This window comes from Ovis canadensis, chromosome 1, assembly GCF_042477335.2.
Source record: "Ovis canadensis isolate MfBH-ARS-UI-01 breed Bighorn chromosome 1, ARS-UI_OviCan_v2, whole genome shotgun sequence".
Lineage (NCBI taxonomy): Eukaryota > Metazoa > Chordata > Mammalia > Artiodactyla > Bovidae > Ovis > Ovis canadensis.
In genome coordinates this window covers 806787-868981 of record NC_091245.1, presented here as the reverse complement: position 1 = coordinate 868981, position 62195 = coordinate 806787, and the positions used below count along the sequence as shown (strand labels likewise).

General features: G+C 61.5%; 5 protein-coding genes across 6 annotated transcripts; 4 read left to right on the top strand and 1 right to left on the bottom strand.

Moving 5' to 3' along the window:
- The first annotated feature begins 8561 nt into the window (after nucleotides 1-8561).
- On the top strand, nucleotides 8562-15082 carry GAL3ST2 (galactose-3-O-sulfotransferase 2). The gene is made up of 3 exons (XM_069599672.1): nucleotides 8562-9290; nucleotides 10351-10615; nucleotides 11136-15082. Exons 1-3 carry the CDS (start codon nucleotides 9085-9087, stop codon nucleotides 11952-11954), a joined length of 1290 nt encoding a protein of 429 aa, XP_069455773.1. The 5' UTR covers nucleotides 8562-9084; the 3' UTR covers nucleotides 11955-15082.
- A 995-nt stretch (nucleotides 15083-16077) lies between these two features.
- On the top strand, nucleotides 16078-20652 carry NEU4 (neuraminidase 4). Its single transcript, XM_069599527.1, has 4 exons — nucleotides 16078-16139; nucleotides 18008-18211; nucleotides 18292-18547; nucleotides 19344-20652. Exons 2-4 carry the CDS (start codon nucleotides 18011-18013, stop codon nucleotides 20309-20311), a joined length of 1425 nt encoding a protein of 474 aa, XP_069455628.1. The 5' UTR covers nucleotides 16078-16139; nucleotides 18008-18010; the 3' UTR covers nucleotides 20312-20652.
- Nucleotides 20653-22480: 1828 nt separating this feature from the next.
- On the top strand, nucleotides 22481-24379 carry LOC138432382 (uncharacterized). Its single transcript, XM_069573754.1, has 3 exons — nucleotides 22481-22624; nucleotides 22923-23884; nucleotides 24237-24379. Exons 1-2 carry the CDS (start codon nucleotides 22481-22483, stop codon nucleotides 23850-23852), a joined length of 1074 nt encoding a protein of 357 aa, XP_069429855.1. The 3' UTR covers nucleotides 23853-23884; nucleotides 24237-24379.
- Nucleotides 24380-28739: 4360 nt separating this feature from the next.
- Nucleotides 28740-38002, bottom strand: PDCD1 (programmed cell death 1). 2 transcript variants are annotated; one of them, XM_069599414.1, is made up of 5 exons: nucleotides 37670-38002; nucleotides 31045-31407; nucleotides 30566-30727; nucleotides 29952-29986; nucleotides 28740-29753 (listed from the first exon to the last, which is right to left on the bottom strand). In XM_069599414.1, the coding sequence occupies exons 1-5, from the start codon at nucleotides 37743-37745 to the stop codon at nucleotides 29538-29540; spliced, it is 852 nt and encodes a 283-aa protein (XP_069455515.1). In that variant the 5' UTR covers nucleotides 37746-38002; the 3' UTR covers nucleotides 28740-29537. The 2 variants fall into 2 exon arrangements, with proteins under 2 accessions (XP_069455515.1, XP_069455543.1); XM_069599442.1 differs by having other exon boundaries at nucleotides 28740-29750; nucleotides 37670-37830.
- An 8151-nt stretch (nucleotides 38003-46153) lies between these two features.
- RTP5 (receptor transporter protein 5 (putative)) lies at nucleotides 46154-49146 on the top strand. The gene has a single exon (XM_070292469.1). It carries the CDS (start codon nucleotides 47548-47550, stop codon nucleotides 47776-47778), a length of 231 nt encoding a protein of 76 aa, XP_070148570.1. The 5' UTR covers nucleotides 46154-47547; the 3' UTR covers nucleotides 47779-49146.
- The last annotated feature ends 13049 nt before the right edge of the window (nucleotides 49147-62195 follow it).

Here is a 62195-nt window from a genome sequence, read left to right as displayed (position 1 = left end):
GTGCCGCAATGGCTTGACCTTAACGGGGTGTGTGTGGAGAGCAGAAAGTGATGGCAGGGGCTCAAATTCTCCCAGCTTGTGTCTGAGACTAGGCTCTGGTGCAAGAGAGGAGATAGGAAGCAGTAGGAAGAGGGTCATTGAGAAGCTGTGATCACTCACCTAGAGCCAGACATCCTGGAATGCAAAGTCAAGAGGGCCTTAGAAAGCATCACTACGAACAAAGCTAGTGGAGGTGATGGAATTCCAGCTGAGCTGTTTCAAATCCTAAGAGATGATGCTGTGAAAGTGCTGCACTCAATATGCCAGCAAATTTGGACAACTCGGCAGTGGCCACAGGACTGGAAAAAGGTCAGTTTTCATTCCAATCCCAAAGAAGGGCAATACCAAAGAATGCTCAAACTACCACACAATTGCACTCATCTCACACGCTAGCAACTAATGCTCAAAATTCTCTCAAGCCAGGCTTCAACCATATGTGACCCGTGAACTTCCAGATGTTCAACTGTATTTGGAAAAGGCAGAGGCACCAGAGATCAAATTGCCAACATCCACTGGACAATAGAAAAAGCAAGAGAGTTCCAGAAAAACATCCACTTCTGCTTTATTAACTATGCCAAAGCCTTTGACTTGTGGATCACAACAAACTGTGGAAAATTCTTCAGGAGATGAGAATACCAGACCACCTTACCCGCCTCCAGAGAAACCTGTTCAAAATTGGAAAAGAAGTACGTCAAGGCTGTATATTGTCACCATGTTTATTTAATTTATATGTAGGGTACATCATGCAAAATGCTGAACTGGATGAAGCACAAGCTGGAATCAAGATTGTTAGGAGAAATATCAATAACCTCAGATATGCAGATGATACCATTCTAATGGCCGAAAGTGAAGAGGAAGTAAAGAGCCTCTTGGTGAAGGTGAAAGACGAGAGTGAAAAAGCTGGCTTAAAACTCGTATTAGAAAAACTAAGATCATGGCATCTGGTCCCATCACTTCATGGGAAATAGATGGGAAAACAATGGAAGCAGTGACTGACTTTATTTTCTTGGGCTCCAAAATCCTGTGGAGAGTGGCTGTGCCATAAAATTAAAAGACGCTTTGCCGGGGTCCAGCCCCGGTAGATCCAGGGTGATTCGAAGGTGGGGGGACGGAGTCGGCGTCTTTGGAAAAATACATATTTAATCACAGATATAGAGAGATTAGAAATGGATAGTGTAGTAGGAAGATTAGTGGAGAAAAAGAGGCTGAATAACTTGGATTACGTGGAATAGCATCCATGCTCCAGATGGGAATTCAGCCAGAAAAACGGGAGTAAGAAAGAAGCGACATGGGGGAATCAGTCTTTCCGGAAACTGATCTGATTTCTTTATTTTTGGGTTTGCTTATATACCTTTTGTTACACATAGGGATGAATACAGAGTCACGTGGGGGTCAGCAGTCCTGACCTTTGTCAAAATCAGGTGCTTCACATAAATGTATAAAAAAAAAGGTCTTAGGGATATTACATCATCTTCTGGCCATGAGTGAGACCTGCTTACATTTTATGATCCTTTCTTTCTGATAACCAAAAAAACTTATTTCTTCCAAGGGTGTTTTTTCTTAAACCAGGCACCACCCTCCAAATAAAGTTACATTCCTATAAGGTGAGGGTGTAGTGAGTTACAATCAAGAAAGGAATTTATTTAACCCAAGGTTAACATGATTAATCTTAAAGGTTAATACTTATTTCTCCTATATGTTAGTTATATTCATTATAAGGGTAGGGAACATGGAGATTTAGCAGCAAACATCAGCCCAACAAATGAAAATCCTTTCACCAATGCTCCCCTTAAGATCTATTTAGTCTTAAGATATGATAAAGTTACATTCTTACATAGCAAGGACACAGTGATATATAACAAAGTACAGTGATCTATTACAAAAGAGAAAATCCATTAACTCAAAAAGTCTAGTATTGCTAACATCAAAAACTACTATATTTCCTTTGCTATATTCCAAATACATTGATTAATATATTCCCAGGTGCCTAAGGATATAGAGGCCTGGCAGCAATCATTGACTCAACAAGAAGAAAAAGTCCTATGCTAATTAAGACTCTCAAAATACTCCAAAACTCTGTGCTGTTTATGGTTGAGAGGTAGTAAACAATCATGTGGCAGGAGTATGGATAATCCTGTCACACAAGCTAGTCTGTCAGCAGAGAGGTTTGACCTGAGACACCCTTGTCCCACCCAGAGCAGGGAATTAGCAGCAATTATTGACACAACAGATGAAGAACCCTTCACCAATATAATTCCTAACCAACACACTATACTAATAATTTTAACTCCCCAAAAGAATTTGCCTTTAGTAAGTCTAAAACATCTCGTGCCTCTCAGGTTGGGAGGCTGTAAACAATCACCTGTGGCCGGACGAACCTATACAGGCGGGCTAGATAACCTTCAGAGGAGTCCGTAAGCTGAAACACTCTTGTCACGCCCAGGAATTTTTATCGCCTTGGAGCTGCACGTTTACTCCTTCAAGAGAAACGGTTATGGGGGAGAGCCCCCCGTAAAGTCAGAGGTGTAGGTGAGAGCATAAAACAGACTCTGGTTTTGGGGTTAGATGCTCGGGAACAGGGGGTTTCCTGAGGCTTGATCACGCCTTTGCGTATGCCAAGCCTCGTTCCTCATGACCTTTGCCATGGGCGGAGTTCCTCACGCTGGCTCCCGGCAATGCTTGCTCCTTGGAAGAAACTCTATGACAAACCTAGGCACCATATAAAAAAGCAGAGACATCACTTTGTGAACAAAAGTGTGTATAGTCAAACTATGGTTTTCCCAGTAGTCGTGTATGGATGTGAAAGTTGGACCATAAAGGAGGCTGAGCACAGAATTCACGCTTTCAAATTGTGGTGCTGGAGAGTCCCTTGGACGGCAAGGAGATAAAACCAGTCCATCCTAAAAGGAAATCGGTCCTGAATATTCACTGGAAGGACTGATGCTGAAGCTGAAGCTCTAATACTTTGGTCACCTGATGAGAGGGTCTATTGATTAGAAAAGACCCTGATGCTGGGAAAGATTGAGGGCAGGAGGAGAAGGGGATGACAGAGGATGCGATGCTTGGATGGAGTCACCAACTCAACAGATATGCGTTTCCGCACCCTCCGGGAGACGGTGAAGGACAGGGAAGCCTGGCGTGCTGCGGTCCATTTCTTCGCAGAGCTTGGTATGACTGAGCGACTGAACACCCCCTAAGTGTGGCGCCAGAGTTGGCCACGTGGATGTGAACCTTGGGAGTTTCCAGCTGTGTCCACTGAGAGGACCCAGCAACTGACAGCTTCCCAGAGCAGTGAGCACCCCCAGCCCCCAGGCTGTGGTCCCTAAAGGCCATTTCTTTTCTTTTTTTTAAAGCCTGTTTCTTTCCAACGAGACCTGGGGCATCTTGGCGATGAGGCTGGGCACAGGCCAGCAGGCAGGTGTACAGGGCGATCCGGGCAGTGCCCCATCACAGCAGATGGCAGAACGCTAGCGTTTGGCTACAAGAGGCATGTACAGTGGCTGGAACTGGCTGGATACAAGGCACATTTTTTTTTAACAAGGCTTTTTCTACTCTAGTGATAAGGACCAAGAAATGAAATGTGAACTCATTTACAATGGCAATAAAAACTGGAGATTGAGGTAAACACAAGGGGCCCAGGACTGAAGTAATGAAAATGACGAAACACTTTTAAAAGCCTGGAGAGAAAACAGCCCCTGGGTGCAGGGACCCGGCACCGCCCCACGGAGGAGACCCTGGGCCCAGATCCACCCAGCGCCCCTCCCGGAGCAGCCCCGGACCCCCCGCCCCTCCCTGCGAGGGGCTGCCGGTGTTCACCGCTCTGAGCAGTTTCCTCCAATGGACGGAGCCGGCTGGGAGTCCCGCGTGGCGGCCTGTCCATGGGCGGCCGGCCGCCCGCTGCCGCCGACGGAGGGCATCAGGCGCCCTCCCTTCCTAGCACCCGGCAGGCCCCTGCTCCCTGGCACCGTGTAGAACTGTCCTGTTATTACCGTATGATGTGCTTCCATGGGAAGCTGAGAGCTGAATTCTGAGTTAGAAACTCTTTGGGGGAAGATGTGAAGCTTCAAGACTTTGGCGCGGGGTCCGGCCATCTCCTTGCCCCAGAGCAGAGTGGGGGGTGGGGGCCTGCAGCCTGCTTGGGGCCAGGGGGCCGGAGGCGTCTCACGGGGCAGCCCTGCAGCCAGTGTGAGTCCACTTCTGAGTTTCCATCTAGGGGGTGTCGAGAGGTTCCTGCGAGGCCGGGGTCTGGCCTTCCTGCTGTCCCGCGTGGAACAGCTCCATCCCGCCCCGATGGAGCAGCTGTGCTCTGCCCTTTCCTCCCGGGCTCCTCCCCTGCGTGCCTCCTTCTTGTCACACTCCCCTTCCCTGCAGAGCCCCGTGGAGAGGCCCCACAGGGCCATTCAGGAAGCTCCCTCCGGGCTCTGCCCCATGGGCCAGGCTCCAAGCACAGGCGCGCCATCCGGCTCCTCTCACCTGGGACCCGACCGCCCCACTGAGCGGGCCCCCTGTCCCCTCCAGCCCCATCGGGCCCTCCACTCCCCCCGGAGGCCTTCCGGGTCCCAGCCACTGCCGCCCCAAGTTGCTGGAGCCCAAGGAACTGGCTGCCCTGGGGGCATAGGCCACGTGGAGACATGGGGCCCAGAGGTCCCAGGAGGGACCTTCTCCTCCTTCAGACGCAGGGACACCTGGAACTCACCCTCCGACCTCGGATCCACCTGAGGGGAGGCCTCGGAGCCAGCCCTGACACCAGCAAGGGGCGGGTGATGAGGACGGTGTGTGTGGGGGGGGAAGGGCCGTGAGCCTCGGAACCAACCCGGGAAGGGCAGTCGTGAAGCCCCCCGGCGCCTGGGGGCAGGTGGTCGGAGCTGGTCTGTCCTGGAGAGGTGTCTGGCTGGGCTGCTCCTCCTGGGAGCTCAGAGCAAGGCCGAGGGGAGCACACGCAGGCCTGCCTGGGCGCCTTGCTCCCCCGAGAGGTCAGGATGCTGAGCTGTCAGCGTCTCTCCCGTGCTGGGCTGGTCGGGCTGTGTGCTGGGTCCTGGGGGCAGGGGTCTCAGCAGAGGCCACAGAGCCCCACCTCCCCGACGTGTAGGGGGTGGTATTCCAGCTGAGTAAGGGGTCCCGGTGGTCCCCTGCCTGGCAGTACCCAGGGGCCTGCCTGCTGGAAAATCAGGGCCAAAGCACCTGGATGCGAGCGGGTGCCCACACTGTACACAGGCTGCCATGAACACCTGGAAACAACCCGGGCCCCAGGATCAGGACAAAACGGGCCTGCAGGCTGGGCCCTCTGGATTCCGGGCCACGGCCGGGCCGCAGGCGAGAAGCTCACTTGTATTTCAGAGATGTGCCTGCCTCCATGGGCAAACCTAGCGAGGCCCAGGTTGCAGCCCACTGTTTCCACGGATTTGCACAAACACAGTTGAGGCTGACAGCCGCCACCTTCTCCTTGTGCCCCCCCAGGACAGAGGCTGTAAACACTAAATGAAGCTTTCCCAGCACTCCCTTGCAGCTGGGGGCAGGGGGACCATGTGACCGCATTGTGGCCAAGAAGATGGAGGAGGAGGTGTGTTAGAGGCTTCTAAAAGGCTTTTGGTTCCTTATTATGGCTGGTCCTGTCCCTTCTACTTTCTTGCTGATGCAAATGCTTATGTGATGTCTGGAGCTTGGCAGCCTCATTGTGACTATCAGGCCACGAGGATGGGGAGAGAGACGTCAGCTTTCTCAGTGTGGCGGGGCTGAGTCTGCAGAGCCAGCAGCTTCCCTCCCAAGCCTCTAGGTGGGTGAGGGGAGTCTGCCGCTGCTTTCTGGCCCCTGCAGCTGAGGTTCCACGTGACGTGGGCTTTTACTGTGTTGCTGTGCAGCTGCCCAATTGTGTCTGACTCTGTGACCCTGTGGACTGCAGCACGCCAGGCCTTTTGATGCTGATGTGTGGATGCGTGTCCTGGCCCTGGCAACTCCTTGAGCTCCGGACTCCTTCTTCAGCCACTGCCGGGCACCTCCTCTTGGTGTCTCAGGACGTTTCACATTCAACAGATTTGCTTCCGGTCTTGTTCCCACCCCATGGTTTCTCCTCCCTCTGCACCCCATGCCGACTCAAACCAGGTCTGCGGTGGCAGGTGGGATGTGTGCTTGGCCTCACTGACTCACTCAGCACACATGAGCCGAGCACCGTGCGCGTGCCAGCTGTCTTTCCAGAACCCGAGGCACTTACCCTATGGTGGGCAGAGCTGTGTGCTCAGTCCAACTCAGACCCCATTGACTATAGCCCGCCAGGCACCTCTGTCCATGAGTATCCTCCAGGCAAGAATACTGGAGTGGGTTGAGGAAATGGCAACTCACTCCAGTATTCTTGCCTGGAGAATTCATGGACAGAGGAGCGACTGTCACCTCCAGGGGACCTTCCCAACCCAGGGATCAAACCCAGGTCTCCCGCGATGTAGGAGGATTCTTGACTGGCCCAGCCACCAGGGAAGCCCACTGGGTAGTACAGACTGCAAAGGGACCAACGCGATCGGGACAGCCTCAGGGGGCAGGGGTGAGCTGCAGGGAGGCTGGGAGACCCCTTGCCCACAGCCCGGAGAAGCGGGAGGCAGCTCGTGCAGAAACTGGGTTAGACAGTCTGTGGCTGAAGCCTCGTGAGCGCAGAGGTCCTGGGGCTGGTGTTTGAGGAACAGGAGGAAGTGGAATGGCTGGAGGGCAGGGGTGGAGCGGGGGGCCTGGGGACTGGCTGGGAAGACTTGCACTTTCCTGAAGGGTTTAGCATAGGAGGCTCTTCAATTATGGGATTTAATCAAGGGTTTGAGCTTGTTGATTAGATTGACTAATCAACAGCAATGTTCAAGCTGGTTTTAGAAAAGGCAGAGGAACCAGAGATCAAATTGCCAACATCCGCTGGATCATGGAAAAAGCAAGAGAGTTCCGGAAAATCATCTATTTCTGCTTTATTGACTATGCCAAAGCCTTTGACTGTGTGGATCACAAGAAACTGTGGAAAATTCTGAAAGAGATGGGAATACCAGACCACCTGACCTGCCTCTTGAGAAATCTGTATGCAGGTCAGGAAGCAACAGTTAGAACTGGACATGGAACAACAGACTGGTTCCAAGTAGGAAAAGGAGTATGTCAAGGCTGTATATTGTCACCCTGCTTATTTAACTTATATGCAGAGTACATCATGAGAAACACTGGGCTGGAAGAAACACAAGCTGGAATCAAGATTGCCGGGAGAAATATCAATAACCTCAGATATGCAGATGACACCACCCTTATGGCAGAAAGTGAAGAGGAGCTAAAAAGCCTCTTGATGAAAGTGAAAGTGGAGAGTGAAAAAGTTGGCCTAAAGCTCAACATTCAGAAAACAAAGATCATGGTATCCGGTCCCATCACTTCATGGGAAATAGATGGGGAAACAGTGGAAACAGGGTCAGACTTTATTTTTGGGGGGCTCCAAAATCACTGCAGATGGTGACTGCAGCCATGAAATTAAAAGATGCTTACTCCTTGGAAGAAAAGTTATGACCAACCTAGATAGCATATTCAAAAGCAGAGACATTACTTTGCCGACCAAGGTCCGTCTAGTCAAGGCTATGGTTTTTCCTGTGGTCATGCATGGATGTGAGAGTTGGACTGTGAAGAAGGCTGAGCGCTGAAGAGTTGATGCTTTTGAACTGTGGTGTTGGAGAAGACTCTTGAGAGTCCCTTGGACTGCAAGGAGATCCAACCAGTCTCTTCTGAAGGAGATCAACCCTGGGGTTTCTTTGGAAGGAATGATGCTGAAGCCGGAACTCCAGTACTTTGGCCACCTCATGCGAAGAGTTGACTCATTGGAAAAGACTCTGATGCTGGGAGGGATTGGGGGCAGGAGGAGAAGGGGACGACAGAGGATGAGATGGCTGGATGGCATCACTGACTCGATGGATGTGAGTCTGAGTGAACTCCGGGAGATGGTGATGGACAGGGAGGCCTGGCGTGCTGCAATTCATGGGTTTGCAAAGAGTCGGACACAACTGAGCGACTGAACTGAACTGAACTTGAGCTTGTTGAAAGAAAGTGAAAGTGTCAGTCGCCCAGTTGTGTCCAACTTCTTGTGACCCCAGGGACTGTAGCCTGCCAGGCTCTTCCATCCATGGGCTTCTCCAGGAAACAATGGAGTGGGCTGCCACGCCCTCCTCCAGGGGATCTTCCTGACCCGGGGATCGAACCTTCATTGCACGTGGATTCTTTACCGTCTGAGCCACCAAGAAAGACTTTGAGCACATTGGGTTTTTAATAAAAGGGTCTTTTGGGCTGCTGGGGTGGAATGAACCACGGGGCAGGGACACAGGAGGGGGTAACCAGGCCACCAGGGTTTGGGAGCTGTGCGGATCAGGACAGAAGATGGGGGGAGGGAAACGGGACGAGAGCAGGTGAAGAAGCCAGTGTCCCTGGGGGCGGGCTGGGTTTGGAGGGCGGCATTGGAGCCAGTCTGGACCTTGGAGGCTGCGATGCCTGTGGACACCCCAGTGGGGGTTTGGGGCTAGCCCAGGCTGGGGTGTAAGTCTGGGGCAGCCTGCAGATGGTGACCAGAGCTGACACTGGCTGGGCCTCCTCCCCCTTCTCAGTACAAAGAGGCCCTCCAGGCGGAGCAGCGCAGGGAGCCCCTCATGGCTGAGCTGCTGCAGCCTCTGTCCAGGGATGGCGGGACAGCGAGCTCCTGCCTGTCTCTCCTGACCTGCTCGCTGCCCCTCCCTCGTGTGTTCTCGCCCAGAAGCCCTGCCTGCACCATCTCAGCTCCTGCACCGAGGCGGGGCCCCCTGCCCTCATGGGCCCTGGGCTGGGACTCAGAGGTCTCAATCAGGCCCGTCTCCAGGGGCCCCTGCTCAGGGTTGGGGGTCCGCAGACATGTTTTCACCTTTGACCGCCCCCCCAGGAGGGGGTCCCCCTCTTGGCTTCTCCCAGCTTCTGAGTAGTGGACAGTGCAGGGGGGCCAAGCGGGGGTGGTGTCTGATGACTCAGGCCCATCTTGGGCTCTGCCCCCACCCCAGGGCCCCATGGGCCAGTGCACAATAGATGCTGGACACAAACTGTCATGTGGATGCCGGGGAGGTGGAGCGGGTAGGGAAGGGGGTGAGCAGCAGAGGCTCCTCCCGGGCCCTGGACTCAGTGCTGAAGGGGTCCTCTGCCCACAGGTGCTTCTGGGCCGTGCTCCTCCTCCTGGCCCTGGCTGTGCTCCTGCTGGCCGGCGTCATGCACGTGGACGTCGGGCTGTTCATGCCGTGAGTCCTCCACTGGGTGGCCTGAGGTCTGGGCACTGCCCTCTCCCCGAGCAGTACTGGGACCCCAGCGTGCCCCACTCCGGGTGGCACCCAGCCCTGCCTGTGACTGTGGTAGGCCACGCCTCCCTTCCAGGCCTCAGCCTCTCCTCTGCAATGGAGGAGGGGCTCTTCCTGTGGTCACCCAGGGGCCTCCCAGTATCTGCCGTGGGCAGTAAGCTGCCCAGAACTCCAGGCAGGGATATGGGAGGGTTGAATCTGGGTCAGGTTGGGGGTGCCCTGGGCAGAGCTGCTGTGTGCAGAGGGTGACTGGGAGGCAGACCTCCTGGTGGTCTGTAGGTCAGGACCCCTGCTCCCCTGCTGGTTGGTGGTATGGCCTCTGTGAAGCCCAGGGTCCTCCTGATGGCTACCCAGCCCCAGTGGTTTAACCTGGCTGGTGGGAGGGCCCTCCAGCCCAAGGCCTGGCTGATCTCCACAGGAGGGGAGGAGTGTTAAAGCTCCTGGGTATCCTTGCCTACCCCTCCGGCCTGGCACTAACCTCTGGACCCTGTCCCCACCATCCTGGGTCACTCTCACCAGCCCTGTTTTGGGATCTTGTGTTGGGGCAGGGTGGCACCTGTAGCTCCAGGCTCATGTCCACAACTGGGTGGGTGCCACCCTGAGATCACAGGAGTGAGCACCAGCGTCCAGTCTTGCCCGGCAGAGTCAGCCGATCTCAGCATGAGGGGCCAGCCAAGCACTGCTGGCCATATGGCCTGGGTTACAGGGCAGAGCCAAGCAGGAGGTTGGGAAGCAGAGGGGTGCAGGGCCTGGGAGAGCAGCCTGCAGTGCGGAGGGCAGGTGGTGCCACCGCTGGAAGGACACAGCCAGGGCGGGGTCTCAGGTGAGGGGCACAGTGACGGGGCTGGGCTGGGGTGTTGCCAGCTCAGGGAGTGTGGGTCGGGGAAGCGTGGACGGGGCAGAGGCTTTGCGGGCCTCCAGGCTCAGGGGTAGCGGGGCTGGGATCTCTCCGGCTGGGCAAGCGCGAGGATCCCTGGCCCACGGCGCTGCGCTCTTCCCCCAGCCAACTCGGGGACCAGGCTGATGGGCCTCCCGTCACCAACGTCATGTTTCTTAAGACGCACAAGACGGCCAGCAGCACGGTGCTCAACATCCTCTTCCGCTTCGCCGAGACGCACAACCTGTCGGCGGCGCTGCCCGCCGGCGGCCGCTTCCACCTCGGCTACCCCTGGCTCTTCTTGGCGCGCTACGTGGAGGGCGTAGAGCAGGGCGGGCCCGGGAGGCGCTTCAACATCATGTGCAACCACCTGAGGTTCAACCCGCCAGAGGTGTGTGGGGCGGGGCCCCTGGGGGCGGGGCCCCGGGGCTCCGGGGGCGTAGCTCTCCCAGTCCGCAGCGGGCACCCGGCGTCTGCCGCCCTCTCCCTCTTCTTCGCCTCCTCCTGGGTCTAGACCCACCAGCTCGTCCCTCCGCAGGCCCTTTTCACGTGTTCACAGCTCCTTCTCTGGGTCATTCGGGTCTTAGCTTAGAGGGCATCTCCTCCCGGGGGCTTCTCTGACCTCTTCCCCAAAGGCTTAGCGTGGGTGACGGGGAAGAGTAATCGGGGCCGGGGCGTGGGCAGGCTCAGGGGCTTTCGGGTCGTTCTGGATACTGGTTGGTGCCGGGTGGCAGGCAGAGGAGCCGGGTGGCCTGCGCTGGATGCAGGAGACTGGGTTTCGGGGGCGGGGGCCGGGGGCAGGCTCAGGTGTGCTGCGGGGTGGGGGCAAGGGAGGAGGCACCACCTGCTCCGGGACCACTCCCGAAGGAGCCCAGAGGGTCACCAGCCCTTCCCGTTCTGTCTCCCAACAGGTGCAGAAAGTCATGCCCAACGACACCTTCTACTTTTCCATCCTCAGAAACCCCGTCTTCCAGCTGGAATCCTCCTTCGTCTACTACAAGAGCCACGTCCCCGCCTTCAGGAAGGTCTCCAGCCTGGAAGCCTTCTTGGCCTCGCCGTGGACCTACTACAACCAGAGCCTGGGCCTGAGGAACGCCTACGCCCGGAACAGCATGTGGTTCGACCTGGGTTTCGACAATGACGCGCCGCCGGAGGAGGGCTACGTGCGCGCGCGCCTGCTCGACGTGGAGCGGCGCTTCCAGCTGCTGCTCATCGCGGAGCATTTCGACGAGTCCATGGTGCTGCTCCGGCGCCTGCTGCGCTGGCGGCTCGACGACGTGGTGGCCTTCAGGCTCAACTCGCGCAGCCAGCACAGCGTCACCAGCTTGTCGCCCGCAGGCCGGGAGCGCGCCAAGCACTGGTGCGCCCTGGACTGGCACCTCTACCAGCACTTCAACCGCACCTTCTGGGCCCGGCTGCGCGCAGAGCTGAGCCCGCGGCGTCTGCGCTCCGAGGTGGCTCAGCTGCGCGAGCGGCGGCGCGAGCTGGCGGTCCTGTGTCTACAGGACAGCGAGCCCAAGAACCAGTCGCAGATCACCGATCTCCGACTGCGCCCCTACCAGTCGGGCAGGGCCGACATCCTGGGCTACAACCTCAGGCCGGGCCTGGACCACCAGACGCTGCAGATGTGTCGGAGGATGGTTATGCCTGAGCTCCAGTACATGGCCCACCTGTACACCCTGCAGTTCCCCGACAAACCCCCCAAGAACCTCACCTTCCTGGAGGCCTAGAGGGGTGGCACCGGGGACTCTGGCTGGGCCGTCTCCTGTTGTCCCTGGAAGGCCTGGGCGCCGTCTTAGTCTCCGAGGGGTCTTCTGGGGGCACCTGTGGTACCCAGGCCTTGCCAGACCACCAGCCCTCAGGGCAAAGACTCCAGTGAAGAGACCACCCATGATCCATCCTCTCGGAGGTGACCTCTCCGCTGAGGGCCCGAAGTATAGGACACCACTCACCTGGACTGAGGATGTGAGCCTGCTCATCAGAGTCATCCGATAGAAGCCTCTTATGAGGTGGGAAAGTGAGGAATCTTCATCAGAAGAAAGGGGTCTGGAGCTCAGAGCGGCTCCCCTGCTTTGCCAGCCGTGGGGACATGGCTCTGGTCACTGAGACGCTGTCAGCGCCCCACGCTCTGGAGGTGGGCTTGGGGACCTGGGTTTGGAAGGGTCTGGAATGCTCAGTTTCCCATCTTTGGCTGTATGAGCCTTATTTCCAAGTGAAGAACGGTTTTGGATGGAGAAATGTCACAACTGCTTCCAAGGCAAATGGTTTAGCCGGAGCACAGGTTGAAGGCCTGTACTGCAGCTCTGAGCTGCGACAAACCGCCCCCAAAAGATGAGCGGAGGAGACCTGCCGGAGAGCTGGGAGCGGACTGCTGTACTCTTGGTTGCCTTGGAGACAGCACTGGATGAAACCCCAGAGGAGGGTGGCTTCCAGGCCCCCTTCTTGTGGTTTGTGCGGAGGGAGTGAGGATGCCTGCCTGGCAGGACATGATCCCTGGCTGTTTGGGGGCCCAGTGGTTAGTGGGGTGCACACACCCAGAACCATGTGCCCTATGCCTGAGAAAAGTGGGCTACCTGGAGCACCCAAGAAACAGAGCCGCTCTTTCACATTCAGCTGAGACGCTCAGCCTGGCCTGTCCGTCTGGCTCTGGGGTCCCCTTCCTTTCACGTGGGACCTTCAGCCTGGAGGACCCCGGCACCTGCTCAGGTGCTCCTGGGTCCGGACATGTCCACACTTTCCAGGGGAATCAGCACTTCAAAGAGGAGGTGAACTCTCACCCTCAGAACAGGCAGCAGCTCACTTGGACACAATTTAATGGAGGGACTTTATGAAGAATGAATTTTCAGTAAGAATATGGGATATACTGCAGCAAATTTGAGAATCAGATCAGAGATCAGATCAGTCGCTCAGTCGTGTCCGACTCTTTTCGACCCCATGAATCGCAGCACGCCAGGCCTCCCTGTCCATCACCATCTCCCGGAGTTCACTCAGACTCACGTCCATCGGGTCCATGATGCCATCCAGCCATCTCATCCTTGGTCGTCCCCTTCTCCTCCTGCCCCCAATCTCTCCCATCATCAGAGTCTTCTCCAATGAATCAACTCTTCACATGAGGTGGCCAAAGTACTGGAGTTTCAGCTTCAGCATCATTCCTTCCAAAGAAATCCCAAGGTTGATCTCCTTCAGAATGGACTGGTTGGATCTCCTTGCAGTCCAAGGGACCCTCAAGAGTCTTCTCCAACACCACAGTTCAAAAGCATCCATTCTTCAGCACTCAGCCTTCTTCACAGTCCAACTCTCACATCCATACATGACCACAGGAAAAACCATAGCCTTGACTAGACGGACCTTAGTCGGCAAAGTAATGTCTCTACTTTTGAATATACTGTCTAAGTTGGTCATAACTTTTCTTCCAAGGAGTAAGCATCTTTTAATTTCATGACTGCAGTCACCATCTGCAGTGATTTTGGAGCCCCCAAAAATAAAGTCTGACCCTGTTTCCACTGTTTCCCCATCTATTTGCCATGAAGTGATGGGACCAGATGCCATGATCTTTGTTTTCTGAATGTTGAGTTTTAAGCCAACTTTTTCACTCTCCTCTTTCACTTTCATCAAGAGGCTTTTTAGCTCTTCTTCACTTTCTGCCATAAGGGTGGTGTCATCTGCATATCTGAGGTTATTGATGTTTCTCCCGGCAATCTTGATTCCAGCTTGTGTTAAATGACAATATTTAGAAACAGAAAAGAAATGAACAGAGTCCATGCAGGATGGACCAGAGATCCAGGTCCGCAGGAAACGCCCCCTCCCCCCACCCCTCCCCCGCCCCCTGGGAGGTTCCTCCATCCTCCACCCAGAGGAAAATGCAGAGAGGGAAATAGTGAGGGAGAGAGGAGACAGGGCATCAGATCCCGGATGAGCCGACCTGACAGGAGTCCGGGAGGGGTGTACGGGCCATGGATGAGAGCCGACAGCCAAACAAAGGATGGGAAAATGACCCTGATTTAAAGAAAGCCTCGAGCATCCCTGGTGGTCCAGTGGTAAAACCTGCCAATTCAGGGTTAGATCCCTGACCCGGGAGGACCCCATGTGCCACAGGACGGCTAAACCTGGGCGCTCCAGCTACTGAGCCTGGGCTCTAGAGCCGGGGGCTGCAACTGCAGAGCTTGCGGGCCGCGGCTGCCAGAGCCTGCGGCCCCCACACCGGTGCTCTGCGAGAAGCATGGCCGCTGTGACGGAACCCGTGCGCTGCATTGGAGAGTGGCTCGTGCAGCAGTGGAGACCCAGCACAGACAGACATAAACAAATAATAAATGAAGATAGACATCGAAAAGGTCCAGTGCACCCAAAAATAAATAAACTAAAATAAAAGTAAAGACTCAAATCCCATCACTGCCCTGAGCCTCAGGCAAATCTGCCAACTGCCGGAGAAAACACGATCCCTGCTCAGCTGATGTGAGCAAGCGAGTAAATCTAGGATAAGCAGAAAGCGTGGAGGCCTCTCAATACCGAGGGAGCCGGCTGTCTCTGGCGAGCCGGTGTCAGACCGTTACTGCTGCCCAGGTGGCTGGGACCGTGCGAGTGGGCTGTCCTCAGCTGCATGGTAACCGAGAGCACGAAGCTGCCGTGGGGAGCCAGTGGCGGTTACTCTCGTCTTTGAGGTTAGCAGGAGTGTCAGCTGGCACTGTCTTTTTGGAGGGAAAATTGGGGGCATTTATCACAAGGTAAAGTGCATGTAGTTTGTAACAGACAACTTTGAGAACAATCCGTCTGCTTGTCTGTCCAGAAGAGTCTTTAACGTGCAGAGTCTGATGCGGCCAATAAAGCTGGAGGCCCGGACTCTGTGGGTCTCCTTTCCGAAGGGGCTGTAGCCGCATGTTGTTGGAGGCGGGGTTGGTGGGTGGGGCTGCAGCTGACTGGGGTGGGTGTGCAGGGGAAGCTGGGGTGAGACAGTGGTTTTTCAAGGGAAGCAGGTTCTTATGCAAGATCTCCATGTTTTAAAAAAGTGGACACTAACTAAAACATTAAAACGCCTGAGAGAGGGACCAGGGTGTGTGTGTGTGTGTGTGTGTGTGTGTGTGTGTGTGTGTGTGTAGGCCCCCAGGGGTGGGGACCTCCTTCCATGGCCCGCAGGTGCCCTGCCCCGTGGGGCTGCCCGACGGGCTTTGGAGAGGCTTGGAGGCCCGTGTCCCTGAGCCTGGGTTCTCTGAGGGAGCTGGCCCTCCCTTCCAGTTTGGATGGGCTCTAGAGACTCTGGGCCGTGCTAACCCTCCCTTCACACCTGTCTTCCCCTTTCTGCTCACCGCAGACCCTTGGGCTTTTATGTGGGCGCTGGCTGCCCGCTGGGGACATCCTGGGGCCCCCGGAATGGGCAGAATGGTGTGTGCCAGGTCTTAGCCCGCTCTGCGGAGGGGCCCCTCCTCCGGCTGTGGGGGCCTGGCTCTGGTGAGCCGCCGTGGCCGTGGCGGGTAGAAGGCAGCCCAGACACGGGGCAGGACGGGTAGCCCAGTGAGGGCCAAAGGGCCGGGCACCCTGGGTGCCAGGGGCGGGGATGAAGGACCACAGAGCACTCACTCGCCTCCTCGTGGGAGGCGTCTCTGGGCCTCCACACCGAGCCCCCCAGGAAGGTCAGCTGTGGCCCTGCATGGCCTTGTTGGAGGATGAGCGCCCAGGGGGAGGCCAGTCAGTCAGCAGAGGGGGGCCCCGGGCATCCTTGTCCTGACGTGGGCCCTTTCGCCCCCCGCCCCATCTCTGCTGTGCCAAAGCCGCACAGCTGGTGGGATGGTCCTGGGCCCTGACGCAGCCCTGGGCCGCGGCCAGCACCCGGCTCCTGGCCACACAGCAGGCTCTGTCTCCCCGGGAGCGGCTCGGAGAGGCAGGCGCTCCTGCGGCCACCCCACGACTGCTCTGCTGTCCCGGTGAGCCCCTCTCCGTGCACCTCTACCCGGCCCCTGGGGCTCGGGACCTGCTCCTCTTTGGGGTGGGGGCAGTGGGCTTGTGGATGAGGTTCCTCTCTCATGGGAAGACTTCCTGAGGGCCCCCGGGTAGGTTTAGAGGATGGGATGGGTGTCGACTGCATGTCGGGGCCCAGGGAGCATTGCTGCTCACGTGGCCTGGAGGCGACGCTCCAGCAGGCAGGAGTGTCTATAGTTGAGGCCTCGCCCTGGACAGGGCACGGGACACCTGGGTTAGGCCGGAGACCCATCCTGAGGGGACAGCCAGGTCTGCCTGTCTAGAGTGCAAAGGGCCTGTGACCTCCTGTGAATGTGTCATTGCCGGCAGGCCCACAGGACCAGTGTGCTAGCCTGGAGGGTGTGGGCAGGGGTCCGGGCTGGCTCGAGCTCCAGGGCGGGGCCCAGGCAGGACTGGCTGCGGGACTGCAGTGCGGGCCCTGCCTGGACACAGGGACCCCCAGGGGCTCCCAGACTGTCTTGGAGGTCGCTTCTCCTCCCTAGGCCTTGCCTCCCCCTCTGTGATGCGTCGCCCCTGGGGAGGTCCATGCTGGGGCGGGTGGATGGGTGCTGTCTCCCCTGAACCCTGGGGCACAGCCATCCTGGTGCAGCCAAGCGCCTGGAGCCCGCTACACTGGCCCAACGGAGCAGGCTGTGAACTGGAGGGCCTGCTCTCCTGCCTAGATTGAGTGGCCCCCCGAGACTCTGGGGCTCTGCAGGGACCCAGGGCCTGGCCCGGGCGCGGGGGCCCTGGGTGCCCTGCAGCACCACCGGCTCTGTGCAGGGGGCGCACTGGCCAGCGGGCCTTTGGACCGTCCATTCCCGCTGCCTGGGCCCGCAGTGGGGGCGGGGCCCGCGCCTCGTGCTTCTGCTGGCATCGGCTCCGCGGGGTCCCCAGGGGAGAGAATGTCCCCTTGTGTCCATGCAGCCTGCCGGGCACGCGGCACCGGCACCTGCTTCCTGCTGGGGCACAATCACCCTTTGGATGCCGAGCGGGGTGGCCCGGGGCTTCCAGGACGCAGGAAGCCGCTCCTCTGGCACCGCCCCCAGGCGGTGGTTGGGCGGGCCTGGAGTGAGGCGGGGTCTGCAGGGCTCAATGGGGCGCGGGGCGGGGTCTGCAGGGCTCAGTGGGGGCGGGGCGGGGCCGGCCGTGAGCCTCCCAGGGGCAGGCGGTCCTGGGCAGAGGTGGACCGGAGCGGAAGTGTGTGTCTGCCTGGGGGATCTCAGGCATGGAAGTGTGTGCCTTCGTCCTGGTTGCCCCACTCTCCAACCCGACTGTGTCCTTGGATGCGCCGGCCTCGCTGTGCCGGGACCACCTCGCCTCAGCACCCGGTCTGGTCACCGCTGCGTGTCTGGCTCTCAGGCCTCCACTGCTCAGGCACTCCTCGCTCCCGTCGCAGCCTCGGGACCCCTCTGTGCTGCGGGGAGGGGAGCGGACTCAGTCCTGTCCCTGGATACAGCCGGGGCCCCCCAGCTCTGTGCAGGAGGCCAGATCCTGTGTAGCCCAGGGCAGCCCACCCGAGGCCCCACCCGAGGCCCCGCCCTCGCGAGCCTCCCTCAGATGCATCCTCCTGGGAGGGGGGCAGCTCCCGCAAAGGCTGCCCAGGCCACGCTGGGAAGACATTTGAGCTGCAGTCGTCGGGGAGGGGTTGTCCTGGACGGGGGAGGGGGGGCGTGAGGGGCCTGGGACAGGGTGGTCTCTGGGGTGGGCACGGGAAGGTGAGTGGGACCCCGGCACCCGCAGAAAACCCTCGCCCATCTGGAGGGACCAGCAGGTAGCCTGGAGGAATGCCTGCCGCTGACCCGCTGACGCAGGGTCCTCGCCCCGCCCGCAGAGCATGGGGACCCCGCGTGTCCCCGCGCGGACCGTCCTCTTCCAGCGCGAGCGCACCGGCCTGACCTACCGCGTGCCCGCGCTGCTGCTCGTGACCCCCGGGCCCTCCCTGCTGGCCTTCGCAGAGCAGAGGCTCAGCCCCGACGACGCCCACGCCCACCGTCTGGTGCAGAGGACCGGCGCTCTGGCCGGGGGCTCCGTGCAGGTGAGCGCGCTGGGGGGCGGGTTCGGGGACCGAGCGGACGGATGTGAGACGCGGGGCTGAGGCTCGGCCCCTCCCCGCAGTGGGGCGCCCCGCGCGTGCTGGGGACGGCGGCCCTGGACGAGCACCGCTCCATGAACCCCTGCCCCGTGCACGATGAGCGCACGGCCACGGTCTTCCTCTTCTTCATCGCCGTGCGTGGCCGCACCCCCGAGGCCGCGCAGATCGCCGCGGGCAGGAACGCCGCGCGCCTCTGCTGCGTGACCAGCCGGGACGCGGGGCGCAGCTGGGGCGGCGCGCGGGACCTCACGGCGGAGGCGGTGGGCAGCGCTGAGCAGGGTAGGTGGGCGCGGCCGGGCCTGCCAAGGGGCGAGGGGCGGGGCGTCTGAGCCGGGATGGGGCGGAGTGTGCATCCGGGGCAGGTGGCGGGTATCGGGCTGGAGGATCCGCCTCGCCCCGCTCCCAGCCCCAGGGCCGCCGTCCGGCCCTGCCTTCCCGAGCCTCTGCCAGCGCACCGAGCCTGCTGGCCCCAAGCCCCGGACGGTCACTCTTTCACCCCTTCCTCCTCGGCGCCCCCCCGCCCCCACCCCGCCCGCCTAGGGTTGCAGCGGGTGGGTTGGCTTGACCCCAGAGCTTCCATGTCTTCTTGCTGTGGGTTCCCTGAGGGCTGACCACCCACTGCCCTCTGGGGCCAACCTGCCCTTGGCTTGTGGGTGCTGACCCAGAGGTCACTCACACTCTGGCAGGTGGGAGCTCTCTGCTGGTGTGGACCCCACCCCAGGGGACTCGATCCCATTGTTAGGAGGGGCTGCCCAGACCTTTCAGCCCTCAGCTGCCCCTCTGCCTGGGCATACTGGGTCACCGGGCACCACCAGTGGCCATGCATCCGTGCTCGGGGACCGGCTGAGGGCCCAGCCCGGGGCCGCCTCGGCTTGCAGCTCCTGCTGACGACCCGAGAGGCTTGTCCAGCCTGGGGGAGGAGCCCGGAGGAGCGGAGGGTGGGGGCTTCCTCCCGAGCTGTCCCCTAATGAGGGGCCCTGGCCCCCGACCCTCCCCGTCCCGCGGGGTGGTGGTGCCGCCTGCCTGCGGCCACAGCTGCCCCCTCCTGGGTGACCCGGGCCCCTCCTTCCTGCAGACTGGGCCACGTTTGCCGTGGGGCCTGGCCACGGTGTGCAGTTGCGCTCTGGCCGTCTGCTGGTGCCGGCCTACACCTACCACGTGGTCCGGCGGGAGTGCTTCGGCCGGATCTGCAGGACCCGCCCCCAGTCCTTCGCCTTCTACAGCGACGACCACGGCCGCACCTGGCAGCGTGGGGGCCTCGTGCCCAGCCTGCGCTCGGGCGAGTGCCAGCTGGCCGCAGTGGACGGCGGGCGGGCCGGCGGCGTCCTCTACTGCAACGCTCGGAGCCCCCTGGGCAGCCGCGTGCAGGCCCTCAGCGTCGACGAGGGCACCTCCTTCCTGCCCGGGGAGCTGGTGCCTGCCCTGGCCGAGACTGCCCGGGGCTGTCAGGGCAGCATCGTGGGCTTCCCGGCCCCGCCCGCCAGTGGGTGGGGGGATGAGGGGCGGTCCGCGGGCACCAGCAACCCCCTCTGCCTTCCACGCCTCTGTCCTGGGGCCAGGGAGGCCCCAGAGGAGGGCACTGGAGACACCGGTGGGGGCGGGGGCCTGGGTGGGATGGAGGGCTGTGGCGACGGCCCCGGGGAGCCTGGTGAGAACTGGGGCTCCTGGGCCTCAGCGCTCCCGGGACCCCCTGCAGCCTTGTCGCAGAGCCCCACGTGGTTGCTGTACTCCCACCCGGTGGGGCGCAGGGCTCGGCTCCACATGGGCATCCGCCTGAGCCGGTCCCCGCTGGACCCCCACAGCTGGACGGAGCCCTGGGTCATTCACCAGGGCCCCAGTGGCTACTCGGACCTGGCGTCCATCGGGCCTGCCCCTGGGGGCGCGCCGACCTTCGCCTGTCTGTTCGAGAGTGGGGCCAGGGTCTCCTACGAGGAGATCTCTTTCTGCCTGTTTTCCCTGCAGGAGGTCCTGGAGAACGTGAGGCGGGGCAGGGTGCACCCCGGGCCTGGAGACAAGCCTGCGGGGCGCTGCCAGCCCTCCTGATGAACCCCTGGCTGGGTCCGGCCCTGGTGCCCAGCAGGGGCAGGGCGGAGGGCAGGGCGGAGGGCAGGGCGGAGGGCAGGGCGGAGGGCAGGGCGGTGGGCGCTGGGAGGCGGTGGGCGCTGGGAGGCGGGGGCACAGGTCCCGTGGGCAGGGGGCTGCCCCCGGGTGACCCGCGCAGGCCCCCTCCCAAGGCTGTCCGCGGGCTGGGGGCCTGGGGTGGGAGGGGGCACGGGGATCCTAGTGGAGCACACGGGGCTCAGTTGTCGGTACGGCCTTCCTCTAGCCTTGCTTGGCTCACGACTTTCTGGCTTATGAGCGAGAAATAAAGGGATTCTGCGTCACTTTCCACTTTCATGCATCGGAGAAGGAAATGGCAACCCACTCCAGTGTTCTTGCCTGGAGGATCCCAGGGACGGGGGAGCCTGGTGGGCTGCCGTCTATGGGGTTGCACAGAGTCGGACACAACCTAAGCGACTTAGCAGCAGCAGCAGCAGCGTGTCTGTCCAGGGTTGTCTCTCCTCAGTTCTTTCTACTTCAAAGCCTGGGGAGGGTCCCCAGGGCTCTAGACACCCCTGATCCCATTGCGAAGTCTGCCCGCAGTTGCCAAACTCCCCTGAGCCGGCCAGCCGTGGGGCCGGGGCCGGAGGAGGAAACGCCCCAGAGCTGCCTGGAGGGGCAGGGGCAGCTGCCTGGAGGGGCGGGGGACGGCGGCAGCTGCCCACCCCAGCTGGGTCCCTGCCCAGCACCTTTTTGGTTCCTCTTGTTTGTAACATCTTTCTTTCTGGTTATAGAAATAAAATACACCCCTAGAAAACTTGGGAAAACAAAAAGTGATGCACGCAGATTCCCTTGCTCACTCACAACTATGATGATCTTTTTGGCATTTCTTGAAGAAACTCTTTTTGCAAAGTGAGACTTCATTTTAGCTTGCCGTTCACTACCCTCCCCGTCGGCCAGGTTTCAGGCCCGGACGTCCCGTGAGGAGGGCCCTGCAGGGACCTTCTGGGTTGGCCGGTTTCCCTGGTGGCCAGTCGCACACGGTGAGCACCTCTGGGGCATCCTTTACCTCCTTAGCCCGGCTTCTGGGCAGCATGAACGTCTCGCACTCTCTTTCCAACACTGGGGGTGTCCAGGAAGCCTCGGGGCAGCAGAGGGCCCAAGGGTCCCCAGGAAACTCAGGACAGCCAGTCCCTTGGGAGCCAGGAGCCCCCCCCCCCATTGCTGCCTTCACTGTCAGCCCCCTGCAGGGGCCGCCCCCTTTCTGGGGTCACACTTAGGCTCCAGGCAGTGGTGGGATGGGGGCCCTGAGCGTGTGCACCCGGGGGCCCCCTGGAAGGACACCCCTTCTACCTCCTGCTGCTTTGGGGCAGTGGCTTGAGGCCCCTTTTCCGTCTTCAGGTTTAAGCTCCAGAAACCAGCACGGAGGGCAGGTGGGGCTCTCCGGAGGCCCAGAGGTCACAGGTGCATGTGGCTGGTGTCCTACATTACCCTCTGCACTGATTTGTGCCCCTGGAGCCCCCAAATCCTCAGCTTGTGACTTGTTTGGCAGCAGGGGTGTGTGTGCAGATGCAGCTGAGATCAGGACTGAGAGGGGGCCAGCAGGAGCAAGCGTCTTCATGGAGGGAGAGGACAGTTGGGGGAGCACCCTCACGGGGGGAGAGGATGGTCGGGGAGCACCTTCACGGAGGGAGAGGATGGTTGGGGAGCACCCTCACGGAGGGAGAGGACAGTCGGGGGAGCCTCCTTACAGGGGGAGAGGACAGTCGGGGCAGCACCATCACGGGGAGAGGACAGTCGGGGGAGCACCCTCAGGGGGAAGAGGATGGTCGGGGGAGCACCCTCAGGGGGGGAAGAGGACAGTCAGGGGAGCACCCTCAGTGGGGGAGAGGATGGTCGGGGGAGCCCTGTGGGGATGATGCCGGGACTGAGGCAGCCTGGCACACATGCTCGGATGCCCAGAGCCCCCAGCAGTAGGGGGCAGGGGGACCCTCCTTGGAGCCTCGAGAGGGAGCACATCTCTGGGCCACCTGATGGGGGGCTCCAGAACTGGGGTGAATGACACCCGCTGCTCGTGTGAAGCCACTGCCCTCCCGCCGGGGTGCTCTGGGCCGGCCCCGACTGTCACACCTCTGAGTCTCGGCCCAGTGTCCCAGCTGGTCCCGCAGGCACATGGCCAGCCTCCTTCTGGGTGAGCCCTCCACCCACGCACGCCAGCCAGGGCACGAGGCCTCTCAAGCCGGCAGAGCTGGCCTTACTGACCCGGCCGTCCTGGAGCGGTGGCCCCCTTTGCTGGCGCCGTCCTGGCTCTCTGAGGTCCAAGCTGTTGCTGCGGGCCTGGGTTAGGGCGCAACGCCCTCGGGCAGGGAGACAGGCCATGGGGAGCGTCCCTGGGCTCAGGACGGCCGGGCCCCCCCAAAGCTCCCTCTGCACTGAGGCCTGTGCCGCCTGAGCCCGGTCCGTCTGGTGCCCGGGGCTTGAGGCCCCTGTTGTCAGGCTGCTCATCTGGGCCAGGCTCGCCCTGCTCTCTGGGCCTGGGTCCCGCTGTCGGCTTGCAGGGGGTCGTGCGGGGCCTTGGCCCTGCTTGCGGATCTGGGTGACTGTCCCGGGGTAGTGCCCTGCTCCCCGTTCCCCGGGGCCCCCAGTCCTAGGAGTTGCCCCTCTGCCCCCTGCCCACTGTCCTGCACCCCGAGGCTGCTCCAGCCTAGGCCCCTCGGGATGGCCGTGTGCTCTGCTGGCCGCCTCCTTCCTCCACCAGACTCGATGGACCTGCCCCTGGGCCGTCCCCAGCTCCGTCGTGGCCGTGGGGCGGCCCCGGGCTTCTGGTGCAGACTGTCTGTCTTGTCATGTTCTTCCGGTGTTATTCCTTCCGTTTCGCTTCCTGATCTCACTGGACTGGCAGGACCTCCAACCTGAAATAGGCATAAGGTCCGGCAGACAGGATCCGGGCTCCCCCAGCTGTCAGCGTCCTCACCCCGGAACCTGTGAGCTCTGTGACAAAGGGGCCCTGCGACCGAGACTAAGGGCCTTGAGATGGGGATTACCCTGGGTTGACGGGGGTGCTGGCTGTTACCCCAGGGTTCTGAGAAGGAGGGTGGGGGTCGGAGGGGCAGCAGGTCTGTGGCGCTGGGTCTGCAGACGGAGGCTGGCTGTGGAGCCGGGGCTGCAGTGGCCCCTGGGACCTGGGAAAAGCCACGAGCAGATTTCCTCCTGGGGCCTCCAGGAGGATGGACGGAGGACACTCCGTCTGTGCCCAGCGGGACCCAGAGCTGTGCTGCTGTGGGCTCGTCCCAGCGGCCTCAGGAAGCCCGGACAGGCACTGGCTGGGTGCCTGGTTCCACTGCAGCGCTTCTGGAGCCCCTGCTCGCGGACGCGCCTGGCTCTCCTGTGTGTGCTTCTCCTCGTTTCCTGTCTCTACGCTGCATTCCCGGTAGTTTCTCCTGACTTTTCTTCCAGCTCACTGGTTCCATCTCTGCTGGGATTAACTGGCTGGAAGCTACTGCCTCCGGCCCCTTCGGTCGGGCTTCCCTGGTGGCTCAGATGATAATGAATCCGCCTGCCGTGCAGGAGACCCAGGTTCGATCGTTGGCTTGGGAAGATTCTCTGGAGAAGGGAAAGGCTACCCACTCCTGTATTCTTGCCGCGGACTGAGGAGCCTGGCGGGTCGCAGAGTCGGGCCCAGCAGAATGCCTGTGTGTCTGCCTTCTCTGCTCCCTCCCCTGCCCTGTCTCTGTCTCTCTCCTTCCCGTCTCCTCTCTGTCTCCCTCTGTCTTTCTGGACTCCAGGGCTGTGCTCCTTTTCCGTGTGTGCACAGAGGGGAAAGGAGAAAAGGTCTGCAAGCTTTCCCGTGTGTTTCATGCTCTGTATGTTCTGTTCCATTTAATAAAATCAAACCGCCTGTGAAGTGGGTACTATTTCCATTTTCCAGATGTGGAAATTGAGGCTCAGCGGCTTGTGATGACCTCACAGGTTGGGGTAGATACCAGCTTGCCGTCCATTTGGTGGTTCCCACATAGTTCTTTTTTGAATGTTTTCCACTGCGTGTGATTAAAGCAATTTCAATGGCCACAAGTGCATGTTTTAATCAGTCAACTCAGAGTCTCTCCCCACCCCTTTCTGCCCTTAAGATGAGAGCAGCCCGCTCTCCTCCTGAGGCTCACAAAGGAGGGAGTAAACCGGAAGATCACAGAGGTGTTTCTCTTTGTACCCGACTGGAGTGGTTGCGTGTCTGTGGTCCGGTAGCTGACGGCCCTCGCGCAGGCGTTGGGCTGGGCCGTGTGCCTGCGCACGGGGCCTGCCCCTGCGGTCTGGTGCTGGTGCGGGGCCGCTTCCCTCAGCCCTGCACCTCCATCCTGCGTCCGTTTCCTGTGGAGCCCAGACAGCAGCACAGACTCACACCCTGCTCGAGCGTTCCCAGTGCTGGCTCTCCAGGTTCAAGAGCAGGGCCATGCCCGGGGCCAGCCCGATTCCTGCTCGGGATGTGCAGGGGGTGGGGGGGGGGGAACAATCACACGTTGCTGTGATTATTATTGCTGCTGCAGAGCGCCGCTCTGAACATCTGTCTTTATAAACCGAGACCCTCATTTCTGCAGGATGGGTTCTCAACTGTGGGGGTAACTGAGCAGAAATCTCCATAGTTTTTTATTTTAATGGATAACAGCAGACTATTTTCTTAAAAGGATCGGTGGTTCACATGCTGTTCCTGCAAGTGAGAAGGGTGTTGTCTAGCACACTCTTTTCCTTGTTCCCGTTAGGTGGGCACACAGTGGCCCACCCTGCCCTTCCCAGGCAACCGTGACCTTGTGCTTGCCGTTGTCCCTGCGTGGATCCGTGGGGGAGGGAGCGTACGCCTTCCCTTCCGTCTCCTCTGCAGGCCCCCCTCCACCACGCCTGGGGGGAGGCCGGGAAGCAGTCTCTGGCCAAGCCCCCAGACTCTGCATCTTTCTAAACGGAGACCATCCCCCACTCCCCGACACTAACTCCCCCGCTTCTCCCCACCTGTTGGCACCTCCTGATGTGCTTTCCGTCTTCACGGTTTGGCTGCTCTGAGCACTGCAGGTAAGCGGGTTGCAGGTGTCCATCCCCTTCCGTCTGGCCCACGTCACTGAGCATTGTGTCCTCAGGGTCCATCCACAGTTAGCGCGGTTCAGAACTTCCTTCGTGCTTTCGCTGAATAGTACTCTGTTGTGTGGACGGGCCACACTCTGTTTATCCTTCATCAGTTGGGACACCTGGGTTGCTTCCATCTTGTGGCTACTGCGGACAGTGCTGCTGTGAATGTGGGTGGACAGAATTTAAAATTAATTTATATTTTAAATGACTAAATAATAGAATTTGATAGTTGGTTTTTGGAATTTGGACTGATGTAAAAACATAAAAACAGAAGACAGTCGTGCATTTTGCCACTGTGGGTGGGGGGACAGTGGTTCAGCTGCACCTAAGGCAGGGACCCCAAAGGGGACCCCCTCCCGTGCCCAGACCACGCCCTCAGGTCGGCCACACGTTGCCCGAAGGACCAGCAGAAGCTGAGTCTGGGGGGCTGGGGCCCTGGCTGGGTTAGTTAAGGGGCCTGGGGGGCTGGTGTGTGGCTCCTGGGCCAGTGGATAGGCCACCAGGGGCTGGCGTCTCTGGGGCAGTCGAGAGGCTGGGGGCCAGCGGCCTGTATGTGTGGTCAGCGCCATCGGGGCCTCTTCCTGCCCGAGGAGAGGGCTGCTGAGTGCCTCCTGATGCTCAGACGACCGGGCCTGAGGTGCGGGGCTGGGGGGGTGACACGTCAGAGGCGGCCTTGACCTGCGGCGGGCGCAGTGTGCCCCAGACCACAGTGGGGGGGGCTCAGGGATCACAAACATGGGCCCCCCCGTCAGCAATGGGGCAGACCATCTGGGTGGAGGTACAGGGCCGCAGGGAGGGTCCCCACATTCTGAAGCCTCCAAACACGTAGGTACCTCGCCCAGACTGCAGGCACTTCCCTCCACCCACACGGGACCGCAGACCGCAGGGGCCTCCCTCCGTCCACATGGGACTGCAGACCGCAGTGGCCTCCGTCCACACCTGACCACAGGCCGCAGGGCCTTGGTCCACTGAGGCTGAAGGCCCAGGCCCCGCCCCTACAGCAGCCCCGCCTCAGTGGCCTAAGCTGGGTTCCCCTGGAGACCCTCAGCCACAGCCCCACCCTTTGCCAGCAGGCCCCGGGGGACCTGGGGCTCCTCTGCTGAAGTGTCTGGCGCGCCCCCAGCCCCGCAGACTGGGTCAGGAGGGCGCAGGTGGAGGGGGCAGGGGGGGCTGAGGGAGAAGGGAGGGGGGTGGGGAGAGGGGCGTGGGGAGGGAGGGGCGGGGGTGTCCTGCCCGGAGGTCTCCAGCGGGGGGGGGGGGCGGGGAGCCCCGAGGCGCACCCCCCGCTCCCCGCCCCGCGGCTCAGGAGCCCCGCAGACGCTGCTGCAGGGACAGGCCCGCTGGGCCGCGTGGGTGGGGGTGGGCGTGGTGCCGGGCGCCGGGGCAAGCGGGGACGGAAAAAGTGAGTGGGGCGCGGGGCCGCGTTACGGGAAGGCGGATGCGCAGCGCCGAGCGCCGCTCTCGGTCTCGCTGAGCTGGGCGAGGCTGCCAGGCGCCGGCTCTGCCCGCCCGCGGCCGGGCCACTTCCGGCCCCCTGCTGCCCGCTCTTTTGTCTTTGAAATCTTTCTTGCATCAGTATGAACGCGTGGTCTTTAATCCTGCTCAGCGTGTGTGAATCAGGGAGATGTTCGGTGTGCACTGTGGCGTCTCTGACTCTCGAGCGGCCCCCACGGTCCTGACCCGACTCCAGCCTGCCCTGCACCGTGGCCTGGGTCCCGCTGCACACGGTGGCCCAGAGCCAGTTCGCCCAGAGCCCAGGCCTGGGGGCCTCTGCCGCCCCACCGCCTGCCCTCAGCACGGTGAACCTCTGGGGCTTCCGTTCCTGTCAGCCCACCCCAACCCCGGCCCGGGTGTCAACTGAAGGGCACACTCCACTAACCGCTGAATAGCCCGCGACACCAGGGCCTCTTCCCGGCACAGTTGCCTGGGGTGTGAGCACACTCTCCGTGTTGGCTGGTTCGCAGGCGTGGCTGTGACCTGCAGTTTTCTGGTTCTGAGTGAAAACCAGCATCCTCTCCGTGTGTGCACGTGTGTACATGTGACGCGTGGCTGGTGTGTGCCTGTCGTCTGCTCCCCTACTTTCCCCTGCGTCTCTGACCTTGCTGTCTCCTGTAACTGGAGTATTAGCCTCCCGCGTGATATTTAAACACTGCCCCCGGCGTGCTGGTGAGGAGGCTTCTCCCAGGCTCCAGGGTTTCCCCCAGTTTACACTTGAATTTCCCCATCTTCTCCTCCCGGCACCTTGGGAAGCCATCTCCACCCTCCCTGTGAAGTTCTGGCAGGTTTTCCTCCTGCGTCCAGCGGGGCTGGGACTGCTGGGAGCCCGGGCGAGCGAGACAGGCCCACCCTAAGGCCTCCTAGGCCACCTGACAGCGCCCGCAGCTCCTCGTGGGCCCTGTTGCTGGCCCCTCGTGCGCTGACGCCGCTGCGCCCAGGACCCCGAGTTTCAGAGCTGATGACGCCGCTCCTCTTTCACTTTCCGTTCCGGGGTTTCTCCGCTGCTACTCGCCTGTTTGTTTTCCAGCCTTACGGTTGTAGACATGTGGGTCTTACTGGGATCGTGTTAAATGCGGAGGAACTGACGTCTCAGCGCCACGCCTGTGCCCCGCGCTGCCCTTGCGGCTTCGCGCTTTTCTCGTGAAAGCTGCGCCTGGCTGCTCCCGTCGGCGGAATGTTCTCTACCCCTGTTTCCTCAGAGTGGTTCTCGCTGGGTGTATGAAAGCCGTTTATCTCTGGATGTTAACGTCACAGCTGCCACAGACTAGGTTCTACCGTTGCTGGAGCAGTTTCCCCACAGAACCTGCCGGGTTTTCCAGGCGAAGCTTCCCAGGCAGTGTTCCTGCTGGGGTCCTGGCCTGGTTTCTTCCCCCCGCCCGGGGCAGTCCAGGGGCGGCAGGCACAGGGTGTGGGCTCGAGAGGCCTCTGTGCTCTGGGCACAGGGTTGGGGTGTCTGTCCTGTTGGTCAGGGTCATCCCCTGCCATATGGAATGGACTGGAGCCGCCTGCTGGCTTCACGTGGGGCCTGTGGGGCTGCAGCAGGACATTCAGGCCCAGCGGCTTGGTTGGGGGCGTGCGGGGGGCAGGCTGATGGCATGGGGTCAGGGGCAGGGCCCTGGAGGCTGGAGGGGGTCCTGGGGGAGGGCTTTCAGCTCCTGCGGTGTGAGTGTGGGGGTCGGGCCTGGGAGGCCAGTGTGCTCCTGGGTAGTGAGGCAGTGGGGAGGGAGGCGCTGTGTCCTCCACCTTCCGGCGCATCTACAGCCCTGCCCAGCCCCTCTCCACTCCTCCCCCAGCAGCAAGCAGGGAAACTCCGGGCCTTTCCTGGAGTATTCTCACTCTTTAATTACAGTGTAACAGAGTAGGGCGGGCGTGTGGACCCCTGCATGGGACGCATGCCCCCCACCCAGGCCGAGCTGACCCTGGCCACACGGCCGGAGTGCGTGTGCAGGCCTCAGGAGGGGACCTGCCCAGCACCCTGGGGGGAGCCTGGCTGAGACCCCCTGAGTAGCACCGTAAATGGGAGTCCAGGAGGTGTGCAGATGCATGGAGACCCTGCGCCCCCAGGAGGGTTTCGGCGGCCGGTTGCAGCTCTGGGCCAGCTCCCTCCTTTGCTTGTTTGCTGGGCTGCACGAGGGCCTGGCGTGTTTGCAGGCGGAGGGCCCACCACTGCCCTGGCTCTCTCCGGGCCTGGGGGAGCCAGAGGCCCTGGGGAGCCCTGACCTCATGCACGTCCCCACGCGCCCCTCAAGGGACCCATGCTGGGTCTACCGGCTTGCGCCACAGCAGTCTCCAGGCCCCAGGATCCCCTGGGAGGCAGTGGGCGTGTATAAGGGTGGCTCCAGGCATCACAGTCCAGGGCTGGGCCTGGGGTCCTGGGCGAGGCTCTCTCCCTTGCCCTTAGGGACAGTGATGCTTCCTGCCCCTGGATTGCTGCAAGCCTTGAAAGGGGAGCCAGGCAGGGCTGGCGGGTGCTGGCAGGTGCCGGGAGGTCCCTGTGGGCCGGGCTCGAGCCCTCGGTGGCCCACCCTTCTCCTCTCCACCACACGTCTCTCCAGGGAACGCGGCCAGCCCTGGCTCTGGGCAGAGGGTCTGAAGGACTCTGCCCAGCTGGTGAAGCCGGTCAGAGGGGCCAGGAGCAGTGTCCATCCTCGGTCCTCAGTGGCCAGGGCCCCTGCGGGCTGTCGGCAGACGCCCTGCGGCCTGGGAAGACAATGGTGGCGTACTCTGTCTGCTCGGGGACGCAGGGAGCCGCGGGCTCTGGGGTCTTCTCCCGCCACTGGAAGTCCAGCTCCCCGTAGTCCACCGTGACAGCCGGCACAGAGGGGGAGCCCTCCTTCTAGGGGAGAGAGGGAGGGACGGTCATCGGTCTCCGAGGGTGGACACGTGTGTGCATGCCTGCGAGTGCACACACACCCCCTCCTGGAACAGGCACTGATGTTGGGTGAGGGGCGTGGCTGTTCTGAGGCTGCCCGGCCCCGAGTGCGGCTCCGCCCGGTTGACCAGTTGACCGTGGTGCAAAGGGAAGGACACTCACCGGAAGCTGGTCTTGGCTCCTGCAGGCGCAGCCCCCTGCAGAGAAGTACTCGAGTCAGGGAGGCCCAGGGCCCTGCAGTCGTGAGCTGGGGCTTCGGGGGTCCCTGGGCCCCGGGAAAGGCGCTGGGTCCTCCGGCCTCCCCATCAGTCCCCAGAGCCCCCTTGGGACCTGAGCTGTCTGAGCCCCAGCGCCCAGCAGGCTCCTGGGCGTCCTGTGCGGCTCAGCCCAGCGGCCCTCCTCCGGCCACCGCCGGGAGCACAGTGGGCACGCTGTCAGTGGTCCCCGCACGTTCCCCCACACATCTGAGGGAGGGAGGCGCGGCCCCCTGGCGCGATGACGCCCACGCGGGCGCGTCGCTGCGGCTGTCACCTCGGGTGCCTGGTGGTTACAGGAGCTCAGTGCCCTGGCTGAGGTCCAGCCTGGCTGCCGGCCATGGTGGGGGCCATCTTCCCTCCCCCGCTTCCCGAGAGCAGGCCCAGCGGAGGGGTTTCCGAGGGGACCCCCGGCCCTGGAGGCCCAGTCCAGATCCTCCCTGATGGGGGACACAGAGGGGATAGGATTGGGGCAGGAGGCGAGGGAGGGGGCAAGGGGCAGTGCCTTCGGGGACCCATCACCTCGAGTGGCCCCGAGGAAGACTGCGGCCAGGACCCAGATCAGCAGCAGCAGCAGCAGGACCCCCAGAATGAAGCTTGTGACGCCGATGACCAGGCTCTGCATCTGGCCCTCAGGCCTGGGCTGGGGGCTGGGGTGCTCCGTGGGCGGCTCCAGGACCCCCTCTGCAGGGCCGGAGGACAGGGGTCAGAGCCGGGGACCCAGCAGTCGGCTCCTCCAAGTCCCAGGCCCTCACACGCGGTCTCCAAGCCTGCCCCTGGGCAGGGCTTCCAAGCACAAGGTCACCCCCAGAGGCCCCACTGCCAGCCCCCTTCCTCAAGGACAGTGGGTCTGGGGTGCTTCCAGCCGTGGAGGGCGAGGACGGGGGTCACCGCGGTCCTGGGAGTGGGATGCAGGCCGAGCACAGAGCCTGGCGACCCGAGACCACCCTGCCCCGGTGGCTCCCACCCCAGCCCCGTGCAAGGGCCTCCGGCGCCCACACCTGTCACCCTGAGCTCCGCGGGGTGGCTCTCGTTGATCTGCGTCCGGGGTGGCAGGTAGATGGCCCCGCAGAAGTAGGCGCCGCTGTCGTTGCGCTGGGCGGCCACGATGCTCATGTGGAACTGTTGCCCGCCGGGCAGCGGCGTGACGCGGAAGCGCCGGTCTCGTCCGGGCTGGCTGCGGTCCTCGGGGAAGGCAGCCAGTTTGTCCGTCTGGTTGCTGGGGCTCATGCGGTACCAGTTGAGGACGAAGTGTTCCTCCGGCTTACTGGAGAAGCTGCAGGTGAAGGTGGCGTTCGCCCCCTCAGGCACGACCAGCCGGGCGGGAGAGAAGGTGAGGGCGCTCCAGGGCCTGCTGGAGGCCTCTGTGGGGAGAGCGGGCGTGAGGTGGGCAGGGACAGCCCCCGGCCCCGGCCCCTCACCTTCCCTCAGCCCCACCAACGAGGAGGCTCCGCCACGTGCTTCTGCCCCCATGCCCTGCTCGCCCCCGCGGACAGGGTGCTTGCCCCGGGGGACAGGACGCTCGCCCTCGGGGACAAGGCGCTCGCCCCTGGGGGACAGGGCGGTCGCCCCCTGGGACAGCGCGCTGGCCCCCAGGGACAGGGCGCTTGCCCCCCGGGACAGCGTGCTCCCCCCACTGGACAGCATGCTAGTCCCCGGGGACAGGACACTCACCCCGGGGGACAGGACGCTCGCCCCGGGGACAGGACGCTCGCCCTGGGGGACAGGACGCTCGGCCCGGGGGACAGGACGCTCACCTCTGACCAACAGCTCCATGGTGGGACTCTGTCCTCTGACTGTACTGACCTGGGGCCTCTGACCTCCAGGCCCTCATTTCTGCCCCCTCCCAAGGTGGTAAGGGCCTCCACCCTCTCCCTTGCTGAATCCCAGTTGCCAGTCCCTGCAAGTCTGAGCTGCACGGTCCCAGCTCCAGCACCCTGGGTCCTGCCTGCTCTGAGTGGGGGCCGGGGGTGGGTAACCGCTGGGGGCGTCCCGTGGAGGGGGACAAGCTCCATCTCAGGACAGGCTCATTGTTGGCATCTCCCACCCCACGGTGGGCACTGCTGACCAGGCGGTGAGCGAGAGACGCTCTGTATGTTCTGCCGCAACTCGGGGACTGTGCTCAGAGGCCAGCCGGGCCGCCGCTCATCTGAGGATGGGTCTGAGCTCTGCCTGCACGCCCCCATCCAGGCCCGCCACAGCCTGCCAGCGCCCACCCGGGGGCGCCACACCACGTTCAGGGGCCTGCTTGCTGACACACGCGTACATGTGTGCCCTCACAGGCTCACACCCGCCCGCTGGCTGGGCGGGGGGATGACACCCCTCCTGGGAGATATCCGTTGCACGCCCCCTCGGAGTCGAGGCGGCGGTGGTGCCCCTTCCGCAAGGAGGGGCCGTGTGGCTGGAGGGTGCAGGGTGGCCCCTGAGCCGCACATCGGGCCCTGAGAGCCACAGCAGGGAGCGGCAGGCCCGCGGCTGCCCGGTCTGGACCCAGCTCTCGGTCTGCGGACAGCCGCCCCAGCGCCCTCCCCGCCAGCGCCCCTCCAGGCGGCTCCTCGCTTCTTTGGAGGACCCCCCCACCCAGCCCCACTGCTTTATGTACAAGCTGAGCACAGATTCGGTCAAAGCCGTGCGGTGGTGGTGGTGGTGTACGGAGCCGAGAACGCTGGTTCTGGTTCTGCTGGCCCAGCCCATCCCTGCCCTGCACGTGGCCCCTGGTCGGTGCTCCCTGACTCCCACCCGCGGCGAGCCTGAGTCTGGGGCTTCATGGACACCCCAGACTGGCCCTCCCAGACTGTGCCCCCACCCGCTGCACCCACGCCACTTCTGGTCCCACCTGCCGAGGCCTTGAGTGAGCCCGCTCCCGCGTGGCACCCCCAGCAGGCCCCCTGCTCTGAGCCCCCGTGTGGACATTTGTTGGCGGGCCCTGTGTCTGGGGAGGAGGGGCCTGCCCGCCTTCAGGTCAGGCCCTCAGCAGCACCCCCGGCCTGAATCGGTCACCATCTGGGAACTTTTGTGGGGCCTCATGGTGTCGGAGCTGAATGAGCTGGACCCTGGGCTGCTAGCCTTGTCTCTACAGAGCTGCCCTCGGCCTGCTCAGGCCCTGGGACGGCAGGTCCCTGCTGGTGGCCGACAAAGCCCTGCTCCGTCTGGACCCTGCGAACCCCCGCCGCCTCTCAGCCCCTCCTCCAGCGCAACGCTACCTCCTCCCAGATGCCCACCCTGCTCCTACCGGGCCTCACACTGTGGCTGGAGGCCGGGGCTGGAGGCCGCCGGGCCTGAGGCCTGGCCAAGGGTGGTGCCTGCAAGGCAGTGATCGTGGGCAGCCCATCCCCTCTGGGTGCTCAGGACCGAGCTCCGACGGGGCGCTCGCCTCCCACGGCCTTGGCTGTCAGGGGCCCCGGGGGCCGGGCCGGGATGTGGGGTCACAGAGCGGACCCTCACGGGGTACCCCGCGGCCCCCAGAGGGAGAAAGATGGGCTGCTCCGAGCAAGAGTCCAGAAAAGGCGCAGAGCAGATGGAGAACAGGGCGGGAGCCTGGGGCGGCGGACCGCTGAGGGGCCTGGGTCCTGCGATGCACGAGGCCCTGTTCAGCCTTGGCCTGCGAGGCGGTACCGAGCTTCCTCCCGAGTCCGGGGCAGGGGGCCTCACTTTATCTCTGCGGTAGGAACGCCTGTGAAGTCAGCTCTTATCGTTTATGAATTGAACATTTAAATGTTGGCTATTTCTGTAGCAATAGAATGTCAACGAGGGGCCCCAGGCCTTTTTTTCCCTCTTTGAGAAGAGGGTTGAGGAGCAAGCTGAGCCCCCAGCAGGGCCAGTGGGGAGAGACCCTGGGGGAAGACTGGGTGCGGGGTGGGGTGTGAGCCTCGAGGAGGGCTCCGAGTGCCCTCAGAGACTGCGACTCACAGCTGCCGTCTGATGCTTGATGTGGGCAACACCCACCTGCGGTGCTGAAAGCACTGCTCGTGGGTTGTGGGGTCCCTGCCTTGGGTCTCCAGTTCATCCCAAAGGGAAGGCTGTGCCTTTCTCTCCTTTGCAGTGGGCCCGGAGGGAGTGGCCCCATAGTGGGGTCCCCAACAGGTGCCCCAAGAAGGGTCAGCATGTCTGTGACCTCCTACAAGTGAAGGACAGTCACGCCCTTCCTGGGTCCTTCAGAAATGCCCACACCTGCAGGACAGCCCAAAACAGGAGCTCGGGGCTGCATCAGACCAGAGAGCGCCTGCGCAGCAAAGGGCACCATCGAAAGCTGAAGAGGCAGCCTAGCGAACGGGAGAACATGCTTGCAGATCATACATCTGATAAGGGGTTAATATCCAGAGCATATAAAAAATTCTTAAAACAATAGCAAAAAACCAAACAATCTGATTAAAAACTGGGCAGAGGACCTGAGGAGACATCTTCCCCAAGAAGACGTGCAGGTGGGTCACAGGGACATGGGAAGGTGCTCAGCGTCACTGATCAGCAGGAATCGGGACTGCACAGAACCCACAGCGAGCTGGCCCCTCGCACCTGCCGGAGCGGTCGTCATCGAAAAGGCTAGAGATGGCAAGTGGCGGAGAGGATGTGGAGAGAACTGGAAACCACTGTGAGGTATGAAGGCTCCCTAGAAACTAAACATAGGACTACCACGCGATCCACCAATTTCACTTGGTTTTTATGTGAAGGAAACACTCACTTGGAAGACACACCTCCATGTTCACAGCAGCATCGTTTTCAGCAGCCAAGATGTGGACGCAAGCTAAGTGCCCGTGCACAGAGGAATGGATAAAGAAGATACGGTCCATTCAAACAATGGGATTCTACTCGGCCACAAAAGAGAGTGAAATATTGTCACTTGCGACAACATGGATGGGCCTGGAGAATATTATACTCAGTGAAGTAAGTTGCACGGAGAAAGACAAATGCTACTTGATTTTACTTATATGTGGAATCAAAAAAGCAAAGAAACAAACAAAAACCCCCAAACAAAGCAAGATAAAACCCGAGCTCGTGGGCATGAAGAGCAGACAGAAATTTGCCAGAGGCGCATGTTCAGTCGCTTCAGGCACGTCTGACTCCGTGCACCCCACGGACTGTGGCCCGCCAGACGCCTCTGTCCATGGGATCTCCCAGGCAGGAATACTGGAGTGGGCTGCCATTTCCTCCTCCAGAGGATTTCCCAACCCAGGGACGGAACCAGCGTCTCCTGTGTCTCCTGCGTTGGTAGGGGGTCCTTTACCACTGCGCCACCGGGGTCGGCCTTTGCCAGAGGCTGAGGTGGGGGGATGGGTGCAGACAGTCAAAATGTACAAGCTTCCAGGTATAACAGGTCCTTGGCGTGTGGTCTGCAGCATGGGGCTAGGGTTAATAATACTGTGCTGCATATTTGAGAGTAGCTAGGAGAGTAGATCTTGAAAGTCCTCCTTACAAGAAAACACTGGTGCCTGTATGTGCTGATGATGTTAGCCAGACCCACTCTGATGACCGTTTTGGAATATATACAAGGGTGAAATCATTACGTGGTATGCCCAAAATGAATATGATGAGGCAGGCCAATTATACCTCAAAACATCATAATTCTGAGGATTTCCATATCGGAAATGAAATAGAGATTTGATTACAAAAAGAAGAGAAGAATGCCAGGCCCGACAAAGCCAGAGAGAGGGAGGCCTGCCGAGGTCCGAGGAGGCGGGGTCCTTGACTCAGCTCATCTGGGAATGGGCCAGGCAGAGGGCAGGCTCGGGACGCAGGGGCGTCTGAACAGTGGGCCTGCAGCAGGGCCACCGCCCTGGGCCTTAGGGGTGTCTGTGACTGCTGTGTGTGGACCGAGAGGGCTGTGGGCTGTGCCAGCCCCGGACCCAGGCGTTCAGCAGCCCCCCAGAATGCGGCCCTATGGGAAACGGGGTCTTTGCTGGCAGGATCGGTCGAGATGAGGGGTTGGTCTGTGGCCCCTAACGTGCTGTGCCTGTGTCCTTCCTGGGGAAAAGACATGGACAGGCCTGCACACGGAGCACGTCGTGTGACATGGAGCAGAGCTGGGGTGATGCGTCCACAGGCCGAGGGACACCCAGCATCCCTACCACTGCCCGGGGCTGGGAGGGGCCTCAGGCGGAGAGGACCCTGCGACCCCGAGGACCCTCTGACTTCCCGCCTCCAGAGCCGCTGGCCCACAGGCTTCTGAGGTCCACGTGGCCAGCCTGCGGCGGAGTCGCCACGGCAGCCCCAGCACACTGACCCAGGGTCGCCAGTTGGCCACTCTGGGTGCAGGGTGTTCACCGCTGTGTTTTTGTACTTTTTCTGTATCTTTCAAATACTTTTCAAGATTGTAAGTTGAAAAAAATAAAGAATCTGACTTAGAAAAAGTATGTCATAGGCAGAGCCAGACAGTTCTTACAAGGTGGAATTCTCATGACACTATACAGTAGGCATTTCATCCCCAAGCTGCAGGTGGGAAAGTTTCCGCTAAGAGCAGTTAAGGGAGCTGTCCCAAGCCCCCCGGGGCCGACCCCTCTAACGTTCTGATCCGTCCTTCCTTTGGGAAGGGACCCTGGAGGGGAGCAGGTCACCGGAGGCAAGTCACCCCCACCCCAGCCTCAGCCCTTCTCCCCGGATGACACACAGCCTGTCCCCACCCCTCCCAACGCCGTGCCTGGACCCCCAGGCCTCCCCACGGGGCGCCTTGTGACTACAGGCTCCTGGACCGCTGCCCACAGCCTTGAGTTTTGCTCTGTCCACGTTGAGCAAGTCCAGGGGAGGAAGGAGAGCAAGTAGGTCCGGCTGCCCCACTCTGCTGGCCAGGCCCGGGCCGGGCACAGACACCTGAGGGGCTCTGGGCACTAGAGTTGAGGACAGGTGGCCAAGGGGTCAGGGCCGCCCCCCCTCACCGTGGCCCTTCCAAGGCCCTGGCCCCCAGAGTCCAGTGAGGTCCAGAGGAATGGCCCTAGGGCCGACTGGGAGCCCCCTTCCCTGGTGTTCCCCTCCGGTAGGACCTGGCACGGCAGCTGAGGGCAAGGGGAGCCAGGAGGGGCGCCTCCCTGACCACAAGTCTCTGGCCATGGGCCTGCAGGGCCTCCCGGGGAACACCCTGTGTAGGGCGCTGGGGCCAGGCCCCTTCTGGAAGCCCTGCAGATGCTCCTGGCCCTGTGCCCCAGGGCGCCTTGTCACAGACCTAGTGGGGCACGGCCCAGGCCCACGAGGGGATGGGGGTGAATGGGCGTTACTGGAGCCGGGGCCCCGCTGACAGAAACACCGTCAGGCCGTCCAGCCTGTGCCCTCACGGAAATGGCCAGTCTGTTTTCCCGCAGGAAAACACAGGTGGGCCCGGGGTCTGGGGCTCTGGCAGACCAGCGCTGTCATCCTACAGGGAGGACGTGAGCCCGCCCGTCCCTCAGGGCTCCCAGCAAGAGCAGGGCCTTCCTGCCTGCTCCCCAGGGGGACGGGGCCCACCCCTCGGCGAGGACAGGGCCCACCCCGGGCGAGGACGGCAGGTGAGCAGTCGGAGCCCAGAGAGGGCCCCTTACCAGTCCCAGGCCACCCAGCACCCTGCTGGGAGCCGTGCTGGGCCTCGGGGCCGGTCCCACCCGCCGGAGATTGCGAGGCGGGGCCTGGCCCTGACCCCGCACCGCCCAGCCCCGGCCCACCTACCTAGGAGCCACCCTGGCCAGCAGCCCAGCTGCAGCACGGCCCAGACGAGTGGCCACGGCGCCCGCGGGGTCCCCATGCCCAGGGCGCCCGCCCGCCGGCATGCCGCTCACAGCCTCCACTGCCGCAGGAGAGGAGAGGAAGCTGTCCCAGGCGGGCGGAGGGCCCCGCCCCCAGCCCACCCCCTCTTCCTGGTGGGAGAGACACGCGCTGCACAGAGACAGACAGAGGGGAGAGGAGCGGAGACACAGGCAGGGGGAGGAGGAGGCGGGCCTGCCCCCCCCTGGCCCGGGGAGGCTCTCGGCTCTTGCTGTGTTCCTGCCCCTTCCTGAAGCCGGGAGCCCCCTGGGCAGAGGGAGGGTCTTCTGTGCCCCCTCCCCTGGCCAGCCCTGCCCTCTCTGGGCCCAGGTCCCAGTGTCAGCATGCTTGAACCACTGCCTGTTGGAGCCGCTCTGCTGGGCGCAGCGAGTGCGGGGCGGGCCCCTGCCTTGCCAGACCTCCCTGATGGCGGTGGGCAACCTCCCTGATGGCGGTGGGTGGCGAGGCTCCGGGCTCTTTCCTCCAGGCGCACCTGCGACCCGCGTCTCCCGTGCGTCTCCCGTTCTACCCAGGGCGCTGGGCCCCTCCCCACACCCTCGGTGGTCCTGCTGGGCTTGCGTGGATGGGGGGCTTTCAGGCTGGCTCTCAGGAGGCCCCAGGCAGTGGGGGGGGGGGCCTCACTTCCACCTCTTTCCTCCTGCAGAAGCTTCCTGAGCCTGTCGGTGCTGGGGGTGGTCCTGGGGTTTCCAGGAGCCTCGCCTGGCCACCTAGCCCCGATGTTTGTGAAGTCACTGGGTCATTCACCACATTTCGCGCTAAGCATTTTGTTCTAATGAATGGAAAACAGGAAAAACGAAACTGCTGATATTAGCGGTGCGGTGCGTAGGTCTCGTCAGCTAAGATGACAGAGACAGAAACTGCCCGACAGCTGGCGCTCAGCCCCGGCTCTGACACCGGGGTTTGCTGTGAAGGGAAAACATTAAAGAAAACTGAGACGGTGGAAAAAGAGCATCAAAGGCACTATCTCTGGCGAAGCAGGGCGCTGGGCGGAGGAGGCTCCGCGGGGAACAGAGGGCCACTCCCAGGCGCCAGCCCCGGAGGAGGCTGCGGGGGCAGCGTGGAGGGTGGGACGGGTCCCTGCTGACCCTGGCCCTGGGGGCACGTGGGCGCTCACAGCGGCCCGAGGCTCTGTGTGGGGCGCGCTGTGTCTCCTGAGGACCAGGCTGCAGCGGGGTGTGTGGGGAGCACTCTGTCCCCTGAGGATGAGGCTGCAGTGGGCTGTGCGAGGAGTGGGGGTGCTGTCAGACCCTTGGGCCTCCTCACCACTTTCCCTTCCGCTCCACCTGTGAGAGCCCGGATGGTGCTTCCTTCCCTCTTGCCCCACTTCCCTTCCTCCCCTCCTCCTGGTGGTCCCTCCCTCCCAGCCTCTTGACCCCTTCTCTCACTGATGCCCCAGGGCGGTGGGGCCGGGGGGATGGCCCAGACTGAAGGGGCCCTTGACTGCAGGAGGGGTGGGGTGGAAGGGGACCAAGGGATGAAGGGGCACAGACACTGGAGGCACAGAGTGGGTACCCGGAGCCTGGGGAGGGCAAGACCAGCAGGACAACTGGGCCAGAGCCTGGGGAGGGGCCCCGGCAAGTGAGGGCAGGGGCGGGAATCCCAGGGCCTCTGTGTGCCGTCCCCACAGGCCAGCTCCCTCTGTGCATCAACAAGCTGTCCCCACACACACCCCGTCCAAACACTCTGTCCCCCACCGTCTCCCCCATCGTCCACCCGTACGGCTCCCCACACTGTCCCATCCCCACACAGCGCGCCCACAGACCATCTCCCACACACCGTCCCCGCGCTCACCGTCCCTGAACACACTGTCCCCACACACACTGTCCCCACACACACTGTCCCTACACACCATCTCCCACACACCGTCCCCCCACTCCATCCCCACCCTTCTCGGGACAGCGCAGGCTCCCTGGGTGGAGGGAGGGCCGCTTAGGCCCCGTCTGCCCCTCCCTGCAGCCCGCTGGCTGGCCTGCCTCTGGGCTCTGTGTCCTGGCCTCACCCCCTCAGCTGTGGGCCAGTTCCGTCGGGCTCGCCGCGGGCTGACCGTCCCTGACCGCACACGTGCCCCTCTCACAAGCCCGGGGTCGGCTGGGACGTAAGGCCCCCCGGGCCCCCGTGCCGTGGGGCCTCGGGGAGGCGGTCCCTGCAGGGGCTCCAGGCGTGACGGTGGCAGGGCCGGGCCCGCACGAGGGCCGGAGCTTCTCAGGGACAGCATCTCGCTCAGCCGCCCGCTGGCGCGCCAGGGCTGCCGCGGCTGCGCCCGCCGAGGGGTGCGGCGGCCCTGCTTGCTCCCGCGCCGGCCTGCCTCCTGCCCCTGAGGGACCCCCGCGCCTGAGAGCCACTCCCAGCGCTCTGCCCTCTCACCCTGCGCCCATCCTCCAGCGTCTGCACTGTCTCCACAAAGTGCACAGTGGGGGGCCCGTGCGGCAGACCCCGCGGACAGTGGTCCGCACGCCCATGTGCCCCCCTGAGCGCCCCGCTGCGCCCCGTGGTGGGTGGGCTCGCTCGGCTCTTCTCTGCGGAGGCCCGCCTGAGCGTCCGGCAGGGAGCAGCCGGCGGGCAGGGCCTGGCAAGCTGCCCTGGTCCGCGCAGCCCCTGGTGCCGTGGGGTGTGTGCTGCGTTGGCAGGTCTGTGGCTGCCGGCTGCTTCCTGCTAGACCGACCCGCAGAAGCCCAGGGGCCAGCAGTGAAGGAAGCGAAAGGGCCCACAGGGTTCTCAGCGAGGCGGGCGCTGGGCTCCCATCTTTCGGCCCTGACGAGAGGGGGCCTGCGGCTTCCAAGCTGCGCCTGGCCTGGCTGAGGTGACGCTGGAGGAGGACAGGGGTGGAGGGAAAGTGGGGAAGAGGGGATCCCCGAGCTCCTGAGAGGCCGCTGGCGTTGGAGGGATGTTTCCATCAGGGGCAAAACACAGGAAGCAGGGGGGTCTCCTGAAACTGCTTCTGGGGGGCCAGAGGATGGTGATGTCAGCGACCCCTGACCCACACTTGGAAGGGGAAATGATGCCCCAAACCAGGAGGGTGGTGAGTTCACAGCCATTCTGAGGTTGGAACAGGAAATGGTTAATAGTGTTTGCAAATAAAAACTTTCTGCTCTATCCTGTTTTTGAAGCATTTCCCAGAAGTTAAAAAAGAATACCGAATTTATCTGCCCAATGTAAGAATCAAACTGAAAAATGAAGATGAAATATTTTCATCATTTATTATGCACAAGAGTAAAGACAGCTGGGGTATCTGCTCACGTGGTGGGTCCCCGTCATTTCTGAAACTGCTAGAATGCTGTTAGGAGTTTACGTGCAGATTTATGTTTTAAAATTCCCAGAATGTGTGTCTGTGCGTATGTGCCCGTGTTTTGTATGGGTGTGGGCATGCATGTGTTCACGGGCAGGCACGTGTGTGGTGTGTGTGTTTGCGTGTGTACAGGTGCCCGCATGAGTGTGCTTTGTGTGTGGTGTGTTTGTGCATAGGCTTGTGCTCATGTGTGGGTCGGGCTGTGCAGGTGTGTGTGGCGGTTTGCGTGTACATGTGCGGAGTGCAGCTCTGTGTGTGCTGTGTGTCACAGGTGAGTGTGTGCAGTGCTCACAGGCGTGTGTGTGCCTGTGTGCACCCTGGCCTCTCTTGCTGGCCGGTCGCCCAGGCGGCTGAGGGGCAGCCCCCCAGCTCTGGAGGCAGGCCAGCCGGCGCGGATGCGGGGGCGCCAGCCCCTGGGCCGGCCGGCCATGCCTCCAGAGCTGGGGTGCTCTCAGTCAGAGGCGCCCCGCCCGCCGCCCGGTCCCTTGTCCTTTTCCGCTGTTGCTCGGTGTCCTGGCTCCTGTGGGGTCTGGGGGAGGTGCCAGCCCCTCGCTCGGCAGCAGCTGGGCTGGGTGCTGAGACTTGGGCGTTGGGAAACACCGTAGGGACGGAACAGCTGGGCGGGGCCGCGGCGGCTGCGCCCCCGTGTATGCACCTTGACCGTGTGCTGGGGCTCGGGCCCTCGGGTGGGCTGTAGGGCCCAGGATTCAGGGAGTGCACCCGTCTGCAGAGGCCTGGGGGCAGGGCGGCCCGGCACGCACTGAGACAGACTCTGCCCCCGGCTGTCTTCCTGGTTGTCTGTCTGTCTGTCCTAACTCGTCTGCTGCCCACGCCCACGGTTGGTGGAGTAAAGCATCAGCTGGGGGGCCTCGGGCGGACCCTGTGGCCTCCGACCCTGAGCTGGCGGCCAGGTCTGTCGCATCCCTGCTGGGCTGTCTTGCCTCCTTCACTCCCACCCCTGCCCAAAGCGGAGTGTTGTCTGGCCCAGGCTCGGGGTGGGGGCTTCCGGGAGCCAGCCAGGTCCAGGTGGGGGCAGATGGGGGCTCACCTGGACTGCGGGAGGTCTGCTTTCTCACGCTCCACCGGAGGACCCCGTGTGGGTGCTCCCCCTGCGCCCTGGCTGGGGGGCGAGTATAGCTGAGGAGGAGGCCAGAGCGTGTCCACTGGGAGAGCGACCCTTGCTGCTTCCCTTGGGGGGTGATCGTGTGGAAAGGGTACCTGGTTTCCTGGTGCTTCTCTCCACCCCCGATCTGAGCTGGTCTGGAGTCGTCAGTGCCTTGGGGAGGCTGGTCCTAGGGCAGAGGGTGGAGGGCGGAGGGCGGAGGGCAGAGGGAGTGGCCGCTGACCCTGCTGTGGGAGCCTGTCCTTCAGCGGAAGGGCCTCTCCGGCCCCTCCTCCAGGCTGGACTCACACAGACCCCGGCTCCAGAACACGCCTCCCGTGCGGGGTGGTGCTGCCTTCTGCCTCGCCCCTCGTTTCTCTGCCAAGAAGAGGAGATGTTTATGGCTGATGGATCTGTTAGCGGACCCTGCAAGCAGCATTCGTGGGGGGCTGGGCTCATGGGTTTGGGGGGCAGATAAACGGGCAGCCAGATAAAGGTGTGTGAAGGCTGACTTCCCTGGCTTCTGCACCTCTGGGATAGGCTGAGGGGGTCCTGAGTGAAAGGTCAGAGTTGACTGGCTCCTCGCATCACCACCCGAAGGTTATTTTCTGGGACAGGGTGGTGAGTCACAATTGCTGGACTCTCCCCCAGAGTGAGGGTCAGCTGGTGGTCTCTGGAGAGGAGGGGCCTGTGGCTGGCCTGCGGTGGTCTGGTCTTGGCAGCATGAGGGGCCCACACCCAGCACAGGGCATGCACAGCGGGGGCCACTGTGCCTGGAGGGGCCATCGGGAGGGGGAGAGCTTGTACACAGCACAGCCCAGACTGACCAGCAAAACTCAGGATCTTAGAATTGCAATGATTGGCTGGGTGATGACCAAAAATTTCCCAGGAAAAGCTGCCCTAAGGTAACATATACAGATGACACCACCCTAAGGGCAGAGAGCGAAGAGGAACTAAAGAGCCTCTTGATGAGGGTGAAAGAAGAGAGTGAAGAAGCTGGCTTAAAACACAATATTCAAAAAAACTAAGATCATGGCATTCATTCCCATCACTTCATGGCAAACAGATGGGGAAAAAGTGGAAACAGTGACAGATTTTATTTTCTTGGGCTTCAAAATCACTGTGGATGGTGACTGCAGCCACGAAATTAAAAGATGCTTTCTCCTTGGAAGAAAAGCTATGGCAAACCTATACCCCGTATTAAAAAGCAGACATATCACTTTGCAGACATACGTTCATATAATTAAAGCTGTGGTTTTTCCAGTAGTCTTGTATAGATGTGAGAGTTGGACTACAAAGAAAGCTGAGCACTGAAGAATTGATGCTTTTTAACTATGGTGTTGGAGAAGACACTCGAGAGTCCCTTGGACAGCAAGGAGACCCAAACAGTCCCCCATCCTAAAGGAGATCAGTCCTGAGTGTTCATTGGAAGGGCTGATGCTGAAGCTGAAGCCCCAATACTTTGGTCACTTGACGCAAAGAATCAACTCATTAGAAAAACCCCTGAAGCTGGGAAAGATTGAAGGCAGGAGAAGGGGACGGCAGAGGATCAGATGGTTGGATGGCATCACTGACTTGATGGGCATGAGTTTGAGCAAGCTCTGGGAGATGGTGAAGGACAGGGAAGCCTGGCGTGCTGCCGTCCGTGGGGTCACCAAGAGTTGGACATGACTGAGCGACTGAACAACATCAAAGATAACAGTGACTGCCAGAAGTTCCTTTCTCCCTAAAGAAGAAGCCCAGGGGTGCGTGACCCTGAAGTGCTGTCAGGGCTCCGACGGCCCTCAAGGACCCAGGTCTCTCCTTGCTCCTTCCTCAGCAGTGGCTTCCATCTGCAAGGTCACCTCGTCATCTAAGGCGGCTGCAGGAGTGCCAGCCATCACGTCATCATCTCTCACTGGTGAGCAGAGAAGGTGAAAGTGGAGTGGGAAAATTAAGACTCTCCCTGGTTACCTGGTCCAACATTATGGAACCTGCCCTGAGGCACTACTTTCCTGCTCTATCTCACTCTCACACTTAGCTGCAAGGCAGACAGAGGTCACTCAATTGAAAGAGAGTTTGTTGAGAAACAAGCCACTTGACAGGGTCAGCTGTGGGCTGGACACAGACGAGGGAGAAAAATGGGAAGAAACAGTTCGGCATGCGGGGTGGAGGCAGAGTTGTGGGTGGGAGCCCCCTGTGGAGCCGAGCGGGCCTCATGCAGGGAGCACTCCCTGGTCAAAGGGCACATCAGGTTTGCATGTTGGAATTTCTGGGTGGCTCGGGGAGTGCACAGGCTGCAGGAACGCCCAGCCTGTGAGGCCCGCTCGCAGCAGCGACTCCGGAGCCTGGAGACAGCTGTCCGGCAGGTGATGTGGCCCTCGGGGAGGGGGCACAGAGCAGGCGGCCTGTCTGTGTGGACAGGCCCCGGGTGGGGAGGGGGGCCAGCGGCCCAGGCTCGGCGCCCAGGACCTCATTCCGGGAGGGGCCTGTGGAGGAGGCCAGCTCTGTGCCAGGAGCTGCCACAGCCTGGGGGAGTGCCTCTTCCCGTTGCCTGTGGGCGCTGGGGGCTCACTGGCCGCTGAGCACAGGCCCTCCCAGCCGACGTCTCTGTCTCCCTCGCTTGGCCGGAGCCTTTCCATCCTGTCAACACGCGCCCCCGTGTCAGGGCCTGGGCTCGCGGAGGAGGCTGCTGCCTTGGCTTCCTGGGTGCAGGCCCCTCCCCACCCTGCCTGGCCAGCGGTGGTTCTGTCCTTGAGCCCGGCCACCTGCCGCACCGTCACCAGGCCCTGACCTGCTGTGGTGAGGTCTGCACACAGGACGGGGCAAGCTCACGGGCCGCGGGCTCCTCTTCCAGGAGGCTCCCTGGTGTCCCCGATGGGCTGCCCCGGCGGGAAAGGATGGGCTCCGGGGGCTGGGGGCATTCGGACATGTATGGGGGCCTGGCTCCTTCAGGTGCTGAGCTAAGAGCTTAGAGGCATTCGTGAAGCTGTGCATTGACTGTGTTTAAGGTATTTTAACATGAAGGTGACTTTCTAGCAAATAAAAAGTTTGGAGAAAAGTAATGGGAAAATTCACGATACATGTTCAGCAAAGTTCCTCACAACTTTGCTCGTGATGGCAAACTTGGCATCGAGTTCAAGGATCAAGGCCGGGTAGGCAGACTGCACCCCAGCTGCGGACCGGGCGACGCCAGACGCGCAGAAGCACGGGCCCGCGGCGTGCCGGGGGAGAGGAGCAAGCCCGCTGGCGAGGTGCTCCGTGTGACTCCCTGCAGGCACCGGAGACGTGTGGACGTCAGCCCCACAGCGGGGACAATGGGCGGCTTTTATCATCGTGAATGTCGTCCTTTTTATTTACCTGTTTCCAATTTTTCCTAAAACGAAAATCCACTGATTGCGTAATAAAAAGTACTCGAAGGGATCGGAAGAAGAGGCCCATGTCTCATTTCTCTGAGACAAATCCAGTTGCCGTGGAGACTCGGTGGTTGTCAAGGTGGCGATTGGCCAATGCTGGAGGCGGGTGGGTGCTCGCCTGGAGCCCAAGCCGGTGCAGCCCTCAGACCGCACTGCGGACCCAAACAGCATGGACGGGGCGGACGTGTGGGCCAAGACTTTGGCCCAGCTGATGGCCCAGGCGAAGCCCCAGGACAGCTGGGAGCTGGTCCCCCAGGAGAACCTGGCCTCAGGGCACCTGGACAGCAGTGGTTTCCAGTACTGGCTTCGGGGGTTCTCGAGGGGCAGCTGGGGGGCCTCCTGTGGGGTCCCGGGAGGCGGAGTGGGGGGGTGAAGTTGTCTCGCCACCAACCAGTGCTGGGTGTGGCCTTGGCCTTGAGGGAGGCAGGAGCGGGCGTGTGTCTGCCTGGCCTTGGCACCCAACAGGTGGGCGGGCGGGCCGGGAGCTCCCTGTCCCTTCTGGGCAGCAGGGGTGTTGGGGGAGCAGTATGTCCGTTACCTGCTCGCAGGTGAGCTGAGTCCCTGCCTGCTGGGCACCTCCAGGCCAGTCGGCGGCCCTGCCCAGGAAGGGCTGGTGGGAGCAGGGATGGCCGCCGGCCTGTGGCAGTCCTTGTTCACCGCAGCATCTCCTCGTTTCCATGGCAGCACCGCAGCTGGAGCAGGGTGGGTCTCTGCCTTGCCTTACAGAGGGCCTGAGTGCATGGACCCGGAGGGCTTGGGCCCAAGAAGGAGGCGGCGGTCCTGGCGCGGGATGTGGCCGAGCGGGGGCCACGTCGGGAGCCCCGGGGACCGTGGGCCCCCACGCGAGCCGTGCCCTCCCTCATGAGGACAGCCCGCGCCAGACAAGCAGCCACGGGCCAGACCGGCTGCGGGGTCTTCCAGGGGCCAGCTGGGAGGGCGCCGGTGGGAGACGGGTCCGTGTGGACCCTGTGGGCAGCTGTCCTTTGACACGGATGCCCCCGCTCCCCAGCGTCTGAAGCGCCGGGGGTCAGGAGTGCGGTGAGGGGCTGGCTTTCCCAGGTGTCAGCAAGTGACAGCATCGGAGGCTCCTTCCCACCCATAACTGTCCCCTGGGGGAGCCGCTGCACACGGGCTGGACGAGCACCCTGAGCACTGGCTGGACGAGCACCCTGAGCACTGGCTGGTGTTTGGTTTCCACAGACACAGACACGCCAGCTGGAGGGACAGCCACTAGTACAGACCCACGTCTCCACATCCAGCCATGATGCGCCGCTTAATTAACACATACAGGAGGAAGTTCTGTCCCAAGGACACCATTCGTGTCCAGGTGCTCCCCAGCCATGCGTGGCCAGAGGCTGCACGCAGGGGCGTGGGGGGTGGAAAGCCCACCATCAGGGGAAAGTCCGATGGATCGGCTCGAGAATCACTCTGTTGGAGAGATGGGACACAGAGCTTAGCCCCTGGAACAGCACCGTTGCACATGCAGGCTGGACACGCAGTCCCGGTGCGCTGGCCCAGGGCCTCAGGGCCACCCAGCCTCCCAGCCACCCCTCACGTCCAGTTCTCCCTGCACCCCCCATGGCCCCTCTCCTGGGGGACGGGCTCCCCAGGCCCTTTCTGCAGCCCCCTGCCCTACCCCCTGGGCACCACAGATGGCCCTCCCTCCCGTGGGGTCCTGGTGGTGTCTCCTGGGGGTGCTGAGACCCGCATCGCTGGGATGGAGCAGCAGCAGACGTAGCCCTGAGCCTGGAGGGGCCCAGGCAGCGCGCTTGGCCACCCGGGCCGTGCTGGGGCCAAAGGATGGAAGGCGTCCGCTTGGGCTCCGCAGGCTGTGGGGCCTCGGGGGCGCGCAGGGCAGGCTCGGGCCGAGCCCTCGCCCACCAGCCTCTCTCCTCCGCAGGCTCCAGTGTGGCCGCTGCCAGTGGGGCTGGGCCTCGGCCCACGTGCACGGCTCTTCCACCTGTGGTGGGACGAGGCCGGCCGGCACGGGCTGGTCAAGATGCGGGTCTGGGGCCAGCAGTGCCGGCTGTGCCCGCCCGGCGGGGCCGAGTGCCGCGTCAGCTTGCTGAACGTGTGGCTCTTCCTGGACAAGCTGGTGCGGTTCATCGCGCACAAGTGCTACGCGGAGGGTCCCGGCTCCGACCAGGGCCCCGAGGTCTGCTTCGGGGAGCGCTGGGAGGCCTGCGCCCCGGGGCTTTGCTTCTTCCAGCAGCCGCCTGACCCCGTCTGAGGGCCCGAGGGCAGGAGCGCTGGCAGTGTGAAGGGCAGGTTCGCCCTGTGCTCCAGCGGCGGAGAGGAGCCCGCCCCCCGCCGGCAGGCAGCTGCGCGCGCTGGGCCGCGGGCTGGGGTCGACCGTCCGCGGGCTGCACTCCCGACGCCATCGCCCTTCCCCTGTACGTGGCCGACTTCATCAGGAGCCCCATCGCCGAGGGCAGGGACTTCTGTGGCCGGGCGGAGGAGGTCATCACCATCCCCTTCTGCCTCGGGCGCAGGGCCCGGGGGCTGGTGGCTGAGCCCCCAGGCGGCCAGCACGACACCGGCAGGGGCTCCCTCCACCTGCCCGCTAGCTCCAAGGCCACGTCCAAGGGCAGACGCTTCCCGGTGAACATCAAAGCCACCGTCTTCCACGGCAAGGGGCTCTTCCTCAGCGGCGCGAAGGCAACCACAGGCTTCATCTACAAAGGGCTCGGCTGCGTCTCTGAACTTGACGAGGACGGGGACGAGGGCGAGGGCGAGGTTGAGAATGCCGACTGGGGTGCCCTGTCCGGCAGCACCAGGCTCGTCCCGGTCGGAGGCAGCCCACGGCCCATGACCTACATCGTCGGCCTCATGGACAGCGGGGAGGGCTCGGTCACCTTTCCCTCCTCCTTGGCTGACGTGCTCCTGGAAGACGCCGATGCGTTCAACCTGGTGTATGGCTCCCTCACCTTCCTGTTCATGTTCGCCTATGATGGCAGAGTGGCGGCCTCCTCTGCCAGTGGCCCTGAAGACAAAGGGCAGGTGGCTGGCGGCGGTGGGCCTCCTGCCACGGGCCGTGAGCCCCTCCCCCGGGGCCTACGCGGGCGGCTGGGCACCCCTGGGCGAGGGCTCCATCACACTCCCCTTCTCTGTCTTTAGCATCATCCAAAGCAAGAGTTCCGGGCGCAAGGCCAGGGGCCCTTGAGGCAACGGCCCGGCGCCCCGGGGCTGGTCCAAGAAGCGGAAGCAGCCAGGGCCCTGGGCGTCCAGGTTCTGCCCCCCCCGCCCCCCCCCCGCCGCCCGGGGATGAGCGCTTCTGCTTCGAGCCTCCGAAGAGGCCTGGGTCTGGGTCTCGCTGGCCGTCTGCGTCCTCTGGATAAGGCACCTGAGCACGCTCAGCCCCGACCGCTCCCCGTGGGTATGAAGGGCGGTGCCTCCCGTCGCTCCCCTGGGGCCCCCCTCCAGGGGGGCTGCCCGGGCGCCCGGCGAGCAGTGACCCCCACCCCGGCTGCCCTGCTTGCGTGTTCCGTCTCCACGGTGAGTCCTGGTGTCGGGGAAGCTCACGCCGTGACCGTCCCCCGAGCTGACCGAGTGTGTCCCAGGAGCTCTGTGCGTGTCACACTCTAATAAAATAAGTTAAGAGGCAGCAGACACATGGTCTCCCGCTGAGCTGGGGTGTGCAGCGGAGGGCAGTGGGGCGCAGCGGCCAGCCGACCCCCGGGGTCCTGGTCCCCCAGGGGCCCTTTCCTGCGGTGCCGTTAGATCTCTGGACGGGACGCTCGGGCCGGCTCAGCGCAAGCTGCGGAGGGTGGGGAGACCAGCACCACCTCCTCAGGAAGATGAAAGCCCCCCTGGGTGTGGTTGGAGAGCCCCCCCCAGGAGCTGAGGAGGCACCTTCCCCGAGTGAGGGGCAGCGGACTACCCAGCATTTTACCAGATTTTGTTCATGGCTCCCGGGACATCTTCATCCATAGCACTCTTCAAGAAGCGCCATCCTCTCGAGGTTCCCTGTGTCTACACCCTGGATTCCCATCTTCATGGCCCAGGATCCAGTTCTAAGGGGCAGGGGTGTTGGGCCATGTGGGTCCCAGGCATCAAGGGATGACCGTGGGCAGCTGGGCGGGGTCACCCTGTCCCTCCCCTCACACAGACTGGCCCCAGGGCCCTGGGGTCTGAGACTTGGCTCCCCGGTTGGATGGGAGGTTTGGGAAGGCTTGCCTCATAAGGAAGGGTAGGTGGCCAGACTCTCTGCTGCAGGGCCCTCTGTCCACAGGGCCCGGGGGGATCTGGGAGATTAGCCCTCAGGCTGACTCCAGGTGAGGGGGAAGGATGGGGAGGGGTCCCCACTGAGGGGCTGCCTGGACGGAGGGACAGGGGTGGGCTTCGACGTCAGCATCCTGCCCAAAGGGGCCCTATATGACACCAGAGCGCGGAAGGCTCCAGGCCACGTGCATGGCCACACGGCACCGGACCCGAGGCTTGACACTCACACAGCTGAGCAGAGCCGGCCAGAGAACCGTGGCCAGGCCCCCGCCATCTCTGACACACCAACCACTGGAATAGGACACAACTCCAGGGTTCTGTCTACACTGGGTGAGACCTCACTCCTAGGGCAGGACCTGCCCTCCCACCCTCAGAGTTCTGTCTACACTGGGGAGACCCCTCTCCTAGGGCAGGATCCATCCTCCCTCCCACCCTCAGAGTTCTGTCTACACTGACTGAGACCTCACTCCTAGGGCAGGACCCACCCTCCCACTCTCAGAGTTCTGTCTACACTGGGGAGACCTCACTCCTAGGGCAGGTCCTGCCCTCCCGCCCTCCCAGTTCTGTCTACACTGGGGAGACCCCTCTCCTAGGGCAGGACCCACCCTCCCACCTTCCCAGTTCTGTCTACACCGGGGAGACCCCTCTCCTAGGGCAGGACACACCGCCCCCCTCCCCAGGAAGCAGCTGTTGAGGGGCTGTGGTGCCCATAGCGGTCCCCTCTGTCTTCAGACCTGTGGCCTCCCCTGGGGCAGCCGCCACTGAAGTGCTGGTCACCGCACCATTTCCAGCTTCTAGATAAACTGAAATTGTTTCTGAGAGGCAAAGCTGTCCCTGGATGGCTCAGACTGGACAGGGCCGCAGCAGAGAACTTCAGGGCTGGCCACCGTCCCTGCGAATTCAACGAGCTTCCCTCTGGGCACCTGACTTAGGGGCTCGAGGCCCAGTCACCCTTGGTCCCGAGGGTCTGCGGCCGCTGCCTCTGGACCACCCCCTCCAGGGCAAGGGGCTCACATTGGCGCCCGGCTTCTGGGGTCTCCCGATGGTCATCCAGGCCCCCAGGCCCGCAGTGACCTTGCCCACCCCGACACTACTGGCCCGCGCTGTCGCCACAGTCCTGGGCATGCTGGACCCACAGAGACGCGTGTGCCCCCCGCCCTGCAGCCGCACCGGACCTCTGCTCTGCCCTTCCCGCGGCCGCCGCCCGGGGAATGCAGAGAAGGGGCTGTGGTTCCCTTACAGACCCTGGGCCTTCAGCGCCCCTCGCCCTGGGAACCGGCCAAGAGGAGTGTCCCCTCGGGTGTGACCGCACAGGAGGACCGTAGCCGAGAGCGCGGGGACCCCAGGGCCCTCCAGCGGGGTTGGGGGGACGCAGCATCAGGGAGGGCAGGGATCAAGCCCGCGCCGAGCTCCTCCGCATCCGCGGGCTCTCGGCTGCGCTACGGCCCCTCCCCAAGCCCGGCGGCCCCACCCCCGCCTCCTGCCCCCAGCGCCAGCCCCGCCCCCAGCGCAGGCCCCTCCCCCAGCTCGGCCGCCCCCCGAGCCCGGCCGCCGCGCGGTCCTGCGCGCCCTCGTGTGGCCGCCAGCGGAAAGCGGAACTCTGTGATGCCGGGAAGGTACTTGTTCAGTCGTGTCTGACTCTGCGAACCCATGGACTGCAGCACACCAGGCCTCCCTGTCCACCGCCAACTCCCGGAGTCCACCCAAACCCATGTCCCTTAAGTTGGTGATGCCCTCCAACCATCTCATCCTCTGTCGTCCCCTTCTCCTCCTGTCCTCAATCTTTCCCAGGATCAGGGTCTTTTTCCAATGAGTCAGTTCTTCGCAACAGATGGCCAAAGTATTGCAGCTTCAGCTTCAGTATCAGTCCTTCCAATGAATATTCAGGGTTTATTTCCTATAGGATGGACTGGTTAGATCTCCTTACAGTCCAAGGAACTCTCAAGAGTCCTCTCCAACACCACAGTTCAAAAGCATCCATTCTTTGGCACTCAACTTTCTTTATAGTCCAACTCTCACTTCCATACGTGACAACTGGAAAAATCATAGCCTTAAGATGGACCTTTGTTGGCAAAGTAATGTCTCTGCTTTTTAGTATGCTGTCTAGGTTGGTCATAACTTTTTTCCAAGGAGCAAGCGTCTTTTAATTTCATGGCTGCAGTCACCATCTGCAGTGATTCTGGAGCCCAGAAAAATAGTCTGCCACTGTTTCCATCCCCCGCCCCACTTCTGTCTCCCATGAATAATGGGACTGGATGCCATCATCTTAGTTTTTTGAATGTTGAGTTTTAAGCCAGCTTTTTCATTCTCTTCTTTCAACCTCATCAAGGTGAGTTCCACTATTCCTCCTCACTTTCTGCCATAAGGGTGGTGTCATCTGCATAACTGAGGTTATTGCTATTTCTCCAGGCAATCTTGATTCCAGCTTGTGCTTCATCCAGCTTGGAATTTTGCATGATGTACTCTGCATATACATTAAATGAGCAGAGTGACGACATACAGCCTTCATGCGCTCCTTTTCCTATTTTGAACCAGTGTGTTGTTCTATATCCGATTCTAACTATTGCTTTGTGACCGACATACAGGTTTCTCAGGAGGCAGGTAAGGTGGTCTGGTATTTCCATCTCTTTAAGAATTTTTTCACAGTTTGCTGTGATCCACACAGTGAAAGGCTTTAGTGTAGTCAATGACGCAGAAATAGATGTTTTTCTGGAATTCCCTTGCTTTCTCTGTGATCCAGTGGATATTGGCAATAGGTTCTCTGGTTCCTCTGCCTTTTCTAAACCCAGCTTGTACATCTTGAAGTTCTTGGTTCACATACTGCTGAAGCCTAGATTGAAGGATTTTAAGCATTGCTTTGCTGGCGTGTGAAATGAGTGCAGTTGTAAGGTAGTCTGAACACTCTTTGGCGTTGCTCTTCTTTGGGAATGTGATGAAAACTGACCTTTTCCAGTCCTGTGGCCACTGCTGAGTTTTCCAAATTTGCTGGCATGTTGAGTGCAGCATTTTAACAGCATCAACTTTTAGGATTTGAAATAACTCAGCTGGAATTCCAGAAGGCACTGCTGTTAATTAACTGTTCACTGTTCAGTCAGCAGGTTCCTTAAAACCCAACAAACTCCACCCATTGTCAGTATCACCAGCATTAATTTTCATGAATAATATTGTTTTTTAGTTGCATCTGACTCTTGTGACCCTATGGTTTGAAACCTGCAGGCTCCTCTGTTCATGGGATTCTCTCAGCAAGAATACTGAAGTGAGTTGCCCTTTCCTCTTCTAGGGGATCTTCCTGACCCAGGGATCAAACCTGCCTGGCAGGGGCATTTTTTTACCACTCAACAAAGAGGTAAGCCCTCATGATAATTAAATTTCAGCTAATTATTTAATCACTCATTCAGAATTGGTTCAGGAACAGGAGGAGAGCCAGTGCACTTCGCCCCCCAGTACGGAGGCATGAGGGTTCTCTAGTGCGAGGTCAGGGCAGCCTCAGGCCGCAGACCCCAGTTGAAACCCCAGGGAGTCGGGGACTCACACCCAGGACAGCCTGCACCCGCCCCTGTGCAGAGTGAGCCACCAGGTTGGGCCCAGTCAAATATCGCGGAGCAATCAATAGCTGCTTTTGTCTAGAAAGCCTCAGAGAGGCCTAAACGCAGACACGTTTTAAATGTAATTACTGTTAATTCATCCGAAGTTGGGGGATTCAAGGTGTGAACAGTTCCTTGGTTTCTTGCCCTCTAGGGGGAGGCCACAGGACACAGCAAGGGGCACACAAAGCCCCCCTCTCCTCAGGCTGTGTGGGCAGGTTCGGAGGGCCACACGCAGGCAGGGGCTTGGTTGGCTGGTGACCAGGAGTGCCTGTGCCCCTCCTGAGGGCAGGTGGGGTGGAGCGTGTGGGTGACCCTCCCATAGACGAGGGCTGGGGAGGGTGATCTGGGGGATCTCCTGTCTCAGGACCTGCCCCGCAGGGAGCTGGTGGGCGGCTGGGCCCCTCCAGCCGCTGGAAGATTAGAGGACAGGCTTTCTGTCTGGGCCCCGCCCTCTTAGTGTGTGCAGAGCAGCTGCAGCAGCTCGCCCTCCTCAGGAGAGCCTTCCTTCCTGGGCCGGTGGGCCATGAGGACCCTGACTCACTTCATGTGTGTGGACCTGGATGTGTAAACTCACTAACGGGTGATAGGATGCGCAGCTCTGTCTCAAAAGCGGATGTACGTGAGCTTTCCCTTCTAACATTGGAACCGTCCTCAGAGCTTCCCGAAGGTCTGTCTCTGGGGTTATAATCCTGAGCTTGGCTAGAATGACGTTTTCTCTTTCTTTCTGGGTTAACTATGGATTAATTTTCATCGACAATTAGGAACATGTCTGTTTCATAGTCCGCATGTTCTCATCAGCCAGGCAGTCTGGCACTGGTTTCTAGAAAGTCTAACAGCTCTGGTCAGAACCCGGCTGGTGAGTATGGGGTCCCCCTGCCATGTGGCCTTGAGTGGACTGGGCGGGACAGATGGCTTTTCCAGGAATTATCATCCAGATTTTCCAGTCTCTGAGGGCTGGGCTTGCTCCCGGGGCCCTCACAAGAACCACGCGTTCGGTGCGTGCAATTTGAACCGCTCCGTCCCTTTTCACTGTGAAAGGCACACGAATAACCCTGACTCCCGGGAACAAGGGCTCAGAACTGCTTCCGCCGTCTGCTCCCGGATGCCGCTGGGGCATCTGCTGAAGTCTGTTCTCTGGGTTATCATGCGGTATGCTTACCTCTACATAAAACAAAATGGGATTGGGGGTGTAGTCTTGGAGATATTGGGGGTTCAGTTCCAGACTGCGATAAACTGAATCACATGAGTTTTGTGGTTTCCTAGTGCAAATAAAAAGTGTGTGTACACCATAGTGTTGTCTATTAAGTGTGCAATAACATTGTGTCTAAAAAAAATGTACATACCTTAATTAAAAAGCACTTTTTTGCTAAAAAATGCCAACCGGCGTCTGAGCCTGCTCTGCGGTGGAAGGTCTGGCCTTGATGTTGCTGGCTGCCTACGGATCAGGGCGGTTCTTGCTGAAGACCGGGGTTTTAGAGCTGGACGACAGTCAGCATTGCCTCCCTGACGGACTTCTTTCACCAACGCTTTCTCTGTAGAAAGGGAAACCGCTGTAGCTGTTGACCCGCAGGAGAACTTCCTCCACAGTTGGAGCCCGTCCTCTCCAGCCCCTGCTGCTCTGTCTGCAGAGCGCAGGCACAGTGGATTTTCCGTGACCCTTGAGCCCCTAGGATTTCCAGGTGGCAAACGAGCGCTGGCTTCAGCTCCACGCCACGGGCTGTATTAGCCCCTAACGAGAGTCCGCCTGTCCTTTGAAGGCTGAAGCCAGGCCTTGTCTTCTCCTCACTGTGAGAGTCCTAGATGGCGTCTTCCTCCAGTGGAAGGCTGTTTACGCCACATTAAAATCTGTCGTTCACGTGCCGCCCTCCCGAGGTCTCAGCTGGAGCTTCTGGAGAACCCGCCGCGGTCCCTATGGCTGCGCTCGCCGCTTGCCTTGCCCTTCTCTGTCATGGAGACGCTTCTTTCCTTCCACCTCGTGAACAAGCTTCTGCTGCTCCACACTTCCCTCCTGCAGCTTCCTCGCTTCTCTCAGCTCTCGCAGACTCGAGGAGAGCTGGGGCCTTCTTGAGATTAGGCTTTGGTCAAAGGTGCTGCCGTCCATGAGGGTGCAAAGGCTTGGCGATGGAACAGCAACAGAGGGACGTGGTGGCCTGTCCGACCTGTCCAGCCCGCCGCGCCCTCCTCCAGACGCTCGTCTGCTCGCGGAGCAGCGCCGTCAGCTGCCTCTGTGCTCGCAGCCCGGCTACCCCTCTGGTGCAGGACGCCTCATTCTCACCATGTCTCGGCTTTCCACGTGCCTTCCCCACTGAGCCTCTCCGTGTCCGAGTTCCGATGGGAAGTGGAGAGCTGTGGCTGCCCTTCACTCGAGCACGTGGAGGTTTCCGGGCTGGCTGACTGGCCTGGTTTCAGTGTTGTTTAGTCTCAGGGGAAAGGGAAGCCCAGGGAGGGGGCAGAGGAGGGAATGGCCGGGGGGGGGGGGTCGGAGCGCACGCAGTTTGTGGACTGAGGTTGCCTCTGTTCGGATGCAGTTTGTAACTGAATTATGTTACTATTATAAACAATTAAAATAGTGACAGCAAAGATCACGGTCCCAGAGCACCATGACCAGTGTGACAAGGATGAAGCAGGCACGCTCGCAAGCATGATGGAAACGCGACGCACACAGTGGGCAGACGCTGCTGGCCAGCGGCCCCGACAGAGGTGCTGGTTCAGGGTCCCCACAAGCCCTCACTCTAAACGTGCAGCACCTGGGAAGCACAGAAGACGACCTCTGCCAGTTACTCTTGAGAGGACACGTCTGCTCACCAAGTCGCCGAGTCTGCCTGCCTGTTTCCGGGGGCTTTTCACTCCTATCCCAGCACGAGCCCCACCTGGAGCCCCGGCTAGCTGCAGGGGACATAGAGGAGGAGGGCATGTGTGTCCTTCAAGCCCAAGTAAGCCACGAGCGAGACCCCTGAGATGCTTACTCTAGGAGAGGAGGAGAGCGGAGCACACGGAGGGAAGCGGGAGCCGGGACCCCCTGGCGCCACCGCCGCCCCGGTACTTCAGCGCCTCCTCCCTTTCTCCTCCCGTGCCCACCCTGGGCGACACTCCAGGGAGCAGACCACCCTCCCGAGGGTCCCCGGGACTTAGGGACGTGTGAGCCCTGGGGGGACTGTGCACCCCAGGGACCTGGGGTGGGACCTGGGGCAGCTCTGCTGGGCCAGGTCCCTCTCCTTGCCGAGTGTGTGGCAAGGAAAGGTGGGAGCTCCCTCCACACAGGACGTGGGGGCCTGACTTTCCTGGGGCTCTGCCCGCCCTCAGGCGCCCCCGTGGGGGTTGGTGGGGGGTTTGGGGCCCACACACCGCACATCCGGCTGCGGCACCTACGTCCCCTGACCTCAGTGGAAGGCCCACTGGCGCTGCCGGCTCCCTGGGGTCCAGGTGGGCAGACTGCCAACCCAGCCTGAGGCCACGGCTGAGCCCTTCTGCCTTGGAGGGGTCTTGGGGGCCGGGGGCAGGAGCTGGAGCTGGAGAGGGGGGCAGGTAGCAGGCAGGGAGACCCTGCGATCTCTGCGCTCTGGCCGCCGTCCCCAGAGGCGCCCTGGCCCCCTCACTCCCAGGGCGTCGCCTGCAGGGCTCCCCCCCCCCCCAGCCCCGCCCCGGCACCCCTGGCCCCGCCCTTGCCGGCCGCAGGCCCCTGCTCGGGGTAGGAGGGCGGGGAGAGCCGCGGCCGAGCCCCTGGGGGTCAGGAGCAGACGCAGCTGCTGCCCCCGTGGGGGGGGACTCGGGGAGGGCCCTGCGCCCGCGAGCGCGGGCCGGGCCGCGGGTGCCGCGTCGCGGGGCCCCCAGGGGGCGGCCTCGGCCTGTGCGGAGCCGCCGGGGCGGGGCTCGCACCGGCCCCTGCCCTCAGCGTGTCCCTGGCCCGCGGGGGTGGCGCGCGTGTGCCGCCCACCGGGGCTGCTCCCGCTCGGCGCGCGGGGCGGGCCCACTCCCGAGAGGCTGCGGTCTCTGACTGCCGGGCCCTCGGCCGCCGCGGGCGCACCTGACGGGGCTCGGGGGTCGGCGGAGAGGCTGGGCAGCGACTGGGGGCCGCAGGCCTCGCCTCGCCCCCGACCACGCTCGCCACCCGCTTCCAGCTCCTTGCTTTGGACCCGGGCTCCCGCCCCCAGCCCGCAGGAATCACTCACAGCGGCCGCCACAACTTCCCGGGTTTGGGCAGTGCCAGGCTGTTTATTTCTGCTAATTTTTCTTTAGTTTTTGAGAGGAGTCTCGTGCAACCAAAACAGGGCGCCGCTTAACCACCGGAAGCCGTTTCATCGCTTTTATTGCGCGGCCCGGGGGCACTGGACCCCTCGCCTTCTCATTGATCTCTGTTGGCCTTCCGGCTGTGCCTCGCGGGCGACTCTGTCGGCAGTCATTCACGACGAGCCTTAAGCCTCTGTCTGTTGCCGTCTCACACAGTTCAGAGCCTCACGGCAGTGTGACTCCAAGTGTGTGTCACGCCTATAAACTCGGCAACACAAGGCAGCTCCCAGGCCAGGTTCCCGGAAGCGGATGCTGGGAGGGGTTTGGGGGGCTCGGGGGAGGGGAGGCTCAGGATTTGCTGGAGACGCACCGGGAGAGGGCTGGAGACAGCAGAGTTGGGCAGGATGGGGGCCCCCTGCGGCTGCCTCGGGAAAGGCACCCCCTCGCTCCAGAGGCACGGGCACTCCCCTTCAGCTCGAGGCGCCTTGTTGAACAAGCCCCTCAGGATTTTTTCCAAGTGGTACCCGGGGGTTGGGCATTGATCTTCCTTTATTTTGCCTTCTGTTCCGTGGTGGGATGATTCCAGTTCCTCTCCCTTCGGGCTCTTCTTGCCTTTATCTGAAGTTAAGCCCATCCCTGCAGAGGTTGTGCTGTTTCCGTGGCGACTTTCGCTTGTGTTTGTCTCTGCTGGGGCCTTCCGAGGCTGCCTCTGTCCACCGTCTTCCGGGGGGCGTAGAGGGGTAAGGCCCCTCCCGTCAGGATGAGGCTCTGCTGACAGAACCCGGGGAGGCATGAGTCACCCTTGGTGGGCACCCTGCGACAGTGCCTGCGGTCTCAGGATGATCTGGGCCGGCTCTAGGGGCCTCTCCAGCGATGCCCTGCCTTTTTAGGTATCATTCTGCCAGTGTCTTTCAAACCTGCAGCTGTGAGAAGCCCAGCCTGCACACATTGGCTGGGAGGGATTGGAGAAGACATGGCTGCAGGTGGGGGACTCGGGGGGGCGGGGGGTAGGCTGTGGCCTTAGTGCAGGGGGGCCTTAGTGCAGGGGGGCCCTCAGTGCAGGGGGGCCCTCAGTGTAGGGCTGGGGCCCTAGTGCAGTGAAGGGGGCCTCAGTGCAGGGCCAGGGCCTCAGTGCAGGGATGGCCTTAGTGTGTGGGGGGCCTCAGCGCAGGGGGTCCTCACAGGACTGGGCCTGGGGCAAGTTGCACTGCTGGACCCACACGCACTGGCGTTGGCCGACTAGACCCTCTGAGGGTGATGAACCCACGTGGGCAGAGAAGCAGAATCAGCCCCTCCCATGGGGTCTGTGAAGGCTGTTCCTCCCATGCTGGCCGGGGGTCCTGACCCAGGCTCCTGTCCCTCGTCCTGGCCGCTCTGTTCTCTGCCTTCTTGTCCACAGTGGGGCTGCTTTGCTAGAGGTCCCCGAGTCCCCCCCACGTAGCACCCTGGTTCCCCGACCCTGGTTGAAACTAACCAGCGAGAGTCCTGGGGGGAGGGCAGGGCTTTGTTCTGGGTCCGTGCAGGGAGGTGGGCTGTGTCTTTACACAGACACCCCCTACCTGGTGTTCGGAGCCTCAGCCCTGTTTGATCAAGTTCCAGCTTCTCTGCTTTTCTCTGTCTCCTGTCCTCGGCGCCCCCCGTGAAGGGCTCTGTTGCATCTCTTGGTGGGTGGGGGGCAGGTAGGCCCTCGGGACAGGGGAGGAGGGGTCTGTGCAGGTGGAGAGGGGTCCCTTGTGCTCGTGCTGCGGGAGAGGGCTGGGCTGAACCCGAGGGGAGGGTGCGGGAGGCTTGCCCGCCTGCCTGAGGGTCTCTGGCGCATTGTATCCTCTCCTGTTTGCATGTAGGAATAATCACTGTTGTTTATGGATTTTATGAAGTGAAGTGAAAGTTGCTCAGTCGTGTCTGACTCTGCAACCCCAGGGACTAGTCCATGGAATTATCAAGTCCATGGAATTATCCTTCTCCAGGGAATCTTCCCGACCCAGGGATGGAACCCAGGTCTCCCTCACTGCAGGCGGATTCTTTACCAGCTGAGCCACCAGGGAAGCCCGGGGGTTTTCTGAGACGTGCTTCTGATCGACTGCCCGTGAAGGGTGAAGTGTGTATGACGCAGGCCTTGCCACCACTGATGCCCCCGCAGCCCTGCGGCCTCCGGGGAGGGGTGTCCAGGAGCTGAATCGGACCGGGCTGCCTCCCCTGTGTCCTCAGCGGGCATGCGGACATGCGGGCAGCCCCACAGCAAGAATAGTGGAATGGATTGCCATTTCCTTCTCCAGGGGCTCTTCCTGACCCAGGAATTGAACCCGGTTCTCCTGCAAGCAAATGCTTTACCTTCTGAGCCTAAGCTATGTGAGTGAAACTATGTATTTGCTTTAGAATCTGCCTTTCTTCAAATGGGTTCTGCCTAAGACTAACCTTTTTCTCAAACCTTGAGTTGATAGTGGCTCAGCAAACCAGTGCGTGTTACTCATGGAACTGTTAAACTATTTTAATGAAACTAAGTATTTGCTTGGAAATCTGCCTTTCTTCAAGATACATGTAAATTGTTTTACGGCTGAAGATGACTCCCCTTGTGCCATTCTATATCTCAAAATGCATGTTGTGGGAGAGGGACCCAGGGCAACTGTTTCAGTCTTGAGGTGTTTCATTTATCTGACTAGCAGCTTGCTGCTGCTGCTGCAGCTAAGTCGCTTTAGTCGTGGCCGACTCTGTGCAACCCCATAGACAGCAGCCCACCAGGCTTCCCCATCCCTGGGATTCTCCAGACAAGAATACTAGAGTGGGTTGCCATGCCTTGCTAAAAACTAGCAAGGGAACACTCTTTCTGTCCCCTTCTGATGACTATCTCAGAAGCTTTCTCTATCTCTTTTATACTTCAACAAAACTTTGCTACACAAAAGCTCTGAGTTATTAAGCCTTGTCTCTGGCCCCAGATCCAAACCGTCTCCTCTGGAGGTCACCAGTCCTGGCTCAGCTTATGGCTCATGGCCGAAACCTTTCACCTCCCACTTTTTCCCCGCTTTATTGAGATATAATTAATATAGCAGGTTGTGTAAGCTTGCGGTGGTGATTTGATGCGTGCACATGTCATGAAATGATTCCACAGTAAGGTTAGCTACCATCCCCATCATCTCACATAGGTACTTTTTTTTTTTTTTTTTTTGGTGAGGATAGCATTTAGGACCCACTCTCTCCACAGCTCCCAAGCACATGGTGCGGTCCTGTAAGTAGAGTCCCCAGGCTGGGTGTCAGTCCCAGAGGTTCTGAACTTAGAGCCAGAATTTATGTCCTTGGCCAACATGTCCCTGCTCCTCCACCCCCAGCAGTGGGCAACACGGTCGACTCTCTGTGCCCTTTCCCACCCGATCCGCATGCGAGTGAGGCCCTAGGGCGTCCGTCTTTCTCTAGTTGGCTTTGCTGTAGTTGTGCAGTCTCTCAGTCATGTCCGAGTCTTTGTGACCCCGTGGACGGCAGCACTGCAGGCTTCCCTGTCCTTCACCCTCTCCTGGAGTTTGCTCAAACTCGTGTCCATTGAGTCGGTGGTGCCATCCAACCATCTCCTCCTCTGTCTGGCTTATTTCAGTTTAATGTTGTGAAGGTCCAGCCCTGTCATCACAAATGGCAGGATTTCCTTCTCGTGGCTGGAGAGTTCGCATGTATATATGCCCGTCTTCGCTGCCCGTCCATCTGCCTACAGACCCTTTGCTGCTCTGTGAATGGTGCTGCGGTACGCACAGGTGCAGGCGTCCCTCTGAGCCAGTCAGTGGCCCCTTCCTACAAGGACCCAGGTGCTGACGCTGGTCCTTCTGGAATGAGGCCCGTCTCAAGACCCCTGACTTAACTCCTTCTGAGAGGTCACTGGGTGTGCAGGTCACATGCTCACAGGCTTTGGGATTAGGACATGGACACCGAGGTGGGCACCTCCCACTGACCATGGCATGGATCAGGGGGCCTGAGCATTCTGCACAGAGTCTGTCTCTCCAGGAGAGAAAAGCCTGCTTACTGTGCCGGGTTGCGTCCTGGACCACAGCCTTCTCTCCATGGGGACCACTCGGCTGCAGCCCAGCCCTGTCGCTCACTGCTCCCTAGGTGGGGCCAGGGTGGGGCTGCCCCCCAGACCCCACAGACTCTCGTCCTCTGCACAAGGGTGAGGCCTGCCCCTTCTCCTCACCCGGATGTGTCCACAGATGTCCCTTGGGGTCTGGCCGAGGCCCCCTGTCTCCCCTGCCCAGTCCTGCCAACCTCTTGCCTTCCAGGGCCCCCTGGCAAGCACCCTGGACCCCACTCTGATGGCCCCCTGTCTGCCCCTGGGGCCTGATGCCAAGGCCCTGGGACCCATTCCCTCCCAGGAACGGGGGCCCCACAAGGGCTCGCCCTGGGCTGGGGTCCCAGAGGGGGTGCTGGTGGGGGAGGGCCATGTGGGTTGGCGGCTGCTGTGGGTTCAGGGTGGCTAGATGGAGCGCATCAGTCAGAGGCCGACCTCCCTCCTCTGGCCTGGGCGGAGGGGCCCACGGACCGCTCAGCTGTCCCAGGCGTGGGTCAGGGTCCCCCAGGGAGGAGAGGGACGGCAGAGCCCAGTGGACAATACTTGGGACCGGGGACACCAGAGCCC

Bases quoted from the DNA above. Each gene is read 5' to 3' on its own strand.
- RTP5 (XM_070292469.1), top strand. From the start codon at position 47,548: ATGCGGGTCTGGGGCCAGCAGTGCCGGCTGTGCCCGCCCGGCGGGGCC.
- PDCD1 (XM_069599414.1), bottom strand. From the start codon at position 37,745: ATGGGGACCCCGCGGGCGCCGTGGCCACTCGTCTGGGCCGTGCTGCAG. The intron at 30,728-31,044 runs GTGTGGGCGCCG...CCGGCCCTGCAG, and splicing joins CGCGGAGCTCAGGGTGACAG to AGGGGGTCCTGGAGCCGCCC. The intron at 29,754-29,951 runs GTGAGTGTCCTT...TCTCTCCCCTAG, and splicing joins GGAGCCAAGACCAGCTTCCG to AAGGAGGGCTCCCCCTCTGT.
- GAL3ST2 (XM_069599672.1), top strand. From the start codon at position 9,085: ATGCTGGACACAAACTGTCATGTGGATGCCGGGGAGGTGGAGCGGGTA. The intron at 9,291-10,350 runs GTGAGTCCTCCA...CTCTTCCCCCAG, and splicing joins GACGTCGGGCTGTTCATGCC to CCAACTCGGGGACCAGGCTG. The intron at 10,616-11,135 runs GTGTGTGGGGCG...GTCTCCCAACAG, and splicing joins TGAGGTTCAACCCGCCAGAG to GTGCAGAAAGTCATGCCCAA.
- LOC138432382 (XM_069573754.1), top strand. From the start codon at position 22,481: ATGGCCAGCCTCCTTCTGGGTGAGCCCTCCACCCACGCACGCCAGCCA. The intron at 22,625-22,922 runs GTCCAAGCTGTT...GTCCCGGGGTAG, and splicing joins CGCCGTCCTGGCTCTCTGAG to TGCCCTGCTCCCCGTTCCCC.
- NEU4 (XM_069599527.1), top strand. From the start codon at position 18,011: ATGGGGACCCCGCGTGTCCCCGCGCGGACCGTCCTCTTCCAGCGCGAG. The intron at 18,212-18,291 runs GTGAGCGCGCTG...CCCTCCCCGCAG, and splicing joins TGGCCGGGGGCTCCGTGCAG to TGGGGCGCCCCGCGCGTGCT. The intron at 18,548-19,343 runs GTAGGTGGGCGC...TCCTTCCTGCAG, and splicing joins GGTGGGCAGCGCTGAGCAGG to ACTGGGCCACGTTTGCCGTG.